Raw genomic sequence first — 72,089 nt, forward strand, 5'->3', positions numbered from 1 at the left:
TGATAAATTTCTCCCGGTTTTTCATGCTCTGCATTCATTCTCCCTCGATCCTTGAACCTTCAACTAGCTACATCCCTCTCCATTCTTTAGCAGACATCATGTTTTATTCATGTCTGTTTTGTTACACTTCTGTACAATGCATTGTATCATATATAATTCCTTATGTAGTTTCTTGTACTCAGTAGTAAGATTTTGAAGACAGATGATCTGTCTCTTTATTAATGTTTTTCTTAGTGATACTTAAATTTTTCATCAATTGAATTCAAGGGATTAATGAAAGAGGTATCACGGTATACTTGGTGAATGTAGGGAACAAGGCAGAGGAAGCATTCAAAAATAAAATGCTACCTGAGCATGGGGGTTCCTTTCTCTAGAAATCAATGTCAAGGGGAGAATCTAGTTTGGAGATGAAGATAATACAGTTGAACAGGATTCATTTTAGGTCAGTGTGATTGGTATATCCGTATGGCAGTTTAAAATAAAGAGGTAACTGCATGCAGTTATGACTTTAATGAAAGTTGGAACTGGGAATACAGATGTAGACTTTCTTCAATTTATTTCATATGATTTTATTTTGAGGTTGAAGTGAGGTAACACATGGATAATAAATAGTAGAAATTTGTTCTTTTCTATGTGGGAACACTAGCCACAGTGGAATTGACTGTTAAAAAACTGGCCAAAAGGTTTCAACTTCTTTGTATAGAGGTCACAGACTTCAGAAGCCTAATTTTGTCAAGTAAGGCAAATTGGTGATGGTCACACTTCTGGGATGTGTGTGTGTGTGTGTGTGTGTGTGTGTGTGTGTGTGATATTACTCTTAGTTCTGTCCAGAGCTAGAGGACATTCAGCAGCTGGCCTATACCTGTCTTTCTAATTATCAAAATAATGAAATCACCCCTATTGAATAGTCAATCATTTCTGCCCCATATCCCATAAGTACCCTCTTGCCATCAATCTGGTGGTTGTAACCCTTCACTTAAAACTACTTTTTTTCTCCTACCAGCCCCTCTCCCCTAACCCCCAATTTTCTCAAGACCTGGCAAGTACAGTGTTAACAACCGACAAGGTGGAGCCCTCTGGGGCTCTGCTGTAGCTCTGGGGCTGGAGACATCTATGCACAACTGTGTCACCCTCAGAAGCTTGTCTATAATGCCTTAGAATCCATGCAAAGCGTGGTCCTCCTCCCTTATTAGAACAAGGAATTATTCATTTTTCCATCTGAATATGAACCTTCTTCATCCATGGAGCACCACTCAGTCTTGACTGATCATTAATACCTTTAACAAGAGCTGCAAAAACTAGAGATTTTGGAAAACAAGTTCATTGGGCATATTGTGAAGAGAATTGATCTCAGAGCAGACAGATACAAGCAAGCATGTTTGTTTCAATATTTGTATTTTAAAGTGTTGAAGGCAACTTAATGACAGATCAGATAATGCCACAGTCCCACTCATGAGTTTAAATCTGATTTGTTTTAATATAATTTTTACCAAGGAAAGTACTGAGGGAGGCTCTGTGCCACTGCTATTGCTGGTGTTATTTCACTCATCTATTCTTTCTAATAAAAAAGCTGAAGAAATAAAAACTATTGATCTTTATTTATTGACTTCCTTTTGAGTATAGTGAAAGTTGACACAAATCAATCACAATACAGTTAAATGGATGATACAGTGTAACATGACCTGGGATTGCAAGTGGAGGTTTAATTACAAGAAAGTTAACATTTTCCCATATGCAAGTTGGGTTGGGATGGGGATTTTCTGATTGTTTAAGGACACTGGCAGTGCAGGTAACAGACTTCTTGCCGTCTTCGCACATTCTTCAGCAAAGTTTCTAGCCGCCTTTAGAAGGTCAGGGAAAGGAGAGGAAAGAGATGTCACTTGAGCCATTTCTCAAATTTCTCATTAAATCTGGGCCTTCTCTTTGCAGATCTTAAGTGAGAATAACATTCAACATTGTTAAGAGGGAGAGAAGGGAGACACTCATAGGTGGTGGGAAGCAGCCTGGACAAAGCAGTGGTTCGGCCTTAAGGTCTACTGTACATGTCTACCCCTTAGGCTAGGTCACAGAGTAATTTTCCAGCTTCTTCTCCCATCACTTTCCTGTTTCTAACTCATAAAAAAAAAAAAATCCCCTTTGGAAAAAGATGAGGTTTCCAGTGGAAGAATTCTCCTCTTCTTTTAAAGTTAACTCAAGACCAAAATGCTCACGTAGGAAAGTCATCTGGCTGTTAACAGTTGTCTCTGTCTGTTATGCAAATGAAGATGACATTCAGTTCAGTTCAGTTCATGTCCTACTCTTTGTGACCCAGTGGACTGCAGCATGCCAGGCTTCCCTGTCTATCACCATCTCCCAGAGCTTGCTCAAACTCATGTCTATTGAGTCAATGATGCCATCCAACCATCTCATCCTCTGTAGTCCCCTTCACCTGCCTTCAATCTTTCCCAGCATCAGGGTCTTTTGCAGGAGTCAGTTCTTTGCATCAGGTGGCCAAAATATTGGAGCTTCAGCTTCAGCATCAGTCCTTCCAATGAGTATTCAGGGTTGATTTCCTTTAGGATTCACTGGTTTGATCTCCTTGCAGTCCAAGGGACTCTCAAGAGTCTTCTCCAACACTACAGTTCAAAAGTATCAATTCTTCAGTGCTCAGCTTTCTCTGATTAGCAGTTCAGATGCTGTGCCTTATTGCTGTAACAGTGGGAATGTCTTTGCCCTGAATCACCCACATGTTCTCATATCAGGTCACACTACTGTGTGTGTGTGTGTGTGTGTGTGTGTGTGTGATAGTCACTCAGTCATGTCCAACTGTTTGCAACCCTATGGACTATAGCTTGCCAGGCTCCTCTGTCCATGGGACTCTCCAGACAAGAATACTGGGATAGGTAGAGCCATTCTCTTATCCAGGGACTTTTCCTGACCCAGGGTTTGAACTCAGACTGATTGCAGGTAGATTCTTTATTGTGTGAGCCACCAGGGAAGCCTAATATCAAATCTCAGCTGGGGTTAAGCAGTTAGTGGAAAGCAGTAGCTATAGGTCAACAAATGGGCTCTTTGTGGAGACTGAAGCATAGATGCCATTGCCTACTTAGACTAGTGTTCTAAAGTAGACCCATTAAGCACCTTGGTCCTCCTATGGATGCCTGTTTCAGTGACTGCAGTCCCTATGGGTACTCCTATTAGTTGTATGTCCAGGTAGATTGGAATTGAAGTATTTATAGCCTCACAGGAGAGAATTATGAATCCTTTGTTGTTCATGCATAAAATAGTAACATGTATGTCTTTTGTATTTGATTTTAGTCCCTCAGATTTCATGTTTTAAAGTCAACAGCAGACTTTGAGAAAAGTATATGGCCCTGCTTTAATGAGATTTAAAAGCATGCAATATTTTTGCTGATGCCTAGAAACAAGTTTTCCAACCTGTGTATGGGCTTTTCTCTACCCCAATGCCTCCACAAAAACCAGAGCTGACAGAAACTGTGTGCTTATGTAAAGGTGATAGAAATAGGGCTGTGTCTCAGGGAATAAATGTTTCTTTGATTCCTTTTCTTTTTCAATTGGTCATCATTAATTTTAAACTTTCCCAGCGTTTTCTAGGCAATAATAATAAGGAAGGGAGGGGCCCCCGGAAGGGAAATCTGGTCATTTTTACAAAGTGTTCTCAACTGGTTGTCCATTTTAAATGCAGCCTGCCTGCATAAGAAGAGATCACCACCATCTTTCAAATTCAAAGACAATTGACGGTTGGTCCAAAAGGAGGAAATAAGGGTCACAGCAATTGACCTTATTTCAGTAAGAGTTAATGGGATTCTGGCACTCCTAATACTGCATAAAAATACTAAATTTTGTGCAACAGTAAGTTTAAGGTGCACACTTATATCATCAGGGGAAAAAAGAACCGATCTCTTTGGGAAGACTAGAAATCTGGGATGGCTAACTTCTTTTTCGTGGATGGTAACTTCAAGCTTCTCAGTGTCATCCCACTTCAAAGGTTTATTGTGAAGTTCACAGTACTCCTGGCTAAGGAGTGAGAGTGAGGAGAATGTTTGGAGCAAGAGAAAATTGTTTCTTAGGAAATACCAATGCTTACAGATGTTTGGGGATTCCTGCTTCGTGTAGATATAAAAGGAAATCATGGAACTCTTCTGCTTGTTGATTTGTTATTTTTCTTAAGATTCTTTTTTTTTTTCTTTGATTGAGCGTACACGAGCCAGTATTTGCTGTGCATTCATCAGATGTTGATGAATAGTGTATTAATTAGAATTAGGTTCAGCTGCTAGTAACAGAAAAAAATAGTGGTAGTGGCTTAGGGGAAATACGTGCTTATTTCTCTTTGACATGTTACTCTAGAGGAATGAAGTTTAGGGCTATATGACTGTTCTCTTCTTTCCTGGTCCTTCCAATTCCCCACTGCACCACACCTAGGCTAGAGTTCTCAACTCATGCTCTCCTGTGGCATTGACCGTGTAGGCAGCAAGATAGAGGATAAAACAAAGGAAGTGCTCTCTCTCTCTCTCTCTCTGCAGGATTCTTCAATATGGCAGAGAGATATTTTCACTTCTGTTCCAATGACTGGAACTTCATCAGCTGGCCAGCTTTATGGCTGAGACACTTTGAAATGTAAGCTTAATTTTCTGTGGAGTCCTGGCTGACCACTCTACTACTGTGGAAACAAGGGAGAACAGATATCGGGGTACAACTAGCATTCTCTTTCACATGTCATTTCCCTGATTGAGACACAAAAACATAGCTGAGGGCATGTAGGGGAGTCCCACTCTGTATTTCTTCAAAGAATACTTAGGAAAATATGGTAGAACTACCAAACATACATATCATTAGCTACCTGAAATGCAAAATAAGTAACCGTTCTATTTGTTCCGTGACAATGTAAAATTGTAAATGTCATCAAGAGGGAAAATACTAAATCAAAGAAAGCTGTAAGCCTTTGATGCTTACGCAATGAATTTTATTGTACCAGATTAATGTTCCGCACCCTTCCCCTGAATGTGTTTATTTATATCAAAATTTCCTCTGATTATGTCACTTTGGGCACAAATATTGTATTCTCTTTCAGTAGTTCCAAATGTTGGCCATTGTTATTTGTGGTTTTATTCATGCTACCTGTGATTATTTGAAAAATATCAACATATTTGTGTTTATTTCTCCCTTGTAATCTTTCAGCGCCAGTGTCTCTCACTCAGTGTTCATCCACTCCTTTTGATCCAGTCTCTTTCACAACTAAATCAGAAATCCTTGTATCACGTTGAATAAACTGGATAAATATCATCTGTGGCGTTCCACAGTCAGGAGAAACAGCCAAAAGAGAGGCAGGTCAGAACCATGGACAGCAGCAAACCGCCACCCCACCCCCCCCAGCCCCCCCGCGCCCGTACAACCAGGCTTCATTCCCAGTCTAATCCCACATTCCCACAAGAGCTTTGTTTATGTCTATAAATGTTGCCCTAACCCTGAGGCCACAGAAATTCAAAAGAGAGAATTTGGAAGGGAGAACCCTGGAGGAAAAGTCAAGGGTGGCCCACATACCTTTGTACCCACGCTCCTTTCCCCTCTCACACACTTCACCAACCAGAGCAGTTTCTTTCCTAAACTCTTTCAACCCATAACTAATTTTTAACATCTACCTCTTTTACCACAGAATGTACAGATTGTGGAAAGCATAATAAACATAAGATGGTATCTCATGATTTGTCCAGGCTAAATTTATTTTCAACATCTTGATGATTTTAGGTTTGTTTTCAATTCAAGTGAAAGAGCAAAACATAATTCAAAATATTTGACATATTAGCAAGATTAATTAAGAGGAATGCCTGGACTCCTGAGTCACTGGGGCCTCTCTGAGGCTACTCACCTCAGATGCAACTTTTTCTAATGATTCTGACTCATTCCTTCTTCCTTACATTCATTCTTTATGTAGTGATGCTATAGGGCAAGTCCTTTATTTTGTAGATAATTAATTTAAAGCTTAGAAAAATCATGAGTTAAAGGTCAAATGGGAGATTAGAGAAACATTTAGGCATGAATTCCTTGTTTTCTGACCCCAAACCCACCATTACTCTAACCTAGTTAACACATCACTTCTTTAGGACATGAACATTAATCAGGTATAAGGTGGCTATAAAACATGTAGTTTAAGATCACTTTGAAAAATGCCTAGCTCAACCACCTCTCTGACAAACTTTGCAAACACATGATTGCTTTAACTCTATTATTTCTTACTATTCTATTTCGTACATAATCCTTTGAAAGTAGAACTCTTTAGTATCACGTTCTGTTTATGCTTAGTAGTGGGATGCCGATGAACTGTGAACCAAATGTATCCCTGGAACTGGGAGCTCTCATTCAGGTGTCATGAGTCAGCACAGTGTGTAACAGCCCCCTCCCTGGGCTCTCTCGTTGGATGTTTGCCTTCGGTTCAGTTCAGTTCAGTTCAGTTGCTCAGTCGTGTCCGACTCTTTGCGACCCCATGAATCACAGTGCACCAGGCCTCCCTGTCCATCACCAACTCCCAGAGTTCACTCAGACTCATGTCCATCGAGTCAGTGATGCCATCCAGCCATCTCATCCTCTGTCCTCCCCTTCTCCTCCTGCCCCCAATCCCTCCCAGCATCAGAGTCTTTTCCGATGAGTCAACTCTTCGCATGAGGTGGCCAAAGTACTGGAGTTTCAGCTTCAGCATCATTCCCTCCAAAAGAGTCCCAGGGCTAATCTCCTTCAGAAAGGACTGATGGGATCTCCTTATCTAATGGTAATCTGTGGCAATGTGCGACTGTAGCAACATGCAGCTGTAGCACTGTGCTCATCTCTACTCTGAAACTGACCTAATAGAGTCTTTTTGTAAATTTTCCAATTTGGAAAACTCCCAAATGGGGGACTCCAGTAGGCATGTTTTCAAGAGTAAAATTTAAGATCATTGAAAACATAGCACAGTCATTTTATTCTTTTTTTTTCTTTTCTTTTTATTTAATTCAGTGCGGTGCTCTGGGTCTCTGGTTTGTTTTCTTATTTGAGACTCATTTTTGTTTTTATCCTATCTCACTGAGGGCCATATCTAACCACATCCACCAGACTTCATAAGAATGCTGAGTTGTCATGCAGGAGTTTTACCTCACACTGGGGAGATATTAGTTGATAAGATCCACCTTGTTCAGATTTATTGCTTTAGCATATTTCATGCTAAAAATATTTTTCTACCATCTGCTAAGATTAGCACTCTAGTGGTATAATAAATTTACTCACCCTCTTTCTGTGATGTACTTTGGAACCAACTTTATACTTTATTTGGCCTAATTGAAAATAGGATAAGATAAATGATGCACTTTGAATTTCTCTCTCAGACATACCATTGTTCATTACTTCAACAGAAAATGAGCACATCTGATTGTAATTTTAGTGGTTCAGTGAAACAAAAGTTCCCATGGCAAAAATACAGCATTAGCTATTGTCATCATTCAGTAGAGTCTTGGAAAAAATATTCAATTTTGTTTTGCCCTCTAATGAAATATCGTTTTTCATTTAAATACAAAACTGGTGGCCATCTTTCTAAAATATTATGAAGAGAAATATATTTCAGTGAAGATATGGAACTTAGTATTCATTTACATCTGAGGTTCAAACTTAACACCAAATTTAGAAATTGATATATTCTGGATTTAGTTGGACATTTGGATTCCCTTCTTTTATTCAGTCATCTCAAGTTGTTTTGACCATTTTGAAAGATAAAAAGAATATGGAAAGTGTTTATTATGTGTTAGACTGTTATGGGTCCCTTTCCTCCAACTTTGATCCTGAACTTGACCATGAGAACTGCTTTGGCCAAGAGGACATCAGTAAATGTGATACAAGCAGAGATTTTTAAAAGTACTTTCAGACTGGGATTTAGAATGCAGTTGCCATGATAAGGATCTGTGGCCAGGCTACTCAAGAGAGGTGACTCAGATGACAGTCAGCATCAGCCTGTAGCCAAGTGACTGAGGACATCCCAGATCATCCTTATAGTCACCAGACAGCTAGTCATGTGAGTGATCCCTCATAAGACCATTGGAAGACCTGTCTAGTTGAGTTTAGTCTATATTGTTGACTCAGGGAATCATAAAGAAATAAAGTTTTTACTTCTTCTATTTTTGACTTGATTTTTTCAGTTTTTGACATTGTGGTAAAATACACATAAAATGTTTTAAAATTTTAATTCACAACTTTATGAGATGTTTTTCTATGCACAAATAAATGATAGAATACATGAAACATAAATCCTCCTTTACTGCCAATAAATGCAGAACTTTGTGATTAACATCAGGAATGATGGATAGGCTAAAGCCTTGATTAAGGGAAAGTGATGGCTGGATGGAGGTTGCTAAGGAGACTATGAAATATCTATTAGAAGATCAGGATAAGAAAAATTGGGAACCATGTTATTGTTTGTTACTGTTGTAAGCAGTATGTGCCTCAGTCACCTATCTGTGAAAATGGGTGTGGTAAGGGTGCCTATATGATGAAGACTGAATAATCTATATAAAGCACTCAAACAGGGCTTGGTGTGGAGTAAGCATGCAATACAGAAAAACGGTTATCATTCTGCGTGTGTTGTTCATTCGCTAAGTTGTGTCTGACTCTTTGTGACCTCATGGACTATACAGTCCATGGAATTCTCCAGCCCAGAATACTGGAGTGGGTAGCCTTTCCTTTTTCTAGGGGATCTTCCCAACCCTGGGATCAAACCGTGGTCTCCCGCATTGCAGGCAGATTCTTTACCAGCTGACCCACAAGGGAAACCCAATTTGAGCATGAGTGTCTGGGCATAGGCAACTCAATGTGTAAAGGAGCCTTCCTCTGCATGTCAGCAGGAATGATGCATTTATTTGCCCAAAGGTGTATTGTGGTCTGAGTATGAATCATGACTGGGCAGCCCATATTTAAGAGAGGGAAAAATGTTGCCTTGATTCTTTGACCAGAGCCTTGAGTCTCTACTGAAATGCCTCAGTACTTGGCAACGCTCCTCCTCCCTCCCTCTCTTCCTTCCTTCCTTTTTTTTCTTTTTGTTAAATTTATTCCTTTGTTCTTTGGTTATTTCCTTGCCGTCTTTTGTCCTTCTTTCCTGCCTCCTCTTGCTCTTTTCTTACTTCTTTCTTCCTTTATTTGCAAGTAAGCTGAACTGAGAGAGAAGAGGTGTTTATGTTTATTAGAATGTTATCTTTTATAATATTCATATAGACTCATGTCTGTTAGTTTCTCAGTCATTAGAAAGTGAAAGCAACATCTTTAACCTTTGTATCCCTTTTCTTCACTCTCTGTACAATTTGGGAATCCTTCATAGGAGTGAGGTAGAATACCAAAAGCGATTATTTGTTTGTAAACCACTATATTGTGGTAGTTGAGCGATGGGTTTCTGGGTCTGGAAAAGCTGGATTAAAATACACATTGGTGACTCAGATGGTAAAGCACGTGTCTGCAATGCAGGAGACCTGGGTTTGATCCCTGGGTTGGGAAGATCCCCTGGAGAAAGAAATGGCAGCCCACTCCAGTAGTCTTGCCTGGAAAATCCCGTGGATAGAGGAGCCTGGTAGGCTACAGTCCATGGGGTCTCTAAGAGTCGGACACAACTGAGCGACTTCACTTTGACTTTTCACTTTTCTATTCTTCTAGGAGTCTGACATTGGGCATAATAGTTTGTCTCTTTCAGGATTAGTCCCACACCTACTAAATAAAGTTGATAATTCCCACCTCAGCGGGTGGTTAAGAAGATTACATCACTTTAAATACAATACAATTGGTCCATAAATAGTGCTCAATAAATGACAAGGGTGCTGTTTATTGTTTTATTTAATAGAATCTGCTGGCCTATATCATGGAACTGTGTGCACCCACCCACTCTGTTGACCAACCTTACACCACTTATTACCACCTAATGTAACACAGCTGCTCAGGGGTGGGGTTAAAGGCCATGTCCACACATCAGTGCAAACCTTACTGAGGGCTAAGCTCTAACTTTTAGCCACAGTGGCAATTGCTCTCACATCCTGAGCCTACCGGCCACAGTTGCATTTTCACACTGTAGCTCATTTAAAATGAAGAGCTGCAGAAGCAACGTAGAATCATGACATGTTACAGGGAAAACTCCAGAGATATTTAGTCCCTCCTACTCATTTTTCAAACTTCAACTGTCCAATACAGTAGTGCCTAGCCACATGTGAGCACTTGGAATGTGGCTAATCTGAATTAAAATGTGCCATAAGTGTAAAATATACACTGGATTTTGAAGACAGTACAAAAATAAATGTAAAATAGTGCATTAACAATTTTCAATGGATGGCATGTTGAAATGATTATATTTTAAATATACTAAATAAGATATTGAAGGGTTCCCCAGGTGGCGCTAGTGGTAAAGAATCCACCTGCCAAGGCAGGAAACATGGGTTCTATCCCTGGGTTGGGAAGATCACCTGGAAAAGGAAATGGCAACCCACTCCAGTACTCTTGCCTGGAAAATTCCATGGATAGAGGAGCCTGGCAGGTCCCTTGTCCATGGGGTCGCAAAGAGTCAGATATGACTGAGCATGCACAGAAGATATTGAAATCAAAATGACTTTGTAAAACTATTTTTAATGTGGCTAATAGATAATTTTTAATTCCACATGGGTTCACATTTGTGGCCCACTAATGTTTTTATTAGTCTGAACTGTTTCAGACAAAGCAAGTTAGACACAGAGATGTGAAATGACTTGCCCAAGATAGCTCAGCTTTCATCAGCAGAACACAGATGTGGTTCCAAATTGCCTGGCTTATGGAAATTTCTCTCTCAACATGCAATCATCTTTGGGTAAGAATTGTTTTTAGACTGTAGAATTTGGTCCCTGATGACATCTGGGTCCCTGGAAACTGAAGATCCTTTGACAAACTCTATCAGCACCTCCTCTGTGAGTGGCTGTGCTTTTCTTCCCCCCTTTTCATCTTCTTTTTTTTTTTTCTTTTTTTGTTATTACTCTGCCTAAGAGGCTGTGCTGCTGTTATCCATTTCTTACGTTGGTTACAGAAATTGGTATTGTATCTAAAACAATTGCTGTTATTAACAGGTTAAGCTGCTGGGATGTTAAAATAAAGGCTGTCCGGCTTTAGTGCATTTTGTTGTAATCATCTCCCAGATGCCTTGTCGGAAATCAATTCGAGTTCAAAACTGGCTGGAATTGGGAGGTCAAGGCTTTGGCAGACTAAATATTTTATCTTCTGCTCATGTCTGGAGCTTTTAAAGACGTGGACTTCGGGCTCTTTTCTCATACCCCATCTGGACAAAGATGATTGGCTTTGCCATTTTGCCCAGGTTAGGACAAGGTTAAAATCAATTATAATCAATTATTAAGAGTCTTCTGTGGCCACACTGCTTAAAAGGGGATTTTAAAAGTTTCTCAGTTCTGAAACATGCATGTCTTAGTTGCTGCTGGAGATGTTGTTATTCCAGAATGTCAAATATAGATGTTATCAGCATCAGGAGTAAATACGCAGAATTTCTACATCCTATTTCCTTGATACCTATGTTTCAGGACAATGAGAAAAACCTAAAAAGGCTGAGATAATCATCATTGCTGTACCAGGCTGAAAAATCTTGGTTACCTTCTTGTATGCGTTGGACAACTAGAGCTATTTATAATTTGGTCACATTGTCAAATTATTTCTTAGGAATTTATAGAGAGGCTCCTTGCAGTTCTTATGTGATCATTTGCAGTGTAAATGCACAGGTAAGTGTTCAATCTAAGGTAGACTGAAAAAATCATAGATTTCTAATTCCACAGTAGTTTTAAAACCAGCTTGATCCAGTACTGCATTTAACAATAAGGAAACTGAGGCTCAGAGAATTTAAATGATGTCCCCAATTCTCACAGCTATCCAAAAAGAGAACTGTATGTCCTAGTTCCTAAATGCACAAGTGAAGTGAATTGAAAGTCACTTAGTCATGTCCTACTCTTTGCAACCTCATGGACTGTAGCCTGGCAGGCTCCTCTGTCTGTGGAATTCTCCAGGCAAGAATACTGGGGTGGGTTGCTGCTCCCTTCTCTAGGGGATTGTCCCAACCCAGGGATCAAACCCAGGTCTCCCACATTGCAGGTGGATTCTTTACCGGCTCAGACGGTAAAGGGAAACACATATGTGGTCCCTAAATATCCAAATGAATCTTTTCTTTTTACACAGTATTTTCATACACTAAAAATGTTCTTTGTGATGATTTAAGAAAAAGACCAGTTCATACAAAATGAATATCATCCTGAACCTTGGACCAAGACATGAACTCAATAAACAGAATATAATTTTAAAGTGTCCTCAAAAGGTCACTTAGCTTTATTCTTCATTTCATTTTCCATGAATGGAAATCCGTCATATTTTCAGATTTCATCCAGAGCCAGTAGCTGAGGGTTCAAAATGCTGCCAGAAAAATATTCCATTTATTCACTCTATTTAAAAGAAGAACTCTAGAAAACATATCAGATTTTCTCCAAAGACCTCCAGTACCAGCTATTGAATGGACAGCATGGACACACGATGAGTTAGCCTAGGACAAGCCCACCATTAGCAAGCACTGATATGTATTTTCGTAACAAGCTCCTCATCTTGTAAAACACTTTTTAAAATAGAAGGAAAACCTTAATATGCCTGATCTGAGAAAACAGAGCACATGACATTTAGGCATGTGGCAGAGCATACCTTTAAATTTTAATACTTTCTCATCTTTTCACCAGCAAGATGACGATCCTATAATGCACATTGACTGTCTCTGAGTTCATGTTGGCAGTAGAATCAGGATATGATATATGTAAAGCTTTTTTACAAAATTAAAATTATAGAGCCACATGCATAGTAACTGTGTAGAAATCAATGAAACATAAGATAGTATTGGATAAGATTACAGCTGGGGCCCAAACAGACCTAGTTTTGTGCCTGGTTCCACCATTACTAGAGGTTTAGCCATAGACATGCTGCATACCTTCTTTAACTTCACACTTTTCATGTGGAAAATACAGGTTCTAATTATGCCTACCTCAGGGAGTTTTTGAAGATTAAATGAGAAAATATCTGTAAAGCATATGTCACAAACTTTGGTGTAAAGCAAGCTCTCTACGTCTGAATTAGAATAATGATAACGAATAAAATTATTCATAACAGTACCAGCCACAGCAGCACCCGCATTAATAATATATTTATTCTCTCTTCCTAACATGTGATTTTCTTTTGGATCTGTGTGTACACATATGGAATAGAATTGCTTCAATGTCTGTTCAGATCAAACGTTCTGGATGAATTTTTCACCTTGGTTTATTTCACAGCGACATAATTCATATGGTTGAACCCTTCAAACTTTCCTCTGTGTTGAAAGTCCACATTGCTCATTTGGATCATCGGTTCGTTCTAAGAACAGCTGATTCACTGCCTATGCAGGACAACCTGATTCTGATATTCCGAGGGCTAGTTAATTGGTGGCACTTTTTAGTCTTTCTTTCTGTGTTCAGTCTACATTGGTATCACATTGTATTAGGACAAGCTTTCAAAACTGTTGACATCCAGTAGGCAGCATAATGCAGTGGTCAGGGAATATGTAAGGGGTATAGAGTAAATCAGCCTAGAGTGTTGCTACTTACTGGCTGCATCTTGGGCACGTCAGTTTGCCTACCTGACCCTCTGGTTTATTAGATATAAAATGGAAGGACTCATACTTTACTTCTGTTATTATCTGAAGTGTTAAAATTAATACAAGTAAAAACCCTTTAGCATAATACTTGATGTGCTAAGTGATTCTTAAGTGGCAGCTGCTATTTTGTGTTGGAGAAGGAAATACTCCAGTATTCTTGCCTGGAAAACCCCATGGACAGAGGAGTCTGGCAGGCTACAGTCCATGGGGTTGCAAGAGTTGAACGTAACTTAGTGACTAAACCACCACCACCATTATTTTATGTATTCATATAACTCACAAACTGTGGGAATTTCAGTGTAGTGATTAAACATTTAAATTATATCCACCCTTGTGTCAGTCCACAAATGTTGATTGATTGATAACTGATCTGTGCCAGGCACTGTGCTAGACTTGGTGCCTTAAAGAACGAATGGTGAGCTATATGGAGTACAATCTATAAAAATATCAATCACTATATTCTATACGTGCAACTAATACAGTATTGGTCAAGTATATGTCAATAAAAAATGAATGCAAAAGAATGAATGTGGGTATGGGGGAGGTGATGAGAGAGAGCAAGTAAACAAGTATTTCAGTAAATAACATTATAGTTTCACTGGCCACCAGTTCTTCAAGGGGAAGGGTTGGTAGTTGATTCAGCTTGTCTCACCACAACTGTCAGGCTCAGAAGATCAAATTTTGGAACCTGTGAGTATACATGTGCTTTGCTTTGAAGTTGTGCAAGCCTTTGGCCTGTATTTACACAGTTCCTCCATCCAAACACCTCAATTACTTAACATTGGCTCAGGAAATGAGTGTGTAACTTGCCAGTTGAGAAGAGAAACTGAAAATGTACACTACCTACAAGAGTGTTGACACAGCAACAGAGAAAGAAGCTGGAGAAAACTTCTATTTCCAAAAGTGCCCTGTTATATTTTGTCCTTTATTTCCCCTGGTCTGGGTATAGTTTCTGCTTAATTGGTTTTGCATCTGACACATTGAGCACATGTGATACGTCTGTCGTCTGTTGCTGATTACAAGCTACCAGTCACTAGCTGATGTGGCCATACCCACATTCAGCACCAGTGTTCCCTTATCCTGGGCTTGCTTGATGGCTCAGCGGTAAAGGATCAGCCTGCAGTGCAAGAGACACAGATTGGATCCCTGGGTCAGGAAAATCCCCTGGAGAAGGAAATGGCAATCCATTCCAGTATTCTTGCCTGGACAACCCCATGGACAGAGGAGTCTGGTGGGCTACAGCCCATGGGGTCGCAAAGAGTCAGATACAACTGAGCACATATGTTCCCTTATTCTGTTCAGATCTACTGGCTTAGGACCAGGCTTGGAAGCCAAGGAAGGAGTGATGAAGAATGAATAACCCTGTTGAATTTTCTTGGAGTAGAAAGTGTTTGGAAGGAATGACTACTTCAGAAGACCCCTATTTCCTGTTACCTTTGTGAAAGGAACACCCGTGTTTTAAATAATGATTCAAGTGGTTTGCACCATATCCAAAGAATAAATGCAGAGATGAAAGCTTCTATTTATTCTGTACAGTGAAAATAGAAATCTGGAAACAGCATCTGCTTCTCATTTAAATGTATTTTTTTTCCCTAATTATTTAGATGTATAGAGGCATCAAGCCAGGTTTCAGTCAACAGCAAAAGTCTTATGTGATCTAAACAAAACCTCAGTCTTGGAGCCACTGGTCATAACACTTAACATAGTTTAAAGACTTGAATGTGGGTTTTAATACAAAGGAGTTGTAAAGCCTGAGCATGAGCAATATTATTTGTTTCAGACTTTCAAGTCTGAAAGTGTGGAGAAATATTGGTTTCCAGATAATTCCAGATAACAAAGTACCAGATAATTTAATCTTGGTTCTGAGTCATCTTACCTTTTGAAAAATAAACCTTGGGAAAGTGACTTATGTCTCTTATTTTTAGTGGGGAAGAATAAAGACCCTTTGGTGTCTTTGGATGATATGACTATATGGGTTAGTTATTGGAAGTATAGGCAAGAATGCAGTACCTCAAATATGAACTGGTATAATAATGATAACTGATACAATGGTTCCCTCATTCCCATGACTCACAAATGGAAGTCTACAGTGAAGAAACTTTGGATTTTCAGAAGCTCTGTAGCTGTTCACACTCACACACAGGTGAATAGATATATCTTCACTTAGGAGAGGATGGAATTAGACATTTGGAGGAAAGGGGCTCTCAAACCAGTAATATCTCTCAACAGTGGATATGAATATGGGAGCCCAGCCAGTGTGGTTCTGTTTGTTGCTGCTGGACAGATTCCTGCTGCATAAATGACCCCATAGTCAAAATACAGAGGGCTGAATGAAGAAAGAGGGGGCTGGACCCGAATACTTTAGAAGTGGTGTTTGCAAGACAGTGTTAGAAAACTAATCTTAGTTTGCAAGACAGTGTTAGAAAACTAATCTTAGTTTGCAAGACAGTGTTAGAAAAGCCACCCCTAATTCAGTTAACCCCTTCCCTCCACAAGGACATGGCTTCTCAGCGCTCGTCTGTTCAGCCCTGACCCAGATGGACTTCTAAGAGGCATTAATTACTTATCTTCTGAAACAGTGGGTAATGAGTCAAATCCTTTTCACCTGCCTTCACTAATCACGGTCATTTTAAAACTTGCATGTTCTCCAAGCAGCACGTAGCCTGAACAAGATATTTGCCCAAGTTGTTTTACAGAAACTTGAAGTCACATTCAAGCTGAGCTGGTTGAGACTGGATGGGACCACCGATCTGCTAGCTGGGCACGTGCAAGCGTCCTCACAGTGACCTTTTGAAGCCACCACCCTCAGACTGTGCCCAAGCCTCCAGTTTTGAATGCGGAGAGTCCTGTAGCTTAGCTCACTTGCACAGCATGAAGATCGCAGCCCCTTTTTCCAATCACCTGTCCCCTTGTCCCCCCGCCCCTATGCCTCAGATCACCCTGCTTCTTTACTCTTCATACTGCACATAGCCTAGGCCCCTTGCCTTTGCAGAGCCTGAGACCCCTGTCTGCTTGCTCACCTGCCTTGCTTACCTAACCCTCTCTGACTACAAACCTCAGCATCACAGGCTTGCTGTGCATCAGACAACAGGAACCTGCTTCGATAGCACTCCCCAAACCAAATTCCAAATACGTAGGACCAGAGGCTGAAGAGATGTTGATTTTGAGGAAATTGAATTTTCAGTTAATTTTCAGTCGATTCTATGGACATAAATGGAAAATCTTCGAAAAAGCTGCTCTCTACCTGTCTCCCTCTTGCCCACTAGACTTATTTCAGTCTGCTTTTGCCCACTCTCCAGTCTACTGCACTCATGACCCCCTCTGATATATGATAATTGAATTTAGGGCAAGAGTTTACATTTTTGTATCTTCTTATGATATATAACCTGCCTAATTTCATAAAGGATTTGAGGCAGCAAGAGTAAATGGCACTGAGAGTTTCACTGATATTTTTACTCTGCATTTGGCCCATTTTCTTTTAGACTGCATACATTTCCATAACTCTGAGCAAGGACCATATTTGGATGACCTTTTGTCCAGAGTAGAATTCACGGAATTGCAGGAGGTAGAAAATGAATTCCTCAGTATTTACAAAATCACCCCAGGTACCTCTGAATGAATTGAATATTCTTCTCAGGCTTGGGACTGTTTCTACTAATTATATTGTTTTGTACTTAAAGATATGTGTCCTGTTTGGAGGAGGAGAGAAGGAAGGGACCGAGAAGATTTAAAGTACCTTTTGGATTGCTGTGTGACTTTGAGCAAATGACTGACCTCTCTGAGCTCTAAATTCCTCATCTGTTAAGTGGGGATAATGAACCAACAGCATCACTATTGTAGGGTCACTGTGAGGATCAAATGAGATGATGTTCATGTAAGAGCTTAGTAAACAATAAGTCAATACGTATTATGCAGTCAGTGTGGGTGAATGTTTTATTTACTTCAATCTCAGCTTCAGATGGTGAGAGAGACCAGGCCCTAGCTCTCCGGGATGCTCTATGGAAAGTGCCTCATTGTGTTTGGGCTTTATTTATTGAATGCATTTGAATGAGCGATCATTCTAAGAGCAGAGAGTCATTCAATTTGATTTCACAATGGGGTGATGGGTGAAGCTAGAAACTACATTCTCAAATGCATTATCCAGAACACAGGAAACAAAACCACTTTTTAAAAGTGACTCATCCTTAATATCTCATAGCAGTTTTGAAATACTTCATTCATTCATTTTTATAGCAAACTCTTAATTGAGAATGTCATAAACTGCTTTGCAGAGAGAGGCAATCACGACCTGGGAAATTAAGTGGAGTAATTTACAAATAGGTTTTTGTCTGGCTGGAGGTTTTAGCTTATACATGATTTGCCTTTATCTTAGCAACACTTGCTCCCTTTTCCCCACTCCGTTGGCAGTATGAATTTTGGGTGCCCAATATCTGCTGAAGATGAAAAACAGTTCCCCATATGTTGCTTTCTTCTGGTCTGCATTACAAAGTTCTTCTGATCCTTTTATTTTAAAAAAACAAGCACTGATCACTTTCACCATTCTTCAGGACCATTCATCCTCTCATCTCATCTCTCTACTGTCTGTCCAAATTTCTCTCTCCATGGGCCGTACAAATAGGTTGTGACTGAATGAACTTCAGGCCCCCATCCAGATCTTTTGCCTGAAACCACCCTGACCCAAATCCAGAGAGACCTCCTTCTTTTCTTGATGTCTTACAATTTATATTCTCCATAATTTAGCACTTTGGAAAATAGATTATTTTTCTCTTGCTTTTAAGCATATCTTATTCCTCCTCCTCCTCACCCCAACCAACTACATTACAGGTTATGTGAAGAGTGCAGACTTCTGAATCAGAATCTGTATTTTTAACAATACTCGGGTGATTTGTAAGCCCCTTAGAGTTTTTGAACTCTCATTCACCTTTGTAAGAGATGAGAAAGTGTTAGTGCAGATCTAAGGCCAGACTAGCTCTCTGACACCAAATTCACCATTCTCTTCTGTACTTAGGCTGTGTCAGTAGCTCCCTGAATCATAGGTTGGGAGTAAATAGCTGTTGTCCTAATGGTCTACTCCAGGTATGACCTTATGTTGCCTTACTTTGCTGGATGATGTCTGGTGGTCTGGAAAAGTAGACTTCAAGATTAGAAAAAGACTTTCTTGTTCACCCTCATTCCTCTAGTGTGGGAAACCAGTTGGCTTATCATCCTATATTACATAAAGCCTCTTAAAAAAGAATGAACCTTTGTTGAGACCAGAACCCCTTTTTTCTCTATCATTAACATTTGTTAGTATCTATGATAGGAATTTTGCCGTCTGACATTATTTCCCCAACTCACAGCTCACAATGGTGTAGTACATCTCCACTCACACAAGGAGTATCGGAAAGACTGAGCCAAACCCTGTTAACAAAACAGTTCCCTGAAGGGCAATAATATTGCTCAGTGGTAATATCATCCCAATGCATTTTATCTTGTACATGAAATCTGGGCTAATTATCATTTTCTCATACAGTACATTTTAGACCGTTGTGTTTTTGTGTCCCTTCCTAGTTCATTAAGCAAGGTTTTACAGCTCCTTCAGTCACAGGATTGCTATTGACACTTTCATTAGACCCATAATTCAAGTGCTTGTCTGCCTTCCAAATGGAAGCCTCTCAGTCCAGAACCACAATCTGGCCACCAACCGTATGCTGGCTTTTAGAACTGTCATAAATTCATCATCACGTTGAAGTTCTTGAAGGGTCAAAATCTGCTTTCTTGGTGAACTGTCTCCATCCAACAAACAGTCAATGTTTTCTCCAAGAATAGTCAGCCAAGCTTCTCTGTCACTCTGAAAACTCCTCCAGACAGTTCCCAGTATACTGCGATTGCAACACAAATACTAACCATTGTTCATATTTAAATATTAATTCCCTGTTTCATTCATTCATTCTGTTATTTCACCGTTTAAGACCAATGTAACCAGTATTATGTCAGGTGCTGCAATGATTTAAAGATGTGTAAGCTGATTTTTGCCTTGGAGTATCTTACAGTCTAATAAATGTGTGTGTGTATGATTTATAATGTATAAATCATTATACAGTTAAGTGGAATGTGAAAAATTTCACCACTATGTTGCTAGAAATTTGGATAGCTGTACTTGTGGATAGCCATGCTAAATAATGGCTGTTATCAGCACTATTTTCTCACCAATATTTAAATGGAAATAGCCAAAACTACAGAGACGGCAATGGCACCCCACTCCAGTACTCTTGCCTGGAAAATCCCATGGACAGTGGAACCTGGTGGGCTGCAGTCCATGGGGTCGCTAAGAGTCGGACACGACTGCGTGACTTCACTTTCACTTCTCACTTTCATGCATTGGAGAAGGAAATGGCAACCCACTCCAGTGTTCTTGCCTGGAGAATCCCAGGGATGGGGGAGCCTGGTGGTCTACCGTCTATGGGGTCGCACAGAGTCGGACACAACTGAAGCGACTTAGCAGCAGCAGTAGCAGCAGCCAAAACTAGCTAAGTAAAACTGCATATATGTATGGAATACACCACAGAATATAACTTGGGAACAGATGAACTTGGAAACAGTTGAAGTCCCCAGAAATGATTCCGATGGAATTTTGAGACAAAGTGAGGCTGGACCAGAGAGAGCCATTGCACTAGTGATCATGAAAAATAGTCTTTGTGTTTTTAATAGTGTTTTGTTTTCCTCTCTGACGAGGTTCAAGAAAAGATTTAATGTGAATATTGTATTTAATTTGCAATAAAGTTCTTAGGAGTGCCTACTAGACAACATAAATGTCTGCTTTTAATTTTTGGCGAAGTTACTATCTTGGATCTTCATGGAGAAGTTTGTATTTAATTTGCAATAAAGTTTTTAGGAGTGCCTACTAGACAACAAAAATGTCTGCTTTTAATTTTTGATGAAGTTACTCTCTTGGATCTTCATGGAGAAGTAGGAAATCTGAGCCAACCTAGGCAGCCTGTAGTCTGCAATGGAAGCTTTCGATGGCTTCTCACTCTTTAACTGAACTTGAAATTGTAGACCATATATTTCAATGTATATTGTGTTTGATTTAAAAGGCTGCTAATTGGGTATTTTGCTTTTGCTTTCTGGCCAATCATATCACAGGGGAAATCTTCGAGTAGTTTTTACCTTCCTGATATCTTTGTCTTTAAGAAAAAAGGAGAGTAAGAAATGGAAAAACAAAAATATAGTATTTTCTTCAAGTCCTTTATTCAAGTACCTTTCTTCAACTCCTTTCTTGGTTCACTTAACCTTACTGAGCACATATATTAGATTACTTACCTTATTTGGTTTCTTCCAACCAAACTCATAGCTGGATTTCTGAAACAGAAAGTTCCTCTGCTAGAATGAACTCAATCCAGTAAGCAAAAGAAGGGTGCACAGGTGAACTCTATTGGTGATTGGGGTACATGACTTCATGTTGTAGTCATGCTGCTGTGGTGTTGGAAAATGACTTCAGTATCTTTCCCAGCGAATTTCTCTCTGCTGTGTGTGTCTTCATAAACATGTCCACTCCTGTGATGGAGGTCAACGACAATGTAGGGTTTAGAAATTGTTGCTTGGAAATCACATCACTTAAATACCTGAATCTGTCCATCAGCTGTGCCATAGCTTATTCCAAGCCTGTGCAGAAGAGTGATTTGCAATCTCCTCGCTTTTCATTTCAAGTAGCATCACTCTCTATAAGCCAGATATTCAGACCTCTTCAGAAGCCTCCAGGGTGAAGGACAAGTAAGAAGAAGCTTATCGAATCTTTCACAACTGTGGCTGGCTACACTGACTACATCAAACTTGTTCAACATCTTTCTCTTCTATTTTATTTTAAAATCACCCAGTCTTCTTTTCAAGTGATGAGTAATGGGAATTTTGCCACATAATTTCACAATCCCAATGGCTCTTTTGTGGTTCTATACATTGAATTGATCGCTGTGCAGGTTGAAAGCCTGGCCGGAATGACGGGTTGGTGGAGAGGCTATAACACTGTTTTTTGCAGGCCTTTCCCCTTTGAGTTATCTTCTCTCATTGTCTATATGCTCAGGTTGCATAATTAAATTTTGTTTTTTTCTTCTTTTTTGCTCCCAGGGACCTATCAATTTGGGCTCCTTCAAGAACTGAAAACTGGTTACAAATATGAAACAGATTTTACTACTGGACTTGAACTCCACATAAGAAAAACAAACAAACAAGAAGATCCTCGAAGATCCTCATCAAAGAATAGATGCACTGTGACTGGCAGGGATATCAAAGAGGTAAGAGGTAAATTTCTAATGAAAACATGTTTTCTCTGTGGTCAGGTAAATAGAAAATAAGGCTAAAGGTAGTGTTCTTCCTCAGCTAAGGGTCAAGGCAGGAAGGACCATTTCTAATTAGAAAAACACTGGATGATTCCGTCTCCCTTTTCTTTGGATCTGTGTGTCTAGCTATTAATTATGGATATATTGCAGAATGCTAGATTCTTTCTAAGGACATAATTTGGGTGGGGAGGGGTATGCTTCATAAATGACACATCCTCCACAAAAACACTCCCAGGGATATCTGACAGTTTCTTGTGCTTCAGAAATCATGGAGCACTATCTTGAAAACCTGTGTCTGGGATGACAAGGAATCAAATCAGGGACAAGGGGCACTAAAGTTCTCAATCCCTGTTTATCTTAATGTTGGGAAAGAAAGAAGGAAAGAGAGGAAGGAAGGAAAGGGGGGAAGGAAGAGGGAAGGAGGGAGGAAGGGAGGAGGAAAGAAGAGTTGGAATTTCCAGAATACATTAATATAAAAATCATCTGGGGTACATATTTGCATTTTAGCTTTTCCTAGCATGAAAAAGGAGGGAAGGAAAACATACATGAATGAAGCAGTCTCAATCTTTTCTCTCTTCTGGCCTAAAACATAGTTTAGTGGCTTCATCTGTTCTGTCCAGAAGCATCTGTAGGTCACCAGATTCCTTTCTTAGGAATCTGAAGAATGGGGAAAAGACAGAAAGAAAAAAGAAAAAAAGTAATGGTGACCTATTCTCAAGAGAAAAGCAGTCAGCTTGGAACATAGCTCTGAAAGGAATTCAGTGCCCCCAGGGGAAGAGAATAGAAGTGGGCGGGGCAGTATCTGAGGTGTGGCTGTGAAAGAGAATACTTGGCCAGAATGGTCCTTGAGGGTTGGACTGGGTGCTGGGAGTGAGGTGGAGAAAGATGATGGGATGGAACCGTAAGCATGCGCACTCCCCAAGTGGGCTGTTCAAGGGAATGAGTGGGGGGGGTGGTGGTGGTGGAGGGGGCCAGTGGGACAGGGGGAGGGTGTTAGAAAATAAGAGAAGTGGGAGGTGTTAGTAAGTAGCATGAACGGTATTCTTGAATGTCCATTTGTTCAAAAAATGAGTAAAAGGTGAGATCCCAAATTTTAGATGAAATGTCATTATGGGTCTGAATACATGGATGTAACCATTGATAAGGTTTCATCTTATCACACAAATATTCTACCAGCATCTTGGCAGTGGGATTCCTTTTAAAATAAATCATTATGCCTGCTCAATGTGCATGTGTCAGCCCAAGCACCAGATTTCCAGTCCTGTTTCTGTGGCCTAGTTTGTAAAGAGCAGAGCTGGGAGGCAGATATCTTGAGCTTTAACTCTAGGTATGCATGCTCAGTCGCTCAGTCATGTTTGACTCTCCAACCCCATGGACTATAGCCCACCAGACTCCTTTGTCCATGGATTCCCCAGGCAAAAATACCAGAGTGGGTTGCCATTTCCTTCTCCAGGGGGTGTTCCCGACCCAGGGATAAAACCCACGACTCTTGCATTGGCAGGCAGGTTCTCTACCACTAGCGCTACCCGGCATGCCTCTCGGGATAGCACTAACTGGTCGTTCATCTAAGGAAATTATGTGTACCAGTTAACGACATGGGAGTCATAGATTTTGCACAAGTTACTTAATCTTTGCTAGGCATTATTTTTCATATCCATAATGTTGGAGCATTCAAAGAGTTCCCCTCATAGGGAATTTTAATGAAATTTTATATGTGATGCTTCACAGTGTTGAATTCAGTAAGTATTAGTCACCATAGTTAGAGTTGCTATTATTATTATGGGTTTCCCTGATAGCTCAGCTGGTGAAGAATCCACGTGCAATGCGGGAGACCTGGGTTTGATCCCTGAGTTGGGAAGATCCCCTGGAGAAGGACATGGCAATCTACTCCAGCATTCTTGCCTGGAGAATCCCCGTGGACAGAGAAGCCCGGCAGGCTACAGTCCATGGGGTCACAAACAGTCAGACTAAGCGACTAAGCACATTATTATTGGTAGTGGTTGTATTACTCATTTCTGCCCCTTAGTTTCCTTATCTTCAACATATGATAATAAGATAACATTTTTTCAATGTTCCCTTCCAGTTCTAAGAATAATTTCTATAATTCCAGAGTTTAAGAACACGAGCCACAAGAAGCAGGTAGTGGTCAGGGAGACAACTCTTCTGCCCTAAATCTCTTAGAAATATCTGAGTTCTTTTAAAATAACACTCCCTGAAGAGGGTCCAAGATTTTATTTAATGTGTGCCTCACCGCCTTCAGTGTCTTGCTTAGTAATACTTCTACATTACTAAGGAAGGAAAAAAAAAAAGAGTTTGAGCTTTTCTATTTTCATTTATGAACTAAATTCTACTCCAGCTATTTATGATTTAACCTGAATGTATGGTGACAGTAGTTAGCAGTTATGTTTTTCCCCTAAGAACATAGATAACCTAAAAAGTGTATTTTCGTCTTTCTTTTCCTCTCCCCCTCCTTCACTTCCACCTTCTCTTCAAGATATTAAAATCCTTTCTGTCATATGAAACAGATCATCTCTTTCAGACTTTGGAGGTATTTTTTTTTTTCCTTTTACTTGATTTGCTTGGTAGCATCTTGCCCACAGAAATGTAGTACTGACAGAGTTGTTGATTGGTCCTAGAATATATCACAGTCCCTAAATACATGAAATTAGAAAAAAAGAAATCAACATTGTTCTGAAAGGAAGGTAGTTAAAATTCAGAAAGAGAGATTCTTTAATTAACTTAATAAAATTACTAATGGAAGCATTTTAACTGCTAAATTTAATTTACTTGTCAAGATATCAGGCTACAAAGAGGAGGGAAGAGTAGGAACTCTGCTTTCCATTATGATGTACTCTATTATAGAATAAATTTGCTTAAAATGAAATATATCACCAAAAGCCATCAATGACATCTTAATTTGGAACAGCCAGTTGAAAAGTAATTAGACTATGAAGCAATCAGTTCTAGTAAATCAGTGTTTCCCTTTACATAAACATACTTTTTTTTTTTTTCTATTTATACACAGGAAAGACTTTCAGGTAGTAAGCAGGCAATGATGCTGATTCTTTTGGCTGTCGGTGTTTTTACTTTATATTACCAAGCTGTCAAAACAAAATGTTTTATGATGGGATTAAAAAATGTATAAGCATCTGATTTGATTTAGTGTTTATATTTATATGTTGAACTGAGGAGAGTTTGCTTATCACAGGGGTTTAAAAGATTTACATTTGTCTGCTTCTTACTTCCAAAATGCTTTCCAGATCCACAGCCAGCCCTGACACCTTACTTCACTGAATGAGACTCAGTCAAAAAAAGTTAAGCAAGAGTCCCGCTTCTCCCCACAGGTGCCTCATAAGTTATTTAAATAAAGGTGGAGAGTGTGGTTGCTAATGAGACATGGAGGAGGATAGAGATGGGAGTGGCTAAGAGGATCCTTTTGTTAAGTGTCTGTCGATCCCTCATTTAGAATCTCTCAAAATGTAACCAACTTGCCTGGAAGTGTGTTTATTTGTTTATTAGTATGGAAAGCTAATGAGGGGGATGGGTGAAACAAATAATTTATATTTCATCTATTTTTGAAAAGCCTACATGATTTAGCTAAGAGTTATCGAAACTCCATGTATCAAACAACTGTATATTAGGAAGCATTTTTCTAAATGTATTTGTTCTGATCACCTTGGTTTGCCTCTGAAGAAGGCATCTTCATCTTCAATTTATGGACATGGAAATGGAGGCCCAGGGAGGTAAAGTGGCTAATGGCAATGGTGGGGGCTGAGGCTGGAACAGTGGCTTCTGGGCTCCTGGTACTTTTTCTACAACATCTGCTGGGCAGAGGTAGTTAAAAGTGGGGCTGAGGCTGGAACAGTGGCTTCTGGGCTGCTGGTACTTTTTCTACAACATCTGCTTTTGATGGAAAAATCCCATCTGTTACATACTGAGGGGAAGAGGTGTGAGAAAACTAACTAGAGAAGATATCAATCACGCAGCAAAATATTTATGAAGGACTTCATTCAGATATTAGGGGAGTCACCATTGTCACCATCCTTGAAAAATCAGAGGGGATGATGAATTATGCCAAAGAGAACATTAGCTCAGAAGGCAGAGACTACCTTGCAATGTCATGCTGGTGTTAGTGGGTGTTATTCTCCAGTGGGAGAGGGTGGAGTGTGAGAGAGAAAAATAAAGGACAGTTTTATAGTGAGAAGAATAAGCTACACCTTGTTAGGAAGGCAGAAATGTGAGAAAGCCACTGAAACCCAGTTCTGGGATCTCAGTTCAGTTCAGTCACTCAGTGGTGTCCGACTCTCTGTGACCCCGTGGACTGCAGCACACCAGGCTTCCCTGTCCATCTAGGCTCTGCCAGCATGTAAATCACTCAATAGTATGCAAATGACCTCACCCTAATAGAGGAAATCATTTTCATTCTCTCCTCTGCCTATTTAGAAATGTGATCATTGATAACAACCCTACAAGGTACTATTCCTACTTAAAAAATACACTAGGAGGCAATCTGATATGTATGATACAATGGGTGTAAGTATTACAATTCATAATTGGAGATAGGTGTGAAGTACCCTAAGACAGTATCATAAAAGTGCAAAAGCCTTGGTTACTCTGTGGCAGCAAGAGAACTGGGCATTGTGGGGGCTATAGTGCCCCTCTGCCTCTAGAATTCGAGTAAAAATGCAGTCTGTCATCCCCAGTGGCTGCTCAAATCCATGTATGACAGGACAGTTGCCCTGGGAATGCAGAAGGCAGGAACTATATAAAAATAGACAGACCAACTTAAAGTTAGCAAAGAAAAGATAAGGAGCACAAAAGTGCGAAATGAGATAGTGCTAGTAAAAGAGGTTAGATGGAGTAAGGAGGCCTTTTATAAATGTATCAAGGGGGAAAAAAGGAATCCTCAAGAGAGAAAAAGACCAGTGAATAAATGAGAAGAGGAGGGCGTGAAATTAATGATGGCTGAGATATTGACCTCCTGCTTTAAGTCACTTTTTAAGAGAAAAATGAGAAGAAAATTTGGACAGCTGGAAGGCAATAATGACTTTTAAAAATAGGTATTGACAAAGAGGATGAGGGGAAACTTAGAAAAAATTAAACATTGTGGCATATACAGATTGTAAGTCTCAGATAATATGCTTCCTAGAGAGCTGAGATTCCCTGCCTACTAAACTAGGCACAGATATGGAAGGAGAACAATACAAATAACAAAAATGTCAGAAATCTCTCAAAACAAATGTGTTTCACACCACGAATGAAAAATGGTGGGGGTAGTTTGGGTGAGTAAACACAGGATCTCTTAGCTGTGTAAATTTTGGACATATTTGGTTTCACAATTTTTAGAAAATTGGGAAATGTTTTATCTTTTATTCAGTGAGAAAGGAAATAAATCAAATAACCCATATAGTGTATGTGTATTGGGGATACATTAAAAGTTCAAGAAAGACTCTCATTTTCCTCTGAGAGAAGATCAGAAAAATGATACAGTCTTCCAAACATTGTGTAAGTATTGTTAGCATAATACATTTAATCAAATTAAATAAATATTTAATCAAATTGAAATATTGATTAAAATATGCACATAAAATTAGAAAATTCAGAGTACAGTTAAAAAAAAAAGCATCTGAAAGGAAGTTTCAGATCCTAATACAGTTTTCATTTTAAATCCTCAAAATCCACTTACTATTGGGAAAGTACTGGATACTGAGAATAATCATTTAGGGATGTTTTGTTGACATTGTGCTCAGTGTTCAGTCGCATCTCAGTTGTGCCTGACTCTTCTGTTACCTCATGGACTGTAGCCTGCCAGGCTCCTCTGTCCATGGAATTTTCCAGGCAAGAACACCGGAGTGGGTTGTCATTTCCTCCTTTAGGGGATCTTCCGACCCAGGGATCGAACTTGAGTCTCTTGGGTCTCCTGCACTAGCAGACAGATTCTTTACCACTGTGCCACCTGAGAAACACTTTGTTGACACTACCAATGCATTGATGTGGGATAAAGATACAATGCTAAGTATTGTCATTTTATATGAAGAGTGATTTATTGGAAGTGAATTCCTAAGGGAAGATACTGTCTTGGAATAGTTGCCCCTGAACAGTTGCCTAGGCATTCCTACCTGATGGCCCATCTTGGTGGACAGACTTTGGTTTCCCTCATTTTCAGTGTTCTCTTTTTTCCTCATGTGTTGCTCTGCAACCAGAATCCCCTGGGATATGTGCCACACCACTGCTGCCCTGCATGCACTGCACCACTTGGCAGGAACCCAGCAGCAGCTGCCCTGCAGCCACTTACAGGCATGAACCAAAGTGTGCTTCCTTTCCAAGTCAGCACCACAGTGAGGGAAGAGTGGAGGAGGCAGAAGTCATATGGAAAGACATGTGGCAGGGATGAGACTTGCCCTCCTCCGTGAAGAATGCATGGAATTTAGGCACATGGCACAAAGTGGGGGTAGAGAACATTCCAGCATCTGCAGCTAGAGGAGAGGTCTAGACACAGTGTGTCTGCACAGGGAGCCAGGAAATAGATCTTTTCTGGTGGAGTAGATTCTCAAAAGGTGGCAGGTGTGCCTGAGATGTGATAGACATGTTTGTGATCTGAAAACCTGGACACAAATCACAGCTCTGACTTTCAGGAAGGTCATTTTGTATGTGTTATGATCATAGTCTTTGCAAAATTGGATTCATTACTTGCCAGCAAGTCTGCCTTGTTGGCTAGTGATTCAGGGGTTGAAGAGATTGTAGGATCAGCTTCCTGTTTCTCAGCCAATCCTCAGCTTTGCCTTCAGTGAATTTCTGACCCTCAGCAGCTACTTTTGTTTCTAAGAGGGATTTGACTTCAGGCATACTGCAATTAAACCATTTCCTTTCACTAACTTATCATTTAATGTCCCTTCCAAGATTTTTTTAAAGCAAGTTTGATGTTTTATACTAACTTTCAGTATTTTATAACAATTGTTCCTACATGGGGTGGGAGGGAGATTGTCTGCTTCCTAGTTGGATTTTTGACTGTGTTGTTAGGACAGGGAATTTGTGCTGAGAAAAGGAGAGACTCCATTCCATATAGGGAATGTGGGGAGACTCTATTTCTGATGACTAGAATAGTGACAGATTGTAAGTGGGAAGTGGGTGGACACAACTGATTCTTTTACATAAATCAGACCCCAAATCCGATAAACGATGTCAGCCCTCCTCACTGAGAGTGGTTTTTAGGAGTGCTATTGAAGAAGGGAGGGAAGCAGGGAGGGTTAAAAAGAAAGGAAGAAAGGAAGTGAAAAAGGAGGGAGGAAGGCAGAAGATATCAAAGAGAAACAAATAGCAGCTCACATACATTTTAGGGACCCACTTTGAAGCTTTGTTGTGTTCAGTTCAGTTCAGTCCCTCAGTCGTGTCCGACTCTGCGACCCCATGAATCGCAGCACGCCAGGCCTCCGTGTCCATCACCATCTCCTGGAGTTCACTCAGACTCACGTCCATCGGGTCAGTGATGCTATCCAGCCATCTCATCCTCTGTCATCCCCTTCTCCTCCTGCCCCCAATCTCTCCCAGCATCAGAGTCTTTTCCAATGAGTCAACTCTTCGCATGAGGTGGCCAAAGTACTGGAGTTTCAGTTTTAGCATCATTCCTTCCAAAGAACACCCAGGACTGGTCTCCTTTACAATGTATTGGCTGGATCTCCTTGCAGTCCAAGGGACTCTCAAGAGTCTTTTCCAACACCACAGTTCAAAAGTATCAATTCTTCGGCGCTCAGCTTTCTTCACAGTCCGACTCTCACATCCATACATGACCACAGGAAAAACCATAGCCTTGACTAGACGGACCTTAGTTGGCAAAGTAATGTCTCTGCTTTTCAATATGCTATCTAGGTTGGTCATAACTTTTCTTCCAAGGAGTAAGCATCTTTTAATTTCATGGCTGCAGTCACCATCTGCAGTGATTTTGGAGCTGCCCAAAATAAAATCTGACACAGTTTCCACTGTTTCCCCATCTATTTCCCATGAAGTGATGGGATCAGATGCCATGATCTTCGTTTTCTGAATGTTGAGCTTTAAGTTACTTGGGTATAAGTGCCCACATAAGAAAGAGACCTTCATTTCATTTTTCCTTTCTTTTTCTGTTGCTCTTCTTTACATTGTATTTAAAACAACCTTCTTTACTCTACTTCTTTTTACCCTTCTTTATTTTAAGAACATCTGAAAATTTTTTTTTCGTTTGTTTTCACTGAAAGTTTTAGTGAACAGATTGTACATAGAAAATTTTCCTTGAAGTCTTTTGTTTCTCAGTGTTTGTATTCTAGAACTTAGTCCCAAACTTGCTAGAAATCAGATTTGGATAATGTATCAATGTGCATATAGACAGAACTGAAAACCACCTGACTGAAGACTGAGATGCTGATAAGTAACAGATAATGGTAAAAAATATCTTCCTCTTTGGAAGTTGGAACTAGTGTTATTTAGAATGAACAGTTACTTTCTCTTCTGGCTATTATATAGTGTTTAAAAAAAAGATCATTTTTGTATTTTCAGACAACTGAACCTTACTTATGGCTCACATGACTTGAAAAATAAAACTGTATTAATATTTAGTAAACAATAAAAATGAGAATGCTACCTATCAATACTTATAAGAATCAGCCGAAGTTATACACAGAGGTGAAGTAATAGCTTTGAATATTTCATTTCATTGGGGAAGTAAAGAAAAAATAACTAGCAATGAATTTAAAGTAAAACTTTAGAAATTAAATAATAAACAATGAGAAAGCAAGTAATAAAGATAAAAACAAAGAAAGAATCAGAAACCGTAAAATAGCAAAAGTGATTCATTTTCTCTAGGTATTCGAAAAAATTGCTATATTTTACTTATGTAATAATATAACATTGATATGTATCATAAATTATATTTATGTATTATATGTAGCATATTTACATATATAATAATACATTATTTACTAACTTATTTTCAAATTATTTTGCTGTTGTTCAGTCACTAAGTCATGTCCAATTCTTTGTTATCTCTTGAACTATAGCATGCTGGGCTCCTCTGTCCTCCACTATTTTACTGACTGATCAAACCGTGTCAGTTTTTAATACAGTTTCAATAAAGAAAATTAGAAATGAGAGCGTGAATTTTAGAATATATTCAGGGACAATAAAAATCATAAGAGAATTGTGCAAAGTTATGCTCCTATATGTTTGAAAACCTCAGTGAAATGAAAGTATTTTGGAAAAATATAAATTACCAAAACTGTTTGAGAATAATTAGAAAAATAAAATTAAAGCAGTAGATGAAACTTAGTAACTGAATACAGTTTTTAAAAGTGATTAACGTATCAAAAGTATTAGTACTAAAACAAGTCCTGGGAACTTCAAAGGCCAGTTTAAAATGGCTCCCAAATATAGAAAAATATTAAAAACTACTTTCATGATGCTAGCATTACTCTGATGCCACAAGTCGAGAGAAATAGTACCATAATACAACAAAAAATCTTCAGACCTTCTCTACTTATAAATACAAAAATATTCCTAATATTAATCACCTTCTCATCATGGTTGATTGCTCAGTGTGCATTTGAGAAGGCGGTGACAAGGTCATTGCATTTTTTATTATTTATCAGAAGAATCCTCACTCCTGAAGAAGTGTCACGCAGGTGGAATAGCTTCATCAATTCTGTGGCAGGACAGAGGATCAGAGAAATGATTAGACAGAATGGGTTTGCCAGGAATGATTTGATTCTGGATCTGTTTGTTTGAATATAGGGACTTGGGTTAAAGTCATGAAATGGTCAAGCTTAATTTTTTGTTTTTTTGCTTATACTATTTTTAAACAACATTCATGTCAGGGAAAGATTCTAAATTGGTGTTCTGTATTAAATCTCCAATATAAAAAGTCCAGGTGCCAAGCACTGAGCATGATTCAGAGGTGAAATTAATTGCTTCTTGCCATAAGCCTCATGCACAGTGGGCATCACCATTGTAGTCGTTAGTGATCTGGCCATCTTTCTACTCTGTGTCGTGCTGACTTCAGAGCTATCACTCTTCCCCCGACACCCCAACACCCACCTCCCTCTTCCTCCCTTTCTCCTGCCCCATCTCTCTTATTTGGGGAGGAGTTTGGTCAGCCAGCCCTTTGTCAAGAGCAACCTTAATGGCACCCTCTTAGAGAGGAGAAAGCTGCCTTTAAGTGCCAGTCTTAATTTATGGGTAAGAGCCACTACTGTACCTGTGTGAGGATCCCGCGAGAGTTTCACTAAATGTGTCTCTGCCGATACCAATGACCGAAAGAGACCTTCCATTAACTTCTGAATTAGCCAAATGGGACAGAGCTTAATCTAATCTGTGTTATTTCATTTTCTAGGTTACTTGTTTTAAAGGAAATAAAGTATACTCGTAGGCTGTCTAAAACCATCCTGGGAGATGTACATGGAAGGACTCCATTTAAACAGTATCAGCTTCTGAGAAAGCTGGGTGCATATGCCTAAGGGCCCAGTTTAACTTGGCAGATGTCTTTCTCACAGTAGGCAAAGCAAATCCCTAACTCCAAAGAGCTTGGAGAGAAATTGCATATTAGTGAAAATGATGCATGCTCGCACTGGAGTTTTAAGATGCTGTGGGTAAGAGACATTTTCCTCTATTGATATCTCCACCCATGCCTACTTGTGCTCTCCTTTGAGGTGGTGGTCTTCACAGTGACTGTGATCTCTTCCCTTTGGTCTGGTATGATGAGTGCTATGAGCAGTGTAGCCATCTTCAGAAGCAGATTGGAAACTGATAGGCTGGAGCCAAAGGCTTCTCAGGAGGCAGCCTGGTGCAGTGGAGAAAGAACCAAACCAGCTGTCTGGAGATTGAATTTCCTTCTCAGCTCAGGCATTAACTGGCTGGGTAACCTTGAACATAACTCCTTCTGAGTAGAGTATCTTTATCTATCAGATGGGGGTAATAATATTTGCTCTACATGTTTTCCAGATTATACTGATCAAAATAAGATAATGAATATGAAAGCATTCACAAACGATCAGCCCTGCCCCTGCATAAATTTTCATTGTTTCAAGTGTGATGGCATGTGGAATGGTCCAGCAGGTTAGGGAGATCTTGTAGGTATCTTGGCAAAGCCTTTTTGACTCTCTAGGATTTTCATGAAAGCAAAATTTGCTAAACAGAGCTAGATACAATCAGCTCTCTCTTTTTATAGCCGTCCTTCCCAACTGCCAACCCTATTCCTGGGACTGAGAAGTGTGCCAAGGTTAGAAGACTCAGACGTGGGGTGCGAGCCATAACTTCTAAATCAGTTCTGGCAAGGTGCCAGACCATCAGTTTGGAAAAGTGATTTGAGTGTTTTCCTGAGGACAAAGAATTACTTAGAGAGTACATCTTTCAAGAACACGTTATTGAAACTTGGGGGGAAAAAAGAGTTTTAAAATGTGAGAACACTAGTATTAAAGGCACTCTAAACCAATTATAGCATATTTACTTGGATTTCAGTGGGGGGATACCCTTTTCATTATTTGCAGGCTTCAGGAACATTAGAAACACTTCGCGGAAGACAATGTAATAGCCAAATCTGAAGTAGGATGTTGTTTGTCCGTTTAATCCACTTCCTTGCTTTTACCTCCTTTGAGAAACCAGAAGAGCACTCAGGCATTTTCAGAATCCACAGCGTGTCCTGGGTAGGCAGTGTGCCTTTGGGGACTTAGCACACCTCATCCCCTGAAGAAATGTATGCTATTGCACTCACTATAACCTGTGCTTCCGTGGAGATGCTATGTGAGGAGCCACGCTAGGGTCAGGGTTACACCCCTGAGCCCGAAGGCCAGAGAGGCCCAGTGCTGATGCATTATTCTACGTACTTTAAGGAGAGCTCTCTCAGTGCCATGGATGAAGGATGGGGATGAAAGACATAGAGGTCTGAGGAGACTTCTGGTCAGAGGTGCCCAGTATTCTGAAGATCTATTGTCCAGAAGGCATTGACTACCTTTAGCTTACACAGAGCTTTGAGTTTTAGTGCCCTTTAGTCAGAGGATGGCCATCAGGGACAGAATATCCTCTTTTTCTGGTAGCTTCACTGTATGGGTTTGAAATGAGTCTGAAGACCATACAGTATGCTGTGGAGTCCCTGAATGTCTGTATACTTACTACTCAACACAAAATGAAGCTCTCTCCAGCTTTCCTTACTCAAATCACAAGAAACCCTTTCTCCAGTTTGTATAACTTTACCCTGATGCTGGGAAAGATTAAAGACAAAAGGAGAAGGGAGCGGCAGAGGATGAGATGGTTAGATGACATCACTGACTCAATGGACATGAATTTGAGCAAACTCCAGAAAACAGTGGAGGACAGGGAAGCCTAATGTGCTGCAGTCCATGGGGTCGCAAAAAGCCCAACATAACTTAGAGACTGAACAGCAACAACTTAATGTAAAGCTTGTGCCAGCATGACATTTCATTTATGTTGACAGTGGCTAGTTTCCTATCATACTTAGTGCTACTTTCTTCAGAGTACAGCCTATAAAACAGGGGTGAAAGAGACGAGAAAACCTGTCTACTGATGGACTCCATGCTTTTGGAGCATAAAATTTGTCAGCTTGGGTCAGATGATGCCTCCAACAGGACAAAAAAGGGGTGCAATGGAGGCCACCTGCTGGCTCCTCTGAGGCAGCAAGGTCTGAGCAATGACAGATGAGTGCATGCCTGGCACTGGGACAGGTGCTGGGACAAAATGGACTAAGCCCCCCTCCCTGCCTTTACAGCACTAAGGCTGCCTGGGGACGGACACTTAAAAGAGGTGGTTACAATTTCTTTCAATGGTTGCTAGGGAAGAGTAACTTCTAGGGGCTGAGGAAGCATGTTACAAAGTCATCCAGCAAGGGTGACTTTGGGAAGATGAGAGTTGGACTGTGTTTCGGAAGTAAAGTCAGAGTTGCCCAGGAACTGTAAGGAGGAAAAAAATCACTGGAGACAAAAATGCAATGGGGGTGTGGGCGTGAAAGCATGACCAAAGTGGGGAAGCCCAGTCATCTCCCAGGGCTTCCCAGGTGGCTCAGACAGTAAAGAATCCACCTGCAATGCTGGAGACCTGGGTTCAGCCCCTGGTTCAGGAAGGCCCCTGGAGAAGGGGCTACAGGCTGTGCATGTGTGCATGCTAAGTCACTTCAGTCGTGTCCAGCTCCTTGTGACGCCTTGGACTGTAGCCCGCCAGGCTCCTCTATCCATGGGGGTTCTCCAGGCAAGAATACTGGAGTGGGTTGCCATGCCCGCCAGAGGATCTTCCCAACCCAGGGATCAAACCCGTGACTCTTATGTCTCCTGCATTGATAGGCGGGTTCTTTATCACTAGCGCCACCTGGGAAGCCTGGGCTACATTCCATGGGATCGCAAAGAGTCTGATATGACTGAGCAACTAGCATTTTCTTTCAGTCATCTCTCCCTCACCCCAGTGCAGGCCTGAAAGGTGGACAGGAGCCTGCTTTAGTGCCTCATGAGAGAGAACCGTAAACTGCTATAAAATGGTGGGATTGATGCTATCATGGGGCTTGAAAAGCATAAGATTACTCTCATGAGAAGGACAAAGACTATTGTCATGAGAGGTGTGCTCTAAGCATCTGGGAAGTCCCATAAAACCTCAAAATTAGCAGTGGCTTACTGAACATTATAAAAATGGGGAAATATTAAAAATACAGTTTTCAGCCTTCAATTAGCTCCTCCTGGTGACTCAGTTTGCTGCTTTCTGTGAAAAGTAGTATTTCCTTATATTTATCCTAATAAATACATTCATTCAGCTTCAAGGGAGGGAGCCAGAGTGCAGGCAACGTGGGCAGACACATAGGAAGAAGATCCTGGACTTTGTGAATAATTTCCTACGCAACCAGTCCTATAAAAAATTGTGAATTTAGTGCTGTGTCCATTTACCCTTTGCCATTCTAGACTGATGACTCCTGTTTCTTTATCTCCTGCTCTTCCTTTTCACCTTTTTCAGCTTATCTCCCTCCTACCTAGTTGGCCTTCCCCTACTCCATCCAGTTCAAATTCCACGCGCCCTGAGGATGTGAGAGGCGTGTTGCTCTGTCTAAGCTTCTCTCTTGCCAGCTGAGGGACCTCATTGGGCCACCACCTTCTGAACCCTCGCTTTTCCATGCAGCGTGGGCTCTGTGGAAACATAACCCAGAACAACATCTCATCCTGCAGTGTAAACACGATACCCCTCCCTCTCTCACGTCATCTCATGACAGTCAGCCCCTATCCCAGTTCTAGAAAATGTCCGAGTTGCCTGTGCATATGTAGTGGGATTGGGGGCTTCTCTGCCTCCTTTTTCTCGTGACCTTTTTGGGTAAGCTGAGCCAGAAGAGCTTTGAAACCGGCCCTGTAGGAACTTGGTTCTGTGAGAATTCCTCAAATCCCTCAGATTAAATCAACTTCATTAGGCAAAGACAGAAGTATCAAAAGCTCAAAAACTGAGTTTTTACTGACATGCTTTAAAAAGGGCATGGACCTCATATATAAAAGTACTGTTTTACTTCTCAGCTTTCCCAGGAATGTATGTATTATGCAAAATACGACACACCTGTGTAGTTTCCCAAGGCACCAGGTTCTGTGACTTCTACTGAAAATAAACATGGGAAAGATTTACCACGCATGGGGATATTTTAAGCTAATTGGACACAAATAATTTTAATCTGGCGTATGATCCAAGTGAACAAGTAAGTGAACTCTTATTTTAAGCCAAATCTCCCTCAAAGTGGCCCCACCAATTTTTTTTTTCCCTGCCACTGAAGAGCATGCTCCTTCTCACCCTGTTAGATTCCACTAGCACAGATATTCTTTAAAAACCAGGTAGGCTTCTCCCGGCTATGTGGTTCTTCTTTGTCTGCCTGGTGCTGTTGAGGGGCAAAGGGCATTTGAAAGCATTGGTCTTCACATAATGCTACCACCTTGCTCTGAGCTTCTTCCATCACCACATGAAAGTTGCAGTTAAAAAACACACATCAAAGTGGGAGTCTCATTGAAAAGGCGAGCGCTGCCTGCTGGGATGGCATTCAGAGCCCGGGCTTTTGTTTCAGTGGCGACTCTCACTCTCCTCCACCAAGTTTCCTGTTAACTCGGGTGTGGGTTCTGACTCGCTGTTGATGATATTGGAGTGTGTGTTTGTGGCACTCACTTTTAATCAGTGCATTTGAGTTTTTGAAGTAAGAACTTTCTCCGGCTAGTTGAAACTTTCCCATGGAAGGAAGCATCGTGTTTGGCCAGATTTGAAGTTAGCCTGGGGATGCAGTCTTAAATCTTGGCCCCCAAATTTACAATACATTTCAGGAAGGGAGTTTTCTCCCCCACCCGTTTTTGATGGTTTGATAAGTATGATAAGGGTGTACATCCTTTGGAGGGAGAGATGCTTGAAGAGGACTTTGGAAAGAGGCAAGTCTCTGCACCCACCCTGGTTCTCCCTGTCTTGAGCCTGCACACATCACCCCAACCCTTGCCATCATGTGAGAGATTAACTAAGCCAGCCGAGCTGCTGCTCTGCAGTCAGTGGGCAAGGTCAGAAGTTTGGGCTGGAGCAGTCTACATGACATAGAGATTTACAAGTCTCTGAAAATGTCATGCCTGGGTGCTCAGCCTCTTCAGTTGTGTCTGACTCTTTGTGACCCTATGAACTGTAGCCCCCCAGACTCCTCTGTCCATGGGATTCTCCAGGCAAGAATACTGGAGTGGGTTGCCATGCCCTCCTCCAGGGGATCTTCCCAGCCCAGGGATCGAACCCGGATCTCCTGCATTGCAGGCGGATTCTTTACTGCTGAGCCACTGGGTGAAATTTCTTATAAAGGTGCCCAGCCAGCCACAGGTGGTTAGCAGAACCCCCACCTGCAAATCCTTGCAGATAGCCCAGCATTTGTCCATCTTCAGTGTCAGGATTCCAAACCACCATTTGCTTAAGTGTCAGCCAGAGCCCACGTTAGGTCCAGTTGGGAACGAGACTCAGCCTGCCTTCCCCACTCTTGCCACTTGTCCTCTTGAGCTCTCCTCATTTACCTCCAATTCCTTCTCACTCTGCAAACAAGACAAGTTCTCAGTCTTAGAGACGAACCTGCTGCTGTGAGAGTACCCCAAACAGTGGGTACTCAGGTTACCCAAGTGGCTCAGGTCCCTCAGGTTAGATCAACCTCAGCAGGCAAATCCAGAAGTTTCAGAAGTTCTGTTTACTCATCAAAAGACAGAGTTTTCAGCAACATGGTTTAATAAGGACCTTGAGTGCTGAGCTTAACTTGTCCACTGCTGTCCATAGTTCGTATCCTGAGCTCCCAGCAGAATGTACTTCCAGTCTTACACATTTTATCTACTGAACATTTGTAAAGAATTAATGGTTGACAAATTATAGAATTAAAGGAAAGAAGTCTACTGCTAGAAAGTCTTTGAAATCTACCCATTCTATTCCAACACTCTTATTTTACAAATGAAGAAAATGACTTCCAGGCTGCTTATGACTTTTAACCAAGTTGGTTTGGTGACAGAGCCAGAATTGGATTTCCCAGAGTCATCCTCCTGTGAAATTTTTTTTTTAAGCACAAAATATTTTCTACCCTGGGGTTTTTACATTTTAAGGGAGTCAAAATTTAGGTTCATGTTGTGTGTGTGCATGTATACTCATTTGTTCAGTCATGTCTGATTCTTTGTGACCCTATCGACTGTAGCCCACCAGGCTCCTCTGTCCCTGGAATTCTCCAGGCAAGAATACAGAAGTGGGTTGCTATTTCTTCCTTCAGGGTATCTTCCCGACCCAGTGACTGAACTCTAGTCTCCTGTGTATCCTGCATTGGCAGGCTAATTCTTTACCCCTGACCCACCTGGGGAGCTCATGTTCAGTGACAGAGTTTAACAAATCCTATTGAGGTGTGAGCCATCAGATGGAGAGTTAATGTGCTGGTAGCTGCAACAGCAGCTGCAAAATCCTCCCCAGAGGTGGAAATTGGAAAGTATAGACTGACTGACCTCTTGCTCCATCCCTAAGAAGTGTCATCCCTAGTACTTAGTCTCCCCTTCTGTGATGGGATTGCCAGGGTTTGCCATGCTGGCTAAAGTCTCTGTGGTCTTCCATGAGAACTTGAAATCAAAAGTAGCTCCTGTCTGCAGTGGCTATTCTGCCTCATTAGAAAATTCATGGGTGTGTGCTGAATGAAGAAAGTAAGGGAGCATGAAGTTCTCCAGGAAAATCCAGCTCCACCATATGCCAAAGTATGAACAAAGCCTGTCTGGCCTCATTTGGATTCCTTTCCTCATTGATTTTACACAGACTTCTTTCTCTTAGTGATAGCTCCATGAATGACTTATTTCCACTCTTGGGTAGCAGTTGCAACAAGAACAGCTGATTTCTACATATGGAAGAAAATGGCCTATGATAAAGTAAACTGGATTTGCAGTCTACCTTCTAGGAAGGCATGCTGCTTTCTTGAGAGATGGAAGTGTTCCTTTAAGATTTTTGTTGCTATTCCCAAGGCAAATTGTGCATGTAATGATCTTTCCATACACAGAGCATTATAAAATGCACTGTTTGTTGGATTCTCGAAACGTCTGCCAGGTGGTTGAAGCAGGTGGAGCAAAGATGCTGAGTTAAAGAGGTGGCATCACTGTTCAGCATAGGAACCTATGTTTTCTGACTTGTCGTTACTCAGTTTTCATATTTTCAGAAGCAATCATGGGACAGAAAACTTGAGGAGGAGAAATGCTTGCCAGCGTGTAGTGAGAGCTGTAGTTATTGTACTACTCTTCCTGTCCAGCAGGAGGCAATAGAGCTAAAGTCATCCACACAGCTTTGAATCAGCACTGCCTCCTCCTAGTACATTTCTCCCTTTACATTTCTCTCTGGCATCATGCAGGTGTCAGTTCCCCTCCACTTCAACCCAACCTTCTTTGTACTACTAGCCTCCCACTTTATTAAATCTTGATTTTAGAGTGAAAGGATGGTCCTTTGGGGACCTGATTTGTGTAAATTTTGCCTGATAGTCTTCATTCATTCATCCAAAAATATTTAGTTAACTGCACTGTGTACCCAGGTGGTGCTATTGGTAAAGAACCTGTCTGCCGATGCAGGAGACATAAGTGGCAGAGGTTCAGTACCTGGGTGGAGAAGATCCCCTGGAGGAGGGCATGGCGACTTACTCCAGTATTCTTGCCTGGAGAATCCCATGGACAGAGAAGCCTGGCAGGCTATACAGTCCATGGGGTTGCAAAGAGTCTGACACAAGGACTGAAGCGACTTAGCTTGTAGCACCCACACAGACACTGTGTAGCAAAGCAGAGATATAATGTTTAAGAAAACACGGTTCCTGCCCTCATGGAACTTATGGTCCTGGAGTGAGGGCAGATATTCTGTCACTCAAGGGTTTTGCCTATACACAATAAATTCTTTAGTTAACTAAAGCAGAAAAGAAATGTATAATTGCTCACTTAATAACCAAGTTCAAGTGCAGAAATGGGAATGATCTAAAAGAGATGAGGGAGCTGGTTAATACAGATGAGTCCCCATTGAACACCTGCCATTGACACTGCTGTCTTGGACATTTGGTGTCATTGCAGCCCTATTCTCAAGGCTGTTTCCTTAAGATGTAAAATATTAAGTAGGTGTGTTTGATTGAGCCTACATGCCAGCTGCTAGTAGTATGGAAAGGGGTACTTGGGCTCTACGCTCCTGTAATGGGATGCAAAGTTCTTCCTTTCATCATCACACCCCTGTAGTGTTATCCACAAACACTATGTTCTTACTCAATTGTAAAGGGCTGTATGAATCATGATAAGAATCTTAAAATACAGAAAGTGCAGCAGGAAACCACTGAAATGCTTTAAGGTAGAAAATGATACAGTTCAGTTAACCTTAGAAAAAGAACTTCCAGGGACATTATAGAAAGTCTAGAACAGACACTTGAAAGCCACCTGCTTCCTACCAAAAATATATAAATTTTGATTATTTATATTTGAATTATAATTTTTAAATTAAAATGATACATGCATATTATAGTAATTTAGGCTGAGTGATGCTAGATATAATAGTCCCCAACTCTCAGTGGCTTATTTTATTTCTGATTCACTTAAAGTCCAATACAAGTTTTGGTGGTTAACAAGCAGTCTTCAATGTGGTCCATCAGGGATCAAGGCTCCTTCCATTTGCAGGATCCACCATCACTCTGGCCTTGGATTCTTTTGCTAGAAACTTGGTATATAGCCAGGAGTCAGGGAAAGAGAGAGGGTAAAGGATCACATGATAAATTTTATAACCAGACTTAGAAATGCTTCTATTACTTCCTCTAACTTTTTTTATGTTTTTTTGAGTAAGAAAAAATTTTCTTAGGGTTGAAAAATCCCCTGCAGAAGGGAAAGGCTACCCACTCCAGTATTCTGGCCTAGAGAATGCCATGGACCGTATAGTCCATGGGGTCGCGAAGAGTCAGACACACTGAGCTACTTTCACTTTCACTTTCAGTCACGTGGCCATCCAGCTGCAAAGGAGCCTGGGAAATGTAGGCTGCATATCCAGGAAATAGAGGAGACAGATTCTTAACAAACACTTAGCCTTTGTCATACAAATAATTTAGAATGTATAGGCGAAGAAGGCTTATAATAGCCACAAAAAAAGTCAACTTTGCACCCTCCTCAGTCTTTTCTCAGCCTCCGGGATCACCTACTTTCAACGCTTTCTGAGAAGATCTCTGCAGCAGTCACATCACGAAGCAAGAGGAGTTCTTTTTGAGTCAAGGATCCAGACCTCAGAGAGCTCAGGTGGAAGCATCAAGGTGTGCCCATCACTGTAGACCAGGGCTTCTTGGTGTTGGCACTGTCCACGTGTAAGCTTGTTAATTATTTGCTGTGGGGGAGGGGAGGCTGTCCTGGGCACGGTATGATGTTTAGCAGCATCCCTGGCCTCTATCCACTAGATGCCAGTAGTACTCCTCCCCCTAGTGGTGACAGAGGCAGTGTCTCCTGACATCGTATATGTGCCTTCGAGGGCAAAATCGCCCCGGCTGAGACCCACTTCCAGAGGGGGTGAACCTAGGAGAGCTGGAGAGAGGAAGATGGAGCTTGTTACTATGAGCCTCCGATGGTGTTATCACTGAGGTTTATGGACGAAATCCCCTTAGCGTGAGTTGTAGAGAAAGGTAAGGATGTGGAGGAATAACATCAGTGAAAGATAGCTTCCCTTCCCATCACGTGACCTGAAAAATAGAATGGGTGCCGATTAAAGTCGTTTGCTTTAAAGTCAGGTGTTTTACACCATCACTTCATTTTAAGATCAAGGACTGACTTTCTCCAGGACCCGCTCTGTCCTCCATGTCTCACCACTGGCACAGTCGTTGGCCAGAACCATGACAACACTTGAACAAAAATCAGGAGGCTCAGGAGAGAGCGAACTGGTTGTCAACCCAATTTATCTGCTATGGTCCAAACCATCTTTGTTTTTCGGGAGTAGGAGGGTTCCCCCACCCCCACCAGTGTGCAGCCCCCTGGTGGATAAAGATTGACTCTACCTCTGTGCTTCAGCTGCCCGGTGGAGACTGAGACATTAGAGGAGAATTAAGAAGGAAGACAAGTGTATTGATCTCCCTCACCAATTTCCTCCAACCAATACCTCTTAATCACAGGACAAATTGGAGTCCTGGTAAACGACTTTAATGAGCATCCATTCTATTTTTCAGTTCACATGAAGGGAAGGGAAGCTATCTTCCAGCCTCCCTCCCCATTTCCTCTTTGTGTTTGTGATTTCGCTCTCACATCGCATCTATATTTCATTTTATGTATACATGCATATATATTTTCACATTTTTATTTGTGTTTTGCTATCGCACTGGAGGTTTATTATTATAGATCATCACGAGGCACCTGAATATTTTGCAAGACAATGAACCTCTAGAATCTGGGTATCGGAGGAACTAATTTTGTGCAGCAAGAGAAAAAAAGAGAGAGAGAGAGAGGGAGAAAACAGTAACTATACATCTGGTTTCTAGACAGTATTAGGATGGCATAACTTGTTCTTGTCTGAGTGAATTCAGTGGATTTGTATTATACAGTGCCTGCTTAAAATGTGTATCCGAATCAGAACCATTCTTTAAATTAAAAACAAACCCCACGGCTTTCTCAGCCCTGAGCGTACACCGCGTATTTGCAACTCTGTTCAGGTGAAACCAACTCTTATCCCAAGAGGGTGGGCCGACAGGAGCACTCTTAGTGCGTGAACATAAATTTCTTCCTCCTTCCAAATGATATTTTATAAAATTGTAAAGGAAATTGACACTCTAAAGTGCCTGGGTAATGCCATGTCATAAACTTCATACTGTAAAGTGGAGAGTGGAGCTGGGGTAGGCTTGTGTTTTGAGCAGCAGGCTGCACACCCTACGACTGGGTCCATGTTCCCAGGTCTGCTTCTGGCTTTGTGTCACCCGGGGGAAATCAAGACTTCTGTCAGGGCTTGAATTGCGCATCTCGGAAGTATGCATGCATTCTTCCCTCCCTCCTTTTCTCTGTCCCCAGCTGTACTTTGCACTATTGGTATTCAGAAAATAGATGAGCCAAGGTTTATGAAACACTTTGAAACTCTAAGGAAAATAAACTTACGTAAGCCTAGGTTGTTATCAACTGTATTGTTACCCTTATTGTTACAATTTCCATGGCATTGCGTATTTGCAAATTACATCCAGTAATTACCTGAGTGCATACAATAATTCAAGTGGTAACTAGTATTTGACATTAGTATTTCACAGCAACTTGCTAGGGCAATAAATAGAGCTGGGGTTCTTTCCCTTGACATCTGATTATTTGTTGGGGGCTCAAGATTTGTTAGACACTGTACTAAGAGCATTTAGAGCCATATCTTCCAGGGACTTCATCATCTCTGACATGCTCTGTCTGGCATAGTTTTGTGCTATAAGAAGTTCCCAGAATACTACAGCTGCCAGAAACATTCGAGCCCATCTTTAGTGATTCCATTTTGCAGATGAGGAAGCCAAGGCTCAGAAAGAGCAAATGACTCTCTCAAAGCCAAGTTATTATTTAAGGTATCAGAACTGGAATCCAAGTCTCTGAATTTCCTGTCTCGCGCTACTTCTTTCATTGCCCTGCACTGTTTGGGAAAGGAAAAATAGATAACAATGGAGTATAAGGCAGATTTGGCTTGGTTACGAGATTCCTCAAGAGTCATAGAGCCCTGGTTTGTTAGGGCTTTAGAAGCCGTCCCCAGATGCACCCTGAAAGAGTCATTAGGTTGACCAAAAAGATGGAGATCAAAATGTAGCCCCTGGGTTAGCGATATTGATGGAATGATCAGAAGACTATGGGCTGAGTTTTCCTAGATATACCATGGCGTCATCTTCTAATAAGAAGTAGCGCTTCTTGAGGGCCTTCCCAGGTGGCGCTAGTGGTAAAGAACCCACCTGCCAATGCAGGAGATGTCAGAGACACTGGTTTGATCCCTGGGTGGGGAAGATCCCCTGGAGAAGGAAATGGCAACTCACTCCAGTATTCTTGCCTGCAGACTGCCTTGGACAGAGGAGTCTGGCGGGTTACTGTCCATAAGGTTGCAAAGGATCAGACATGACTGAAGTGATTCAGCACAATAGTGTTCCTTGAAGTCATTCTCTTCTCTTTCTGGGAAGAAGGTGGGTAAGGTCCATTTTAGAGCTGGGCTGTCAATGAAGACTGTCAGTTCCTGACACTTAGTTGATGCTTCCTATAGGAGATATGGTGATTATTTGGGTGGATCCCAGTGGAGGAGTATGGCAGGCACATCACTGCCTGTGAGGCAGTGATTCTTGTTACTGTGTAGAAACATTTATGGATGACAGATATTCTCCAGGTAGTTCATGGACTAGGCTTTCATCATATTAATATTTTTTTCATAGTACAGGACTGTTCTGGCATGAATTAGTAATGTGTTTATGATATTTAAAGCAATTCAAACTATCCAGGTTTTGTATTTTTTTTCTTTTCTTTATTGAAGGATAATAGCTTTACAATATTGTGTTGGCCTCTACTATATATCAACATGAATTAGCCACAGGTATACATATGTCCCCTCCCTCTTGAACAGATTCCCACATCTATCTGTTTACAGATGGTAATGTTTTGATTTTTTTCATTAGCAGTTTAGCATATTCAGTTCTTTTTTCTGGTAAGAAAATTCTTTTTTTTTTTTCTTTCCTGAGGTCATTGAAAATCACCCTTGCTTTAATAGGCTACAATTTAAACAGAAAGATTGATTTTGGGTTTGGAGATCCATATGATTCCTAGGAACATAGAAGAGTTAATTATAGAATGATACTGAAGTTCCATGTAGTATTAAGAAGACTAGACCAGAAGGACCACAAAACTCATACTGACTTACCTACTGAGTAGCTTTGCACTCTAACAACTCACTTAACATTTCAGGGCCTCACCTTTCTTTTCTGTGAAATGACAGAATTTGATTAAATCAGTTCTAAAGTCCCCTCTAGTCATAAAATTATAGGAATCTAAGTGAATTGAAAATTGATGGTACAATTTAGAAAGAAGCTTTCTGGGATATGGAACTTCTAGAAGATATGATTGCAGTTCTTCTGAAAAACATAAATTATAGTAAATGACTCAAGAGTTAGAACCCTGAAGCATCAAAGCTCCGAAGGTGTATAAGACTAGCCAACTACCCTGGACTCAGAAATGACAAGACCATTTCCAGCTGCAGGTATGGAGTGATGACATAGCGGAACATTGGCCTTTGCAGACCCTATCAATGTTTCTTACACAATGCTGTGGAAGGCTGTGCTATCTGTGTTCCTTCCTGGGGGCCCAGAGGAAGGGAAGGAAAAGAGAGGCTGGAGGGAGGCCAAGAGAGGAACTGAGGCACAGACTTGTTAAGATGGATGTTCGTTAATAAAAAGGGAGTTAGAAACATCTACTTGGTGTGATTGAAGTTAATAAAGCTGGTTCTATTGTGGCTAATGGGATCCATCTTATTTTTTCATCATCACATTCCACATACATGAATTACACACACACACACACACACACACACACACAGTGAAAGAGTAGAGTTGCTCCTTAATCTTCCATGGACTTGACAAAGAATTTGCCCGTCACAAACTGGGGCCAAACAAGGTAATTTTTCCTTGCGACGTAGATATTCTGTGACCAAGGGGTCCCCTTACTGCCGGTACAATGGCTCAAAAGGCCCCATTGTGTGTGTTTGCTCAGCCCTGAGGTGTGGGAAATTAGAGCAGTTTAGGGAGGAGATGTTGAGAAACCTCTCTTGTTTCTGTAAAGCCATCTTAATCACGCCTGCCTCTTTTCTTTGAGTTGATTTACATAGCGGTATGACATTTCATCATTAAGGAAGCAGGTCCCAATCTTCTGTGTCTTTTTCTTGGCTTGTCTGGCAAGCAGTTCTCTTTTGCAAGCTATGAAATCCTTAAGGAGAACTTCCTGGCAAGGGAAAAATCCTCAGTCATCCAACAGTCTCTCACTTTTCTATTTTAAATCTTGGCCATGCACATATGGTTGGGCATGTGTGTCTAAAAATTTCTTCCACATTGACTAACTTGAGCTATTTAATAGATTGTGCTGGCTGTGGGCCTCTGCAGCAAATCCTGCGATGCTCATCTCCTCCCTAGGGAGGCAGGAGACAGCCTCCTGCATTTGCCTTTGTACTTCCCTTGTAATCTCCCTCTCTGGCCCTGTTAGAGCATGAAAGTTAAAACCCGCTTCTTTGCTCATTTTCTTGCAATTAACATTGTCTCAGCTCTCCTGCTTCCAGCAGAAAAGAGAGATCTCCGAATATCTTGGTTAATGTCCCAGCAAATGTGTTTTCCCTAGGGCTTTGCTAGGGATGTTCCAACCCACATCTAAGGACAGGAGAGTTTGAGATCATTTTTATCCCATGCTCGTAATGGTCTGATGGTGTGTGTGTGTATGTGTGAGTGAGTTTAATGCGTCTCAACCATAACTTTGTTCTAAAACTTGGACTCTCTTATCTCCAGCTGTCCCAAGTACAGACTTGGGTCCTATTAGGTCCTCGGAAGCGATGGTCGAAGTGAATTTGAAAACAAAGCTGAGTTCTGGCAACTTTGCTTCTTCTTCCAGGTTGTAGGGAACGAAGCCAAAGGGACAGGGGAAGATAGGGGGAGGCAAGCACCCAGAGCTGATCCCCAGCTGTGCCTTCTCCAGGCATGTAGCCCAAACTCCCACGGTTTTCTCAGCAATTTAGCAACTAGGAAAAGCTGGCAAAAACGATACCCTGTGATCCAAAAGAATGACTGCCCTGCCAGAAGGTGAGTGGTTCTGTCTTCCCAGAGGAAATTGTTCCTAAGAAGACAAAGAGCAATGATTAACATAACAACAACAAATAATAATGAGAATAGCATGGAAGTGTGCTGTAGATTAACACCAAGTGCTTGAGAAGTTTACAGAGTTCCTCCTCCCTCCAGGAGTGATAGATATTGGCCCATCCTATGCCTGAACTGTTTGGCAGTATCTTAAAGCGCAGTGCTGCTTTAAGAGCAGTGATATTATCCTCCTGCTGGGGTGGCCCCAGAAATTTCATTTTTTGTTGAATGTTAAATATGTCCCCTGAAGTTTATCACAAACAGCATGAAGGAATAAAGCTCCACGTGGCTGGTATTCGGTAGCTCTTCCTCCCCACTGGAATGACAAGCCCTTAAGTAAGAAAAGTCCGAAGGGTGTGTGATAGATGGGAAGCGTGGGCTTACCTTCTTTGAAGGGGGCCTTGGCAGTGCACGCGGTCTCAAACTTTATGTAAAAATAATGCTGCCACAGTGAATGAGAAGAACACACTGTCGTTTTTGGATGCCAGACAAAGGCGAGAGTAAACATGCGTTAAAATGGAATCTCTATTTTTAATTTACCTTTCTCTTTCTAGAAATCGCATCAAAATCAGATGACACATAATACTGCATTTCTTTAAAGGCTGCAGCAGCCTTCTAGTATATCTCACAAGATCGTTACTTTCCCCATTGTTAGTCAGATGTATAATATCTGAAGGCACCCCCAACATTTCCTTTTGATTCAAGAGCCCAGATTTGTTAGAAATCATTCATTTCAAAATCACAATGCGTTTAACAGCTCTTGCTTTGTGCTGATCTCTGGAATGAAGCTATCTAATATTTCAGTGGCCCCCTTTTCTCCTGGATCTCATCAAGTTTCCTCACCCTTTGGGAAGGGTGTTTATTTCACATCTCTTGTTTTGCTTTTAGTTGAGTACTTTCTAAATCCAGATGCGCCCCTAGGGGTATAGGCTCTGAGAGTCTCAGAACACAGGGCATCTTGGAAACGGGACACACACATATGCTGATTGGCTTTTACAGGTGTAAGAGTGATTGTGGGAAGGACTTGGGGTGTTTCTTCTGTGGTTCTTGTTACTCCACTACCGAGAGGGAGAAATGCCCCTGTTGCGAGATTCAGGATTCCTCTCCGTGCCGTGTGGGGTCTGCTCCTTGTGAAGCAGGAGAGCTGAATGGAAGAATGAGCACAACTACAGAATCCCTGTTGAGTATTGCAGACCCTGAAGCTTCATACCTAATCCTTGCCTGGCCCTCACTCTCCACCCAGCCCCGCTGCAAGGGCTTTCCAGGGGCTCCCTCTTTGTGCCTGGAGACGATACCCTGAAGCAGGAACTCTAATCCTCCTCTCAGTTTTACCAGTTGGGAAATGGAGGCAGAGGGTGGCCATGTAACTTGCCTGGGTCACAGAGCAGTCAAGCCATCTGACACCTAGAGGTCAAACTTATAACAGCTCTGCTCAGCTCCCTTTGTGGACCACACCCCATTTCATCAATGCAAGCAGTTTATCAATTAAATGCTAAGTGCTAAAATGTGCTGTCCTTTGATTTTCAAGACCACAAGGCCATCTTTCCATCAGTAGCATCTAAGACTTAACTTTAATCTTTTTCCTTGTTTGTGTTGCTCCTCACTGCTCATTTCCCAAGACCATCTTGAGGCCAGTAGTATTCTTTATTTTTAAACACTTGCCTATAGAGATGTATTCCCTATGCATGGGAAAGTTCTGTGTATAAAATAAACACACCCACTTTAGGCTTAAATGCGTGATTGTACTTCATTAGTACCACCTATTACTGTAGGGAGCTGTCCAGCTCTGGTGAAATGAGATGAAATCACAACATGAAATCAGATGGGATGCCCTCTCTCCATTGTGTGTAAATTCAGTCATATACAGTGAACCAGGGGGTGTGAAGATGGAATAGAGTGTTGCCAATTTGGGGCTTTCATTTTTATGGAAATTAAAAAGTTCTCCCAGACATTAGAGAAAGTTCCTAATATCCACTCTTCCAATAACTATTTATTGACCCTAACCTTGTATATTGAACTGTACCAAATGAGGCAGAAAATATGGTGATACGTAAATAAAGGTCCCTTTCTTGGAAGGATCACAGACTAATGAAACAAGCTGATTGAGAATGACAGCCCACAAAACAGAAAGAACTGAAGGATATAAGACAGTGAATATAACAAGTTACTATATCTGAATGCCTTAGCCACTAATTTTCTGAATTTGAGAGAGAGAAAGAAGAACTAACATTTATGAAGACTATTTTATTACAGATTTTTAAATGCATTTTTCATGTAATTATCACAATAGCCTACTAAGGCAGACACAATTATTTCCTTATTTTACAGACAAAGAAACCAACTGATCCAAAAGAATGCCTGCCCTCCCGGAGGGTAAATAGCTCTGTTTCCCCCATGACTCTCACTATAGTTAGCCTAAGCATTTGGTGGTAGATTTAGATATTTGAAGCCAGACCTTAGGCTAAAGTAGTCAGGGAAGGCTTCATGGAGGAGGTGGACTTAAATGGCTCAAGACAGAAAACATAAGGGCAGAGAGAAGTCAGAGTGATTCTTGGCAGGAATCAGCATGGATAATGTGATGGACGGAAGGCTGCACCCACAGGCAAAGACCTAATGGTAATAGAACATTTCTTTAGGGGAAGGATTGGAGATAATATCAGAAGGAGGTGTGAAGCTGGGGTAGTATCAGTATGACTTACATGGTAAAGGGAGCATACTACGCACAAAATCTCCAATCTTTCAATCATATTTCTTCCTTCAGTCTGGTATGTGGCACCAGTGACATTTCAACTCTACATTAAATTTATCTTTAAAAGTTTTTTTTTTTTTTTTTTAATCAGTATATATATAGGTTTCATGGGCTTCCCTGGTAGCTCAGCTGGTAAAGCATCTGCCTGCAGTGCAAGAGACCCTGGTTCGATTCCTAGGTCAGGAAGATCCCCTGGAGAAGGGATAGGCTACCCACTCTGGTATTCTTGCCTGGAAAATCTCCATGGACAGAGGAACCTGGAGGGGCTACAATCCATGGGGTCGCAAAGAATAGATAGAACATGACTGAGCAAATAAGCACAGGATAGCACATATACGTTAAATAGGGAAATCAGCTCTACTTCTCCCGTCACCATTCACTGAATTGCTCTTTGGAGTAAACAAACTGTGTAAACCCCAGTTTTTGCCTTACCCTCTCATCATCCCCGTCGTCACTTGCTTTCACCTGAACAGGTCAAGTAAAGCAATCCTTGTGGATCCCAATGTGTCAGTTGCATCCGGCTGGTGTTTCCAAGGGGACTAGAAATGCAGAGCCGCAACCATACAGTCTTCTCTCTGGGACATGCATATCTTTCCACAAATCCCCTCTGCCTGACTTTATAATGTCACATTCTAAAATATTCAGGTTGCTTTTGTTGTTCTCTCCATAAAAAATTAATGATCATGAAAGTATTATCATGTTTATTTTAAAGCAACCATTTTCTACATTTTAATTAAAAGTTGTAATTCACCATCTTTTGACCAAGTTATCTTAAATCTTCATCTTATTGGTAATGGGTATTGGGCTGGATTCAGAGAGAAATACAAGCGTTACTTAATGCAAACAGTAAAATCTCGGCATTTCTAGAGATATGGTTCTGTTCATTTTGTGCTCTGCGCTCGCTAACTCTGCCTTTTTAATTAGAAATATCCTCCTGCTTATGCAAGAATCCTGGGAAAGGAGCATTGTCTTATTCATTATGTATTCCATGAGAATCACAAGTGGACAAAACCAGGCATAATACGATGACTGTTGTGTTATTAAAGCACTTTAATAAAGGTTACTCCCTTAGTAGAGTGAGCATCTCAAATACCCATTTCTTTTTCAAGAGGTGGGCTGCTTGGAGGAAGATGCTGGGTCTCCTCTGGGTACGTGTGAGGCCCCTTTTTGTACATTTTACAGGTCTCCGTGGGTGTACTAGCAGGATTAGTCCTCTCCCATTTTAGTCACCTGTCCTACCTTAGGGAGTGATGGCTAGAAAGTATTGGGTTTTCTATTTTAGGCCTATGATATATATATAAGGAAATAGTTTAAAGTAATGATATATGGGGGAAAGATCTGTAAACAAAGATTCATAGACTCATGACATTTGGGGCATTTTCGTACCATGCTGTTCTGTTTATTTATACTCCTCTGTTCTCCATCCCCACCGACTAAAAGACACATTAGTTAAGAATTGGATCTCTAATAGTTTTCTTTAAAAGAAAATCTTTAATGGTACTAAAAATGTCTTTTAAGAAAGAAAATGCAAGTGGTGATGAAGGGTGGGAAGCAGGGAAGAAGGCAGAGAAGAAAGGGAGGGAGGGTGAAAGGGAGGGAGGTGAAAGAAGGAAGGGAGGGAGGGGCGGAAGGAGGAGGGAGGAAGAAGGTGAGAGGGAGGGACGAGGAGGGGAAGAAGGAAGGAAAGAAGGGGGAAAAGAGAAAAGGAAGCTTTTAAAAATGGGCCCAGCCAGTTGCAGCACAGCAAAGACTTATCTCTATGCAGTACTTTGATTTCAAATTATTTTTAGCGTGGCTTTTATTGTACTCATTGTTACATACATAAATCTTTAAAGTAATACGTTTTGTAAGAAATGGTCATAAAAATTTACAGCCAGTAACTTTTCCCCTGTCCCTTACAATGATATTCTACTAAAACCATTAAATGGTTCTCATTAATGCCCTTTAAATGATTGTGTAATGACCCACAATCGCTTGTAAGTGAACAACCATTAAAGAATTACCAGTTCTTAGCATGCTTTTAAGTACAGCTTAAATACATGGGAGGTAACATATAATATATTAGAACAAGTATTAAATTTGAAATAGTAAAAACATGGTCGTCACAAAAGAATGAGTAGGTGTGCAACCCTACTCTGCAATGACCACGGTTCCCACTGAACACATTATTATACCAGATTTTATTGCATTTGTCTTTTTTCTGTATTGAATCTTTTCCTTTTTCCTGGGATTAATAATAATAATAATAATAATAAACCCTGCCACTGCAGGAGTGAAAGTGCATATAAAAGCAAATGGTGAAAATAATTAAACCCATGTATAACAAGACAGCCACCTATCTAAACAAAAGGAGAACGATTCTCCCCCCAATATTTTCTACACAACAACACATATTCATTTTCTTTTTTTAAACATACAGATATTTGTTGTAAGATTGTCTAGGCACTCAAATGATTGCATTTTTTTACGTTTCAAAGTATTCTGCATCATGGGAAGATGGTCAAAGATAGTAAAAGGTAATAACTTTTACAAAGACATGAAGTCAAAGGAATCCCCTGCCATTCCCAGCATGTTTTATGGTAAGCTTACCCACTCATGTAGAGCTGGGCAGTTGTTTTACTCCAAAGTGTCACATAAAGAGTTTGGTGGCAGCTGTTTTTGAAGTTCTTTCACTCTTGACCTTGTTTTGTACTCAAGTGATGCTCATGGTGATGTGCTAATACAACTAGGGCCCCAAATAGAGCAAGGCACAGAGTGAGCATAAAGCCAGATTCCACGAGGGACCAGAGAAAATCAGACTTATTAACTGCCACTCACATCTACTTGCTTTGAAGACATTTAATCTACGAGGGTAGTTGAGGGACAGGGCAGCCACAGAAGTTTGAGGCCAGAAAGCACAGCTGTATGTTTTCCCAGTGTCATTTTATAAACTCAGGATCAAGGTTGAATCCCCCAACAGGTATCTTCTTAGCATCCCAGGACTGGTGACACACTCCATTTTCTTCCCTCCAGCAAACTCTTGCTTATCCCCGCAGGTGTAGCCGGGTTCTCTGAGTTGCCTCCTTCTGGTGCACTAAGCAAGCAGCAGAGGAAAGAGTCCTGATTTTACAAATGGTGAGATGAGACTCATAAGCATGATCAGAGTTGTTTCTCTATGTTATGAAAGTCTCACCTTAGCTCTTTCTCCCTCTGGGGTACCCTCCCTAAGCCACACAGCTGGTCTATTGCTCAGCAAATGTTAGTATGCTGCTGCTACTAAGTCACTTTAGTCGTGTCCGACTCTTGTGCAACCCCATAGACGGCAGCCCACCAGGTTTCCCCGTCCCTGGGATTCTCCAGGCAAGAACACTGGAGTGGGTTGCCATTAGTGACAGAAGATCTGCTGGGGCAGGGACCCTGTCAGTCCTGATCAAAGCCAGATCCCTCGTGCCTAACACAGTGCCAGGTAATGCTGGGCTCAGTCAGTAAAGAATCTGCCTCCGATGCAGGAGACACGAGTTTGATCCCTGGAATATCCCCTGGAGAAAGAAACAGCAACCCGTTCCAGTATTCTTGCTTGGGAAATCACATGGATAGAGGAGCCTGGCAGGCTACAGTCCATGAAGTTGCAAGAGTTGGACAAGACTTAGCAACTAAAGCAACCAAACTTTCCCAGAAAGGTTGCAAGATAAGTTTAGTTGGTCAACTCAAGCCAGACAATTTTAAGTAGATCACTGTTCAAAATCAAAACAGTTACAAACAAAACAAACAGTTACAAAACTGTCATTAGAACTAGGCCTGTCGAGAATAAAATAAATCTCAGGTAATCCCCAGGTTCCTGCCCCGCTTCCCCTTTTTTCCTGTTGATCCCTCTCAGCCTTCATCCTCTTTCAAGAAACTATGCTTTTTTTATTCTCATCTCTTCCATTCTTCTCCCTGGATACAAAGCCTCATCCCCTCTAAAAGCTGTTCTTCAAGAAGTCCTTCCACTTTCCCCAGCCCAGGAGTGTCTTTGATTTTGAAACCTTGTCATATCCTGAAGAAAATAAAGTTTCCCTTCCTGTGACTGGAGTTCTGGGTGTTGGGGGGTTTGTGAACATCACTTCCTGGCTACCCTGGAATCCTGACAGTGTGGTGGGAGAGAGTGGAGGGGAAGAAGAGGGCTTCAGTTAAACTTGAAGTCTGACCTGTAAGGAGCATGTCCCATAACTGATTTGTAAAATAAATCAAGCGTAGAAACAAAGATGAAAACAGAACACAAAAACAGACCCTTTATTCTCCTGATGTTTTCTTAGCTTCATGTCAGCTAGCATTCTGTCTTCAAGTCAGAGACCTTTCCCATCTCTGGCTGTGGGAACAGATCCAACTGTAAGCTGCTTCCTGTCGTGCCTGGCAGTAGCTGCCACACTGTGTGTTATTTAAGAAGCTCCGTTTGGCTCCCTGCTCCGTAGAGGAGGGGAACATATGGCCTTGACTGTTAAAAATATTCATGAGTCATGTTGCCCAGTACTGAAGTACAGCCACCTCAAGGGCAATTTTCCAACAGCTCATATTGGTTTATATAACATGGAATGAAGACCAGATGAAGTTCCAGGAGGTATTCAGAGGAGACAGAATGCAGTGAGGCAAGTTAGAATTTGGTCAGTATGCTGGATTGCATGTCCCTTCTGGAAGGAGGCATGGAGTGTTGGTAAAATCTCAGAGTGAGGGATCTCACTCTTTGGTTCCGTTTAGAGACTCGGTGTCCTGCTACAACCTTCTGTAGAAAGAACCTGAGAAGACTTGGAAGTGAGGGTGACTCCATTCATTGGTTCCCCAGTGACTTTCTTCTCTCCCTGACCAGCAAGAACTTACCATGCCTCATGGCGTTAGCTTGGTCCAGAGTACCCCTTCCCCTAACCCCTATGGTCCTAGCAGAAGATCCTTCCAGGGACAAATATTCATGATTTTTTAAAAAAATGCTCATGGCTTTTAGGCAACTGCTGAAAAAGTTGAGATTGCAGATTGTAGTTACTGTTTCATTTTCACATTTCTGCAAGTTTCTACGGAAGTGGTCCTGAGTGGGTTTGGCTTCCAGGGACATTTTATGTGATTTGTCAAATGCCAATATTGCCAATACTAAGTAAGCCCAGTTAAAACAACCAAGGCTGTAAGATAAAACGACTTAGCTCTCAGATGGTCTAAGAGCAGACAGGCTGGATGTCTATAATAGTTTCATGATTTAGAATACAAGGTACTATTTGCCCTTTCTCCTTCTTTCTATTGTAAATTAATCATTAGAGGGCTGTCTCTGAAGCACTCCTTTTCTCACTGTATCCTGTTTCCACCTGCCCCATGCGGGCGACTGCACCTGACTGTAATTTGGGGAACACAAATTGCAGTGGTTCAGCACTTTGTGCCTCCTCTAATAAGTTAATGTCACTCCCATCTTCTGGCACAATTCAGTTCAGAAGGGCCATGGTGTATCATTAATGCATTAAAAAAAGTTGTGTTTGTAGACTGAATACCTGGAATTAGTTGGGAGACTGACTATCCAAAACAGACTTTTTACAGTGCTTGGGAGCCCTGAGGAAGCAATTCTTGTTTAAGCATCTGCGTTATCAGAGCAGCCCCAGTACTTCAAAGGTCTGTACAGGATGCTCAAAATAGGCACCCTGCCAAACAGAAATTGAAACACATATACGTACTACACTATTTGCCTTACAGAAATTAATTTTCGTCCAGCAGCACCTAGGATTATTTAATATTTATCTTTAGCTGCAGGAAGATGAATCTATTATTTTATGAGTTGATTTTGTTATTTCACCTGAATGTTTCAGTCCATCTTTCCAGTAGGAGACACTTACAGTCTCTTCTATCTCTTGCCTTTCACCCTCTTTTTATTATTACTCTTATTTTTTAAGTATCTGGAAGCAATGGTAAGGTTCTTTTTTTTTTTTTTATCACTTGATGCCCCTAGTTGGTTTCCTGGGAAGAAATGATCACTGAACAGATTTTAAGGTCTAGGTTCATACCCATTGCATTGACTCAGTGGTAGTAATAGGTATTGAAGAAACAGTTTGGGATTGAAAGTAAAGAAGCCAAGTTCTAGAGTTTATCGCCACCTTTGTGACCCAGGAGAGATCCCTAAATTGTTTCCGAGCCTCCCCTTCATTATCTGCACCCGAGTAGTGTAGAGTCAGTCCCTACAGAGCTCTTTCCCCTAGCGATTCGTCATTCTGAAAGGCCACCAGAGTCCTGCAGTTCTCCTTCTGTTGCTAAGATTCCAAAGGGGTCTGTGCTATGTTGATTGTTTGCACCAGTGAAATTAAAGCACCAAGAAAGTCATGTGTCACCGTGTTGAATCACAAAATGACTGATAGAGTATCAGGGGGGACTTGAGTGTATAAAAAGCCACAATATTGCAAAGTACCTTGAAGATGGGAACTGTTAAATATCAATGGAGCATTGCTCTGTCTGCACCGTCAGCACTTCCCTATGACCACAGTGAGAGAGATGCTAAAATGTCATTTCATGGACCACATTATGTGCTGCTTACGATGAATATTCTGGCCATGGTTTATTACATTTTTGATAAATTGTAACTTCTTGGACCCAAATTTGGTTAGCTTATCTCTAGTGCCATTTAAATATCTGAAAAGACTGAATTTGCCCCAAAGATTTAATCATCATTCAGCAGCGATCTGTAACCATGTGGTACTAATTTAAATTACTGTAGCAATGGACAAGTCTCTATCCAGAAATTAATAAATGCAATTTATAAGGAATGTTAAGTAACAACTAACAATTTAATGCTTTGTGAGTTTCAGCCAAACTGATTAAATAATTAAAACAGATTTCTAGGGATAGGGAAAGAGATTTTACCATAAAAGAGATAAACAGTTTGGGAATTGTATGCATTCTTTTAGACATTTAAGATAATTAAATCCAAAACCTATGTTAAAATAACACTAAAGGTCTGGTTTAAATCAGTAGTGGGAATTGCCAAGTTAAGAGTTGAACATCATCCTAAATGTCTGCTCCATTGTTTTAAATAAGGCATTTGGGGACTCTTGGAGCACTGGGTCAGTTTATAGAACCTGCTATTGGTGGGACAATATTGGTCTCAGGAATAAATAAATGTATCCAATGGAACCTTCTTCTTGCTATGATGTTTCTAGGCTTTTACTAAATAAAACTGGATGTTTAGATTCTTCAACATTGCTGTACAAATCTAAAACTTCTTTGTAAATGGTTTTCAAATGCTTATTTGTTAAAAAAGGTAAAGGAATTTAGAGTTCATAGCTGTTTTGATTATATATGTGTGTGTGTGTGTGTGAGTGTAATATATACATCTATAGGCTCAAAATAATTCATTTTTGTCACAAATTATTGAGTACTTGTGTATGTACAATACATGGATATCTCTGTGATATGAAGATAAATAAGACATGGAAGCTGTAGACTTCCATGAAGGCAAGAATGAATACTCTCTTTTTTGATGAATAACAACTTTGTAGGCAGCAAAAGCAGATGAGTAGCCCCCCTGGAGACAAATGACCATGGGTTACAATAGGATATATTTCTTTTAAGACATTTTTAAAAGTGATTTGCCCAAGTGACTCCAAGGTGTCCATCAGTCATCCTTTTACATTGTATCTGTAGCTCACCAACCCTCCTGGGAAAACTACCCAGTTGTAGAGCTCTTACCTTAACTGGGGGAAAGCTGGATGGTGGTATCTACAGGTCGGAGTGTAATGTGGAAATTGTTGGAAAACCTTCTTTTGGTGGGGACCTAGTTAGTGAATGTTGGCAAGGTTGAATTTTCACTGACCTGGCCAGCTGTTTGGGAGTTAAGTAGATGCAAATTGCATGTTCTACTGCCCACTAGATTTGGAATTCATTATCTTCCAAATTGAACGTGTCATATTTTCCTTAAAATGTGCTTTTCCTTATGTGATAACCAGTTATCCTGGTTTGCCTGGGACTGAGTGGTTATGTAGAATGCAGATCTTTTTGTGCTGGAACAGGGAGAGTCCTGGGCAAACCAGATGAGTTGTTCATCCTGCCCTCTAACTTCTCCTCCTGTCTGCTCTGTCCTGATTAATCATATTTTCGCCTATCCAATTATCCTGGACTTTTCTGTTTCTTTTCCCACATCTACGTTGTCACTGAATTTTATCAAGTGTTGTGTTCTTCCCTCTTCTCCAGACTGTTAGTTGATGCCTTGGCTCAAGCAAGGGCATGTTTTTGCCTGAGCTGTTGAAGTAGCTACTAAACTGAAAGCCCTGTTGCTAGGCTTGCTCTCACCCTAATCTCTGGACTCAGCCGCCAATATTTAAAATGCCTATACACATGGTAAAGTCTTCAGTGTTACTTATTACCCCAAACCTCAGTTTATGTACATGTGGAGAAAAAAGGCCCTCTCTCATCTGGTTCCTGTCAAAATCTCCAGGCTCACCCCCAATCACACTCCTTCCTCAACTCCATTCTTTAGCCATTTGAACCTAGTTGGTATTTCATGGGGGCAGAATTCACACGTATATTGTACACTTCTAGCTAAAGTATTTCCTATATTTGGAATGCCCTTCCCACTTCCTTTTCATCGTGGAAGTAACGAATCACTTTTCTAGATCCAGTTCACACATCACATTCCTGTATGAAAATTCTTTCTATCCCCAAATAAGACTGACCATTGCTAATTTGGGACTAGACTGTGCCTTGTATACTCATCCTGAATCTAAAAGCACATGCGTTACAGTTACTTATGTAGTTGTAGATTATATGCTCTTCTAGTAAAGGAAACCTGTTTTATTAATATTTATTTCCAGATTTGGGTATGAGCTGTGACACACAACAGACAATGGAATGATGTTGATAGAGGGAAAGAAGAATCTCGCTGCATCATGGAAACTATTCTGAGACCTCAGGGCAGTTTGTGTATGGCGAGTCTCTCCCACTTTGATAATGTCCTTCTCACATCACCTGGTTGAAACTTGAAGTAGTTATGTACTTGTTCATCCTTTTACTACCAGATATTCTATATCCTCATAGAGTAACTTCCAGAAGGAAACTTTATGTCCACGTATTAGGAGATGTGCATTTTTATATCAACTTTTTCTTCTTATGCCGTATAAGTCTCGGGGCTTTCTGGTGGCCCAGCAGTAAAGGGTCCACCTGCAGATGCAGGAGCCACAGGAGACATGGTCTAGATGCCTGGGTCGAGAAGATGCCCTGGAGGAGGGCATGACAACCTATTCCACTGTTGTTGCCTAGAGAATCCCATGGACAGGAGAGTCTGATGATCTACAGTCCTTGAGTCACAAAGAATCAGGCTCAACTGAAGAAACATAGCACACACACCCACACATTAGTCTTGATTCAAATCTAACACTGTTAACTGTCTATCCATCATCCATTTCCATTTCTCTGCCCTCCCTCAATTCCTTATCCTTCCAAGAAGAACCGTGTTTACTCCAGGGTCACCTCTTCATCACAGACCTTGTACTTCTGGAAAAGCTGCTTCCCCTCCCTAGGGAGTAGCTCTTAATTAGCCTAAGGCAGTCACAGTGACCCCATTCCCCAAAGCTATGAAAAGATGGCTTGAGGTTCTGGCTTGTGACACAGTTCTGACCACTGAGATGTAAGACAAGTCTGAAAGTGAAAGTGAAGTCGCTCAGTCGTGTTTGGCTCTTTGCGACCCCATGGACTGCAGCCTACCAGGCTCCTCCATCCATGGGATTCTCCATGCAAGAATACTGGCGTGGGTTGCCTTTTCCTTCTCCAGGGGATCTTCCTGACCCAGGGATCGAACCCAGGTCTCCCACATTGCAGGCAGACTCTTTAACCTCTGAGCCACCAGGGAAGCCCGTAGGGGTATTTTGGCAAAGTCCCCCCACAACAGAGGTACCGAGGAGGATATGATCTCCTGTTGCTTGTGTGTTATTCTGTCTATAAGCGACCTAAAACGGCTGCAGCCATTTTGTGATATTGAAGGAAAACATCTTTTGGATAAAGGTAACACCAAGACTGGGCTTCCCTGGTGGCCCAGATGGTAAAGAATCTGCCAGTGATGCAAGAGACCTGGGTTCAAGCCCTGGGTCAGGAAGATCCCTTAGAGTAGAGAATAGCTACCTATCCAGTATTCTTGCCTGGAGAATTTTATGGACAGAGGAACTGGGCAAGTTACAGTCCATGGGATCACAGAGTTGGGCACGACTGAGCAACTAAATTTTCATTTATTTATTTTAAAACTAAGACCAGCATAGCAACAAAATAGAAGGACCCCAATCTTTGATGCCATTTTGGAGTCTCTGATCCTGCCCCTATTGCAGCCCCCAGTCGCCTTCTTCTAGGCTTGTAATTATGTTCCATGTGGCTGAAAGTCTCATAACTGATGCAGACAAGTTTAGCATTGCAGTCTGAGAGGGCCAGGGCCATTTGTTTAATACATACCACATGGTACTTCAAAGGTAAGGATAAAAATGCTTAAAGTATACTTAGAATAAAGGAAGAAACCCAAATGACCATCAGAGAAGATTCAAATGCCACCATTTGTTCAATAGCTATGTTGAATGAATCAATCAATGGGTAAGGATTCCATTGGAGGAACTGTATTAAGTGCTTATAAGGATCACAAACTCTAAGCGCTGGAAACCGTTCTCTGTATGAGCTAATGGTCTCATTACTGAGCAGGGCAGTGACCCAAATGACTATACAATAAAGAAGAAAGTAATGGATATTATAGTAATGATAACAATCTAACATTTACTGAGCAATTACTATGCACCTGGTGCAATTCTAAGTCCTTCCCAAGGATTTTTATTTGCATCAGCTATGTCTTCTCTCTCAAACATATTCCTCATAGACCACTTCAAAGCCTAAAACTACTTATATTCCCATATATGTCTTTCTCCTTCTAAAAAGAGAGAGAGAGAAAGAAAATCACCAATTTTCCTGAGTTTGCTTTTATGTCAAGATACCACCTTATTTCCCTTTCAAACTTCACTAATTGTTTTTACTGATAAAATTCATTTTTAGATTCACAAAAAACTGAGTGGAAAGTTCAGAGAGTTCTCATATACCTCCTGTTCTCATATAAGCACAACCTTCCCTACTATCTATGCCCTCCCTCACAGTGGTACATTTGTTACGATCGACAAACCTACATTGACACGCCGTCATCAGCCAAAGTCTGTAGTTTACATCAGGGCTTACTCTTGGGGTTGGATGTTTTATGGGTTTTGACAAATGCAGAATGGCACACACCCACCGCTGCTGTATCAGACAGAAGAGTCTGACTGCTCTAAAAATCTGCTGCGCTCTGTCTATTCTGTCTGTTCTATCTCCCCTTTGCCAAGTTTTTTGAAAAAATAAATAAATCACTCCTTCTATGAGCCTTTATTGTTCACATCATATTTATTCTTTGACCCACTGCACTTCTTTTCATTCCCCTCATTTTTCTGAAGCTGCCCTGGGAAAGGTCACCATGGAGCATGACATGGACAATTCAGTGACGATACTCCTGCCAGTTCTTTCGTTTGTCTACCCCTCCATTGCAGCACCATCTGTCCGGTTTATCCAAGCCAGAAACTACAGGCCCATACTTGACTCTCACCTCTTTTCTTCTCCCACTTGCTCGTTCTGTCTCCAGAATTTCTATTGCATGAATTTCTCCCGAGAGAAACACAGCTTGTCTCACCCTCCTCTAGGCTTCCTTCATCTTTCCTAGAGACCTCTGTAATAATCTCCTAACTACTCTCAGGCCAACCCAAGCCCTGTGGTCACATGAGAATAATTTTCACCAATACCATTCTCTTCTCGCCACTCCCTGGTTGGAATACTTTCATAGTATCTCTTTCTAGCAGAAGAGCCTGTAAATTCCTCGGCACAGCCTTGCAGGCCTTCACAATCCTGCAAAGGTGCCACGTGCCTGCTGTTACCTCTAGCCCTCCTCCGCCACGCTCTCCGACCTTGACTGAAGTGATCTGGGCCCCGAACATGCATACTTCCACTGCTCTGTGACTTTGCCAGGTCTACGCTCTCTGTGTGGCATGCCCTCTCTCCCTTGTCCAGGTTGTGAACTTCTACTCACAGGAAGGAACATTGCAAGTGTTTTCTGCTTTCCTATCCATCTTTCCTAACATAGCTCCCTCATCAAAGCTATTGTGCTGTGTTATTACATGTGTTTTCTGTATGCCTTACCCTTTCCCCGAAATATGAGCTTTTGAGACAAGGCATTCTGTATCATTCATCTCAGAATCTCTAGTACCTGGTACAATTTATATAGTCCATGGAATCCCCCAAGCCAGACTACTGGAGTGGGTAGCTGTTCCTTTCTCCAGGGGATCTTCCCAACCCAGGCATCGAACCCCGGTCTCCTACATTGCAGGCAGATTCTTTACCAGCTGAGCCACCAGGAAAGCTCAGGGATACTGGAGTGGGTAGCCTATCCCTTATCCAGCAGATCTTTCTGACCCAGGAATCGAACTGGATCTCCTGCATTGCAGGCAGATTCTTTACCAGCTGAGCTATCTGCGAAGCCCCAGTACAATGTCCAGTAATTAATAAATATTTGTTGAAATAAGACTGTTGTGATGGTGTGAATAGAGTGGGACGGGAGCTCTGAACTGGAGCATTGGAGGGGAGTTTAATTCATTCATCCATCCATTTTTTTTTTCCCCCAACAAATAGGTACAGAATACTTACATGAGCCAGGCACTCTTCAAAGAGCTGGATATAACCATGAACAGGCAGAGGACCATCTTACACTCAGAGATCACAGCATTCTATTCTAGCGAGAGAAGACAAATACAGTGAGTTTAGCAAAAGGCCAGTACCATGAATGAAAAACTTAAGACATAGACAGAAGACATAGGGAGTGGTAGAGGCCATTGTTAAACTGGGCAGTCCATGATCCACCCAGAGGTATTTATTTAGTTAGTTTTGGCTACACTGAGTCTTCAGTGCTGTGTGTGGTCTTTCTCTAGTTGCGGCAAGCAGGGCCTGCTCGCTAGTTGGAGTGCACAGGCTCCTCATTGCAGAGACTGCTCTTGTTACTGAGCACAGGCGCTAGGGCATGGGGGCTTCAGCAGTTGCAGCTCGCAGGCTGTGGCTTCCCGGCTCAGTAGTTCTGGATCTTGGACTTAACTGCCCCATATCACGTGGGATCTTCCTGGAGCAGGGATCAAACCTGTGTCCCCTGCATTGGCAGGCAGATTCTTAACCACTGGATTACCAGGGAAGTCCCAAAGGCATTATTTAAATTCACATCAAAACATCAGTAACAGCATCTGTGCACAACCTGGCCCATGAAGCATCGCTTGGGGCCAGGTTTGGTCAGTGGACTACCTCTTTAAGGTCTCTGTTGCATGGGCATCTCTGCTATGTATCTAGTTCCTTGAAAAAGTAGAGAGAGACCATAGATCCTTGAATCCTGGCAGTATTTCCTCATTAGTTTGACTCCAGTCTACCTTGTTAACAGCGTCTTACTTTGTCTTATCCTCTTTATCCTGTGCTTGTAGCTTTATGATGTTTTTTTAGCAGCCACAAAATTGTCCTGAGAAAATGGACCTTTTGTATTCCTTGGAAAGAATACTGCTGTACTTGGGAATCAAAGGCCCAGCAATGAGAGCGCAAGGCAGCAAATGAGTATGGGCTCTCTCATACCAGATTCTGAAGTTTTGGTGTCTTAAAAATAGCTCTGCAGTCATCCATGTTAGGGGATGGGAGAACAAAGAAATATGACATTCACATGTGCAGGTAAAACTAGAGGACAGAAAAGTTGAAAAGGCACCTAAAGATAATTCAAGATTAGCCCCTTTGTTTTGTAGACAATGCAACTGAATTGAGAATCAGGAACTTACTATAGTCATGGACCTTAATGTATTCAAGTGGAAATATAGTTGACCATCTACTTATCCCCCTACTAATAGCTAGGGTTTCAAACAGTAGAAATGAATGAAGGCTCTAATCAGCAAATTGTAGATGTTTTCCAAATTTTTGTGACCTGAATAATCAGCTGTTAATGAGAAGAGGGGCTTCCCAGGTGGCGCTGGTGGTAAAGAACCCGCCTGCCAATGCAGGAGACATAAGAGACCTGGGTTCGATCTCTGGGTGGGGAAGATCCCCTGGAGGAGGGCATAGCAACCACTCCAATATTCTTCCCTGGAGAATCCTACAGACAGAGGAGCCTAGAGGCTATGGTCCATAGAGTTGCAAAGAGTCAAACACAACTGAAGTGACTTAGTTCGGTTCAGTTAAGTCACTCGGTCTTGTCCAACTCTGCGACCCCATGGACTGCAGCACCCCAGGCCTCCTTGTCCATCACTAACTCCCGGAGTTTACTCAAACTCATGTCCATTGAGTCAGTGATGCCATCCAACCATCTCATCCTCTGTCGTCCCCTTCTCCTCCTGCCTTCCATCTTTTCCAACATCAGGATCTTTTCAAATGAGTCAGCTCTTCACATCAAGTGGGCAAAGTATTGGAGTTTCAGCTTCGACATCAGTCCTTCCAAAAATATTCAGGACTGATTTCCTTTACTATGGGCTGGTTGGGTCTCCTTGCAGTCCAAGGGACTCTCAAGAGTCTTCTCCAACAGCACCGTTCAAAAGCATCAGTTCTTGGGTGCTCAGCTTTCTTTATAGTCCAAGTCTCACACCCATACATGACTATTGGAAAAACCATAGCCTTGACTAGATGGGCCTTTGTTGGCAAAGTAACACACGCAATGGGCAAAAGACTCATAGCAGAGGTAAATGGAGCTTCATTATAGCTGACAGGAAGATATGAGGATGAATTGTCTTTAACTCCAGCCTGTAATTTAAACCAAAAGCCTTGCAAAATTAGCAGTTTAGTGGTAGGTGTGAGAATGGTACTGCTATTGAATTATTCATTCATTTGTTCACACATTCACTTATTCATTTCCTCATTCACAATTGCTGAACCCTCGCTGTTACAGACTTCTGAACTTAGTGCTGCAGGGACCACCGTGTTATAGAGTGCTCCTCCCTCCTTGGGCTCAAAGAGCTCCCAGTCCCACAGAGGAGCTAGATGTATAGTTAGATCATCATAGTGCTCTGGGCCGTGCGGTCATGTATGTTCTTCCTGGATAAAGGAGAAGCTTGGACCAGACTCTGCAGGCAGTTTGCCCTCAGTCGGTGATATATTATAAGTACTTCACTGTACCCTTCCTAGTCATCCCAACATTGCCTCCTGTACAGCCATTATCCTCTGAAAAGCCCTTCCCCCTCAGGCAAAAATAACCTGCTTGGAAGAAATTATGAAGAGCTTTTCTGCTTCTTTTGAAGTTACAGTTCCCGCCAAGTGACACCCCCCGTGTTTCTGTTACACTCTTCCCGGAAGGACCAAGTCTCCTGAGTCATAAGATGGCAGCCATCCTTTGCAGCCATTGGCTTCCGAGGAGCAGGCATTTCCATCCATCTGCAAAGGGAAGAAGAATTAGCCGCCTGCTTGAATCAGCCGTATGTGTGTTGGTTGGGGGCTGTTAGGAGATGTACCCCTGACGAGAGTCTAGTTGCCCAGCCAGCTTCCCTTTATCAGATGGGCTGGTGCCCGTTATCATTGTTCTCACAAGGTGATAGCAGGAGTTGTTCCCTGTAAGAAGACGGTGGCATTCTGGCAGGGTCATCATGGTGTTAAGATGCATAGCGTTTGTCAGGTTTGCCTAGGACTTCTGGAGGTTTAGTTATGAAACTTGTTAATTGAGCTATAAATATAGCTGCAGCCTTTGCCTTCCAGTAAGGCAGTGTGTTAATTTGGGTTTGGCAGGGGGATGGTACAAGCTGCCAATGTTATGTTAGGATTAGTAACGTGCGGTACATTTTAACTCCACTTCCCCATGTGCCATGCTTTCTTCCTCTGTTTGATATCTTTGTGAGGGAAGAGAGAAGAGAGGAGAGAGCAAGCTCATTGTTATGAGCATCTCATGTTAGGAGTGTTTATCCGTGGACCTGCTTTGCACGCTACAAGTCTCCAAGTGGATGGAGTTAGGTACATGAAGAGAGCCACGTGCGCCACCCCAGAGAGGGTTCAGCCACAACCTTCTGCCCCGAGGTAGTGTAACCGTGGTTGCCAAGAGCAGAGTATTTGCCCTTGCTCCCTCCCAAGAACTCTTCCCTATATTTAGAGCATCTCTCTCTTTGTTAAAGTGATAATCATAAATATGTGTTTTCCATAATAAAAAATACATCCTCCCCATCTTTCACACAGAAGGAATCACATGGGGAATGGAGTGGGTTTGTTTGCTTATTTCTTCCTCAAATACCTATTAAAGGGTAAACATGTCACTTGCTCATCTCACTGAGGAAAAAGAAATGTTACGTTTTAAAGCTGCACATAAAAATAACTTTGGCTGTGTCCTTTGTGGTCCTAGGGGGAAGGAAAGGGTACTGTTGAAGCAGTTATTGCCATGCCTGTTTTGAGATGCTTGGTAAGTGATAGCTAAATGAATGAATGAGTGGGGCTCACTTAAGTAGTGTTTCGAAAGAATGGTCTTTGTAGATTATCCAGTAGATCACACCTACTTTTGTTTCTTAAAATGTATTACTGACCTGGAAATAGTTTGGCAAAAATGTGGAATTCTGTTTGTTGGCAATATGATAGAGGAAAGAACCCACTTCCGGCTAAACAGTATCAAACATTTAATTTTTTTTTCTAAATGCACCTGGCTTGAGTAGAAATATGAAAGAATGTGGAAGTCCAACATCCTGTGTGTGTCTCTGGAGATACCACTGATTGCATTTTCCCTGGTTATGAAATGTTAGAGAGATCAGCTCCAACTCAATATTCTTTGTTTTTCATTCTGCTTTCCCCCTCCATGGGCATGTCTCTCACCTCTGATAAGTAGAAATTTCCAACTCTTTTTGTTTTGTTTAATTAGAGCTGGATGTCTTTCTCCCTTCTTTGGTTGAACTCTGGAAATGAAGATGGTATGTCATGGATATAGAAATGTGCTTCGGTCTAATGAAAATTGTATTGATTTTTTTATTTTTTACAGTGAAACCATAGCCTGCCTCAACTATACCAGCTGTTAATTGTATTTTTCCTAAGTCCTTTTGGTATTCATTTGAAAAGCATTTTATAACCCATCTGGTGACCTTGCTGCTAACCAACAATTATAGTCTGACATCTGAATACAAAGAATTTGGGACAAGCCACAGTTGTACATGGAAACTTTTGAAACAATGTCTCCTTTAATATAGTCTTTACTAAAAAACATTGTGAAGAAATGATTATAGCCTCACTAAATTCTGACATGCTGAAAACAAAAAATGGCTGTTCTCTCTTTGGAAATTTGTACCAACTTCTCAAATGAGAGACTGAGAGAGAAATAATCATAATAAAAAAGGGCACCAGCTCTGCTAGGCAGTACACTTTATGTCCACTCCACCCCATTCACAAACCTGACGCTGCCTAGACCGATGTTAATTCCAACGGCTGGAGGTGGACAGAGAGTGGGTGCTATTCACAGTGTGGTTACTCTGGAGACTGAAGAATCTGGAACCAAATTGCTGGGATTATTAGAGTCTGAAGCAGGATGGCTGTGGGCACTTGTGGGTTTTTGTACTTAGGCACCAGGCCGAGTAGGCAAGTGTAGGCTGGAATCTAGCCCTGGGACTTCTTGCCAAGTTGTGTGCCCCAGCTTGAGGCTGCATCAGCTGGGAGGAAGGGGCCTTTCTGCAAGTCAGCTGCCAGGGTGGAGTGCCTTTCTGTAACTTGCACAGAGATGCAGTGTGTGCTTGAGGTGGCCTCGGCTGGATCTAACTATTTGAGGGACCCTGTGCTTTTACCCCTGCTATAGTGTATCTGACACTCACCTGCCTACCCTCATCTCAACTGGTGGGGGCAGTGAATTATCTGATGGGGGATCTGGAAGGGGAAACCAAGCCAGGGTAGCTCTGGCTCTTCTGCTGACTTTATAGGGAACCAGCCACCTGGCTGGGAGCATGGATCGTGCACAGGGGTATGGGTGGCTAGGAGGAGGGGAAAGGGGCCTGACCCAGTCCAGCATCTCTAAATCTAGGAAGCTGACTTGCCCATCTTTCCCAGTCTTGCTTTATTCCATAAGAAGAGTGATAATTTGCCCTCCTCTGACCTCCATCAGCTCAAATTTGTCTCATTTTTTAGTTAATTCAAAATTCAGAAAGAAGGACGCTGTTTATTGAACTTCCTCTGCCCTCCACCAGGGTCTTAGGAACCATACAATTTTCCATTTCCCTTCGCCCTGTGCCCCCACATACATAGAATTGTTCTTTCCAGCAGAAGCCATGAACCCGTGCACGCCATTAGCCAGATCTAGCCTATGTCATGCTTTGTTCAACCCACAAAGTGTCTTTTGAAAACAGGGTACACCAACACTGAAAAACAGGAGAGTGCATGTACATGAAAGATTTCTGGACAATCTTAAACAGTCAAGTCAGAAAATTTGGCCACATTGTGTCTGCCTCCCCAAAGGGCACCACTCAGCCTGAATGAGACCCCCCTTTCCACTGGATATACACCCCCAGTGTCCCTGTCCCCTCTACTCTATTGGCTCCTGGACTGAGACGTGGTGTCAGCCACCATCCATCACCCCTCTCACACAGTTCTGGTTTAGAAGTACATGAATGTCCCTTTATTCTGCGTCCCTTTTAATAGTGGACTGGGAAGCCTCCACTGGTGGAGCCTATGGGAGAGAGCATATGTCTTTATGGAACTATAGATTATTTCCATATGCTTAATGCCTTTTTTTCCCCCTGGATGATTCACACATTAGGCTACCTATTTGGTTCCTATAATCATGTGGGATTCCTTTAGCATTTTTTTAAGAGAAAGTCGTTTAGAAAAGAAACCTAACAACTTTAAAAAAAAATTTCTTTCCTAATCCAACCAATGAAAAGAAATCTGCTACTTCTCTGACCAGCTCTTTACATTATGTGGAAGCTCGTCTTTATCTGAACCTGATACCTGGACCCTGTACAATGAAACCCCAAACAATGAAATTGGCTCAACCATCTGGTGACCAGTGAACAAATATCCTGCTGCTAGTTCTTAGAATGGGTTTCCCTGGTGGTTCAGATGGTAAAGAATTTGCCTACAATGTGGGAGACGCAAGTTAGATCCCTGGGTCAGGAAGATTCCCCTGGAGAAGGGAATGGCAACCCACTCTGGTATTCTTGCCTGGGAAATCCAATGGACAGAGAGGAGCCTGGCGGATTGCAGTCCTTGGGGTCACAAAGAGTTGGACACGACTGAGTGACGAACACACACACCCACCCAGTCCTTAGAACTGTTCACTAACGTTTGTTATTTTTCTGGACATGGGAGAATTTAACTCCCAGGCCCATAAAGTTAGCCGTGGCACAGTGATTTGCATTGGCCAATGAAATGGTCACTGAAGGGGTGAGCATTATTTTCAGAGAGAATCTGTACGATTCAGTGTGAAATGAACAGTTCACCTTTCTTCTCTCTGTCCATGACCAGGGACTGTCCCTGTGCAAGGGCACATCTCAACACCGCCCCCCACCACCCCCACCCCAGATCAGAGGTAGACTTGTAGAACATGTGAGGGAAAAAGAATGTTTGTTGTTGTTCTAAGCCCCTGAAATTTCAAGGCTGTTTTTTCATGCTGCAGGCCCAGTCTATCTCGACTGCTAGACCCCTGCCTCCACTTGACTGTCCTGGCATTTGAAGAACATTCTTTTGTCTTTATTCTTTTTTCCTTCTGGAATAAATTTCCATTCAACGGATGCTTGTATGTTTTCTAAATACGCGACAGTTGCCATTCCACTCAATTGTAAGAAAATCTCTCTCAAGATGATTATTGCTATGGTCAGCTCTGCCAACAGCTGCAGAACATTCCAGAACAGAGAGTGAAATATGCCATGAGGCCAGAAAAAGGACAATGTGACCCACTCCTTATTTAAGAAGATGTCACACTGGGCCTGTTTGCTGTTCTATCTAGCCCTAAACTGTTCCTAACAGGTGTGCCAAGAAACAAGTCATGGGGAGTGCAGTTGCTGTCCACGGGTTTGGCTCTGAGGAACAAGCATGGGTGTTCTTCAAGCATCCCATTGAGTTCCTGCCATGCTTGCATGCATCCAGATGCCTTGAACTTGCTGGTATACATAGATTTTTTCTGTAAGCCTAGACTTAGTTGGGGGAGTAAGCGCCAAGGGTTACTGATTAGTGTGCAAACAAATACTCTCTTAGTTGATTCTGAACAATATATTCCAAAATTCAGGAAACACTGCCTGGTTTTAGTATTATAATTTTATAGGCTTGAACTCTGTAATCTCTGATGACATGAATTTTCCCTGTCCTACTGAGAAAAGCCTTTCTTTTTCATTTGGGGCTTGTTTATAAGGATTTTTAACTCTTCCTAATAACTTATCTTAATAAATATTCCTAATAATTTAGAATTGCAATAGCATAGTATATACCATGTATTAAAAAAATAAATCTACATCTATTTGCCTGTCTACTTGTCTCTGTTAATATGTCCTTTTCTGTTTCTGACTAAATGTGTATTTGGGTGGAGTGGGGGGTGCCAAGGAGGAACTAAATGGGAATGACAAAGAAGAAGCAAAAATTCTTTTTGCTTCTCCCTACACCTCTTGGGACCTCCCCTCTCCGTGGCCCCCATTCAAGATATTAAAGTGATGAAAGCTGAAGATTCTAAAGGCCAAAGTGAAGCATTGGGCTCATCACAAATATTTCAGTCTGAAAACCATTTTGATCTCCTACCTACTGATTATAATTTTGGGCAAGGTAAAACAGAAAGAACTTGAAATTCTGCAGTAAGAAGCTTCTGGCTCCAGTTCTAGAGATTGTGAGGCTATTTATCTTGTTTGAGCCTCACATTCCTTGTTTGTAAGATTTTTTTTTTTGTTTGACCTATCTTGCCAAGGTGACCCTGTGTGTCAGGTTCACTCTGGAGCATTCTTTTAGAGTAGACGTCTCTGAATGGGCTGAATTGTTTTCATTACTGTTCTCCCATCCCAGGCGGCCAGTAGAGGACATTTTAATAGTGGGAAATTTATTTATTTATTTAATAGTGGGAAATAGTGGGATTTTTATTCCTTTAAATTTTTTTGAGTGTCCCCCCCTGCCAGCCACTTGGCTTGTAGAATCTTAGTTCTCTGACCAGGATTGAACACGATGACCCTCTGTGTTAGAAGTGCAGTCTTAACCATTGGACTGCCAGAAAAGTCCAATAGAGGCATGTTTTCTAGGAGGGGATGGTTTTCCCCAGAATGTTTCGGGTGGCCCCAGTTGGCCCTGTGCTCCTGCCAGCTCTTCCTCCATAGCCCTTGGCAGAACACAGCTTCACAGCTTCACATCTTCACAGAGTAGCAGTGAGCATGCTTCCTGCACCAGATCATCCTCACCTCTCTCCCTGCTCTGCACTGAAACCCCTGAGAAATTCAGCACTTCTCTGTTTGGCCCTGGGCTCTTTGCTGAGTTGATATGGGAAGTCCATGAGGTCCCAGGCCCTAGAAAGCTGACGTCTGACTTGGCAGGAACTCGAACTTCTGGCTGTGCTCAGATATTGGACTTTTCTGGCCAGGGATGTCTCTATGGGACCATGACAGCTGGGGGCAACAAGGCTCTGTAGGGGTTACTGAAAGGATCCCAGGATGCTGTAGGAAGGAAGGGCTGCAAGCACTGTCGGCAAGCCACTTCTGCCCCAGAATCTGTTATTCCTCCAGAGGAGGGTGTGTTCCTTCGCTCCCTCTCCTACTTCTGCCACCTGGAGTAAGTTCTTTCTCAGACAAGGATGGTTTAAAGAACTCCAGTACAGTTCTGATACCTGGGCCCTTGGTCAGGAATCTTTTCTTCGCTCAGGGGCTAGCCACTTCCCAGTTTATTTTCTGGATAGTCGGAAGTTTCTGGTGTGTTGATATTAGCAGATTTAGGATCTTATTATCAGGCCCATGCAGAAATATACTTTCTGTCAAGCTTTGGTTTCTGACGTGGAAATACCTGTAAATCATTGTTGCCACCTTATTCTTTATATTTTTAAGATTATTATTTTGAAGACAGACCAGCTGTGTG

This window comes from Budorcas taxicolor, chromosome 11 (genome assembly GCF_023091745.1).
Source record: "Budorcas taxicolor isolate Tak-1 chromosome 11, Takin1.1, whole genome shotgun sequence".
NCBI lineage: Eukaryota > Metazoa > Chordata > Mammalia > Artiodactyla > Bovidae > Budorcas > Budorcas taxicolor.